The 68,397-nt window shown below is 41.0% G+C and overlaps 6 protein-coding genes across 8 annotated transcripts in view; 4 read left to right on the top strand and 2 right to left on the bottom strand.

The window, feature by feature from the left end:
- The first annotated feature begins 7,814 nt into the window (after positions 1-7,814).
- Positions 7,815-18,023, top strand: LOC133127993 (heme-binding protein 1-like). The gene is made up of 4 exons (XM_061241168.1): positions 7,815-7,907; positions 8,000-8,141; positions 16,801-16,984; positions 17,852-18,023. Exons 1-4 carry the CDS (start codon positions 7,815-7,817, stop codon positions 18,021-18,023), a joined length of 591 nt encoding a protein of 196 aa, XP_061097152.1.
- Positions 18,024-22,562: 4,539 nt separating this feature from the next.
- On the top strand, positions 22,563-30,524 carry fkbp3 (FKBP prolyl isomerase 3). Its single transcript, XM_061244199.1, has 7 exons — positions 22,563-22,721; positions 23,088-23,189; positions 23,686-23,787; positions 24,006-24,141; positions 29,181-29,248; positions 29,685-29,782; positions 30,271-30,524. Exons 1-7 carry the CDS (start codon positions 22,617-22,619, stop codon positions 30,323-30,325), a joined length of 666 nt encoding a protein of 221 aa, XP_061100183.1. The 5' UTR covers positions 22,563-22,616; the 3' UTR covers positions 30,326-30,524.
- Positions 30,525-32,168: 1,644 nt separating this feature from the next.
- On the bottom strand, positions 32,169-35,010 carry LOC133128657 (ubiquitin-like FUBI-ribosomal protein eS30 fusion protein). 2 transcript variants are annotated; one of them, XM_061242363.1, is made up of 5 exons: positions 34,934-35,010; positions 34,066-34,147; positions 33,452-33,596; positions 33,006-33,061; positions 32,169-32,555 (listed from the first exon to the last, which is right to left on the bottom strand). In XM_061242363.1, the coding sequence occupies exons 2-5, from the start codon at positions 34,138-34,140 to the stop codon at positions 32,430-32,432; spliced, it is 402 nt and encodes a 133-aa protein (XP_061098347.1). In that variant the 5' UTR covers positions 34,141-34,147; positions 34,934-35,010; the 3' UTR covers positions 32,169-32,429. The 2 variants fall into 2 exon arrangements, with proteins under 2 accessions (XP_061098347.1, XP_061098348.1); XM_061242364.1 differs by lacking the exon at positions 34,934-35,010 and adding an exon at positions 34,849-34,879.
- Positions 35,011-37,597: 2,587 nt separating this feature from the next.
- LOC133129438 (pre-mRNA-processing factor 39-like) lies at positions 37,598-50,598 on the bottom strand. The gene is made up of 14 exons (XM_061243536.1): positions 50,467-50,598; positions 45,602-46,911; positions 45,329-45,454; positions 44,029-44,147; positions 43,140-43,307; positions 42,509-42,674; positions 42,292-42,399; positions 41,070-41,234; positions 40,584-40,710; positions 39,862-40,130; positions 39,442-39,626; positions 39,239-39,313; positions 38,332-38,452; positions 37,598-38,118 (listed from the first exon to the last, which is right to left on the bottom strand). The coding sequence occupies exons 1-14, from the start codon at positions 50,477-50,479 to the stop codon at positions 38,059-38,061; spliced, it is 3,012 nt and encodes a 1,003-aa protein (XP_061099520.1). The 5' UTR covers positions 50,480-50,598; the 3' UTR covers positions 37,598-38,058.
- Positions 50,599-52,439: 1,841 nt separating this feature from the next.
- LOC133128837 (protein kinase C delta type-like) lies at positions 52,440-59,542 on the top strand. The gene is made up of 8 exons (XM_061242643.1): positions 52,440-53,138; positions 53,945-54,118; positions 54,491-54,582; positions 55,086-55,148; positions 55,430-55,565; positions 58,101-58,289; positions 58,899-59,030; positions 59,399-59,542. Exons 1-8 carry the CDS (start codon positions 52,440-52,442, stop codon positions 59,540-59,542), a joined length of 1,629 nt encoding a protein of 542 aa, XP_061098627.1.
- Positions 59,543-66,079: 6,537 nt separating this feature from the next.
- arf6a (ADP-ribosylation factor 6a) overlaps positions 66,080-68,397 on the top strand; it is a 3,183-nt gene continuing 865 nt past the window's right edge. Inside the window, exons 1-3 of one of the 2 annotated variants that reach the window (XM_061242268.1) lie at positions 66,080-66,207; positions 66,393-66,555; positions 66,731-68,397. The exon at positions 66,731-68,397 is cut by the window's right edge and continues 865 nt beyond it. In XM_061242268.1, coding sequence (XP_061098252.1) covers positions 67,574-68,101 — 528 coding nt within the window. In that variant the 5' untranslated portion in view covers positions 66,080-66,207; positions 66,393-66,555; positions 66,731-67,573 and the 3' untranslated portion in view covers positions 68,102-68,397. Of the gene's footprint in view, positions 66,556-66,730 lie in introns of both variants that reach the window. The other variant, XM_061242267.1, reaches the window with a different exon arrangement.

Genomic DNA, 68,397 nt, shown 5'->3' with positions numbered 1-68,397 from the left:
AACCATTGGCTGCTGCAATACAACAAAACGACAATATTACTGGTATCACAACCGTCAGCACAACCCACAAGATCAGCCTCTATGCATTATTATTCCTACATAATCCAACCAAATCAAGTGCAGTAATTAAACCCTGCTTTGATTACAGCATTTAATCGTTTACATATATATATTTTATTTCTTCACTCGTTAAACCATTCCATATGGTTTGAAGTTCATTCCAAAGAGAATATTTCGATGTTACAACAGATTCATTTATCTTGGTTTCCAGCAAATCCCAGATTTGCTCAATCGGATTAAGGTCTTGAGCAGGCCAAGTCATAACTTTTGTCACCAGATGATTCTTTTTATCAAGGGAGCAACCGGCATCATGTAAGGCTACAATGCGGCTACGAACAATCTCAGAGAGCTCCTTCCGTTGTGCCATCTTGACACTATGACACAGCTCAAAGTTTGTGTTAAATACTGGAAAACTGACCATCAGAAGTAATTTTGCGGAATAATGTTGCTTCAGACCAGTTTAAACAGATTGTTTAGCATCAACAATCATGGAATGAGCCTTTAAATATGCATTCATTCTATGAAAAAGTGAAAAAAAATTAGTATGGCTAATAAACACTTTTACCCCAAATGTAATTGTGTGAATGCTTTTTTGTTCTCATGGCCTACAATAGTATTGTTCAATACATTTTCACCAAATAATTTTAAAGATGTAATATATTAGGACCCCTTTTAGACAAACGTGGTGCTGTACATCTGATTATTCCATGAACTGGAATAAATCAACAACCCTTCCAAGTCAATAGGGTTGGCTGGAATGCTGCATCTCAGAACTCCTCTCTACAGGAAACATTACATACCTTGGCATACATATTTCCCACAAATTGTCAGAGTTATTCTATCTCAATTTCACACCACCACTAATAATCGATTACTTAAATCGTTGGATGACACTACCCATCTCTATCATGAACGTATTACAACAATCAAGATGACAATATTATATGGTTTATTCACAATGATTCCAATCCACCCACTACCCACTAGTTCAACACAATAGACAAGCTAACAATTTTACTGGGGGGAGAAAAAAAAAAAAAGAAAAAAAAAGAATAAAACTGACATCTATACAAAAAGAAAGCTCATGGGGGACTAGATGCCACCAACTTCAACCATTAATACCTAGTAAACCAGCATCTGATTAGTGCAATTATCTGATTAAATGGATCCCTCCAAACACCTACCATAACACATGGCTGGACAATGAACAAGCTGAATGCAAAATGTAATTATCACAGACCTACTGTTCCTTAGCAATACTATAAACCATCAACTGTTTCAAACACAGTGAACACTAAAACTCTGACAGCTTGGTGAAAAGTCAATAAAAATCACAAATTGCACTATGACACCTTGGCACACATTCCCATATGGCACAACCTGGACATTCAAATAAACAAATCACCAATAGCAGGCAATAAGTGGAAATAAAAAGACATCACCTCTTTGGAAATAACGCATTACTCAGCTTCCAAGAACTGCCCCAGAAGTACAGCATTGGGAAAGAACAATATCGGCAACTGAAAAATGCAATCAAGGAAAAAAATCTATATAATCAATAATCCCCTTCAACCACCACCACTGATGACAATATTAATACAATTGCAAGATCAAAAAAACTGAGACAGGTGTGTGGGTGTTTGGACCGAAAATGCACGACTCAAGACAAGAGATGTAATAGTCCCGTCAGGGCTTTATTCAGGAAATGTCCAGTGAGCGTAGTTGAAAAACGAGCTCATACACATGAAATCCAGCCAAAACCAAAGTACAGTACAGAGCGAGAAGGCAGTCTCGAAATCGGTAAACCATGCAAAAAGTCCAGTCACCAGGACAGCGGTCAGCGGGGCAGTAGTGCAGACGGACAGTAGGCAGGCTCAGAGTTGAAGGCGCTGCAAGACTCAAGTCCGCTCCGTGGGGTAAAAGCACAAAGACAGCAGGCAAGAGTTTGTGGTACAGGCAGGTCAACATGGTCAACAAAACAGAAGTCAATAACGATGGTCAATAAACAGGCTTGGCTCAAAACATTACATTACATTACATTATTGGCATTTGGCAGACGCTCTTATCCAGAGCGACATACAACAAAGTGCATACCCATAACCAGGGATAAGTTCGCTGAAGGACCCTAGAGGGAAGTACAATTTCAACTGCTACCTGTACAACAAAGATAAGGACGAGGGCCTTCTTTTTTTTTTGAGAACAAATAAACAAACAAACAGAGCAAAAGTGACCAAAGTGAACTATCCAAACACTGCTTACCTAGCCAACTAAAAATACCGATACACAAAGCACATCACAGAAACAACAATTAAGGTTCACAGGGAGGTAGGGAGGGACGGGGAGAGGTGCTGCTTGAAGAGGTGCGTCTTCAGCTTGCGCTTGAAGGTGGGGAGAGATTCTACAGTTCTGACCTCAACGGGGAGTTCGTTCCACCACCGTGGAGCCAGAACAGACAGTAGACAATGGCTTGGAAAACCGCTCAAGAGTGCACTGAAAAACAGGAAGCAACAATTTTGCAAAAGCATGACATGAACACAGAACTTTATGCAGGTGTAGCCAGGCACAGACAATTAGCTTGAGAGCAGCATGTGAATGGAAATAGGTGTGGAGGATTGACAAGTTAACAAGATAATTAGTAATCGTTAGTAATAAACCTATCCTGCCCTAGCATTAGTAAATTAGTAAATGACATGCACACGAAACATAAGGTAAACATGAACACATGGTTAGAATGTTAGTATTACCCAATCCTGATCTAGCATTAGTAGATTAGTAAGTAGACACGGGAAAATGAAACAATTAGGGAAGCGTGACAGCAAGGGAGAGAGAAAAAAGCATGAATGCAAGGTTTGCAGAAAGACACGAAAAAGTGTATGCTAATCAATGAACAGAACAACATAACATGAAACAAAAATAAATCGTGCCATAAGTTTATAAACTGTGACATGAATAAACTATATAACATGACATGACTAGAAAATACATCATAACAAGAACTAAACATGAAACGTAACAATAAATAAAACATAAAAATGTGGCGAGACTAGACTATCATAATAACAATAAAATAACTAAGACAATGACTTAACATGAAACGTGATGTGACAAGCATGAAACGTGACCGAAACCTCTCTCCAAATTATATTACATTACATTATTGGCATTTGGCAGACGCTCTTATCCAGAGCGACGTACAGTTGATTAGACTAAGCAGGAGACAATCCTCCCTTGGAGCAATGCAGGTTAAGGGCCCAACGGCTGTGCAGATCTTATTGTGGCTACACCGGGATTAAAACCACCGACCGCGGGTCCCAGTCATTTACCTTAACCACTACGCTAGAGGCCGCCCAGTTGTCTATGGAAGATAAACTCCTTTCTTCCATAGACAACAATATCTCTCTTCCTATCAATAACTGGGAAAAAGACCTCAATAGCAATGCCATTGCTGACTTTTGGGCCAGTAACTACAAGGACACCTTCAACATGTCTAATAATACGAATATAGGCTACAACTAATTCAGTATAAAATCAACCACAGAGTATACACTCACCAAGCACTTTATTAGGTATTTATTATATTTATTTTTTACTGCTGTAGCCTATCAACACAAGATGCATAAAATGTGATTCACAGACTGTGCACTCACTGTGCACTCCATACAGCTGATAACTACTTTCACGCCCTCTGGAAATGCCCAGAAGTGAATCAGTACTGCCAAGAATTCATCACCAATTTATCACAACTTCTGGGATGCAGCCACCCACTATCCCCATTGCTGTGCTTACTTGGAGACTCATCAGAAATCCAACTCAGATCCAGCCATTCAGAGACCAACTTTTTATCTCACAGTGGTTAAACCTGTTATCAGAATATGCTGTATATCAATTAAACAAACCTCTGCTCTGATAATAAAACAAACTGAAAAATGTACTAAAAAATCCTCACCACTCCTAAAATCTCTACACTACAATCCCTTCCTATCCTATTGCCACAGCCAGTGGCGTGGGGGTCAGTCGTGTTGTTTGGTCCATTGTGTCGTTTGGTCAGTTGTGTTTGATCAGTGTGTGCTGTTTGGCTAGTCTTGCTTACTGGTCGGTTGTGTTATTCAGTCAGTCATGCTGTTTGGTCAGTTGTATTGTTTGGTCAGTATGTGCTGATACATTTCTCAGGCTGACTGTGCTCTCCACCCACAGGTCACTACCTAGGGATGACCATTCCCATAGTAACTGTGGCCATTGCAACACCTAGCCCAGCCACCCCTTCTACTGGATGCTGACATTGGCTTGCAGGAGTGGCCCAACACTATAGTCTGTAGCAGAGGGGTTCAACGGCAGCGCTTGCACAGAGAAGGGGAAGGGATAAAGAGTGTTGTGGTTTGGAAGGGTAATTTTCTTAATTGATTCTTAATTGACAATGTGTGTTAACATAAAGACAATCACGTGATTACAAATAACCTTTCAGTGATAATCCTCATGACTATTAGACCACTTTCTGAATTAACTGCTTACTATGAGTCTTTCTCTGTCTCTCTCCAGCATACAGACAGCCTTTGACCTTAATGTCTCTGCTTCTCAGCTAGCACATTCTGGTCTTACAGCAAGGTCAACAAGGGGTATTCAGAAGACAAAATACTGATAAATGCCAGCTTCATGTCTTTTTGTTTTGGTAAAGCCCCCCCTTTGGGAAAAGTGTGTATAAGAATCTTACTGTGTCTGATGCAAATCAGAAAGCCGGTAAGCTTTCTCACTTTCTGTCATTTCTTTGCAAATAAATACGAAAGTTAAAGAGAATAATAGCTATTGTTGTGTTTTTTACTGGATCTGTTTCATCAGACGATGTTCACCTGTGAAATGTTAAAAAGGGCATTTTTCCCTAACAGGTTCAAGGGTTTTTTTTTGCTGCAATTCCTCTCTTGACCATTAGAAGTCCAAAGTTACTTAATTATACCTTTAAATGTTATTTACTTTCATTTACTTAAATACTCTCTGTTCCAATACTTTTTCTCACCTAAAAACCGGGTGGCCTGATACCATGATAAGGTGCTATGTTCTACATAGTTAACACATCTAGGTGTAAATACCAGGAAATATAAACTGAAATTCTGAAGTCTTGTCTAATGTTCATCGTTTTGTCTCAACCCCAACTGTATTCAGTGTATAGCAAAAACAAAGGAATTGCCCTTTGCTGGTCCAATACTTTTGGAGGGGACTGTATACTCCAGGTTATTTCTTCTTCTCTTCTTGTCTCTTCTCTTCTCTTTTACCTGTCTGTTTATGTCTGTACTTAGTTTTATCACAGTCTGTATTTAAATTATATGAAATTGACATTTTTACAAACTTTTTTAGGAGTGACATCTCTCTTTTCACATATGCTCTGCACAGCCAGTCCATAACCTTATACGGACTTAGATGTGAGCTGTACTTACCCTGCTTGTGGGTAACAAAGAAAACTCACCTTTCTCATGTTTCACAAGCAATGCTCAATGCTGGAAATGCAGGACTGTGATGCCCTTAGATTTATTTGAAATGAAAGACAAAACAGGCTAGCAGCCATAGATTAGTCAACCTGGGGCAAGAACAGCCAGTTTTATCAAAAAAGATCTACTTCTTCTGTGGAGTTTGTATAACTAGCATCGCACAACAAGGGCTAATGGTAATGACCACTAAAGAAGTATGCATCAGTGCATTCTTTGATCCTCTGTCATCCCAAGTACATGAGATCACACATAAGGAATCTAAATGCGCACACTTGAGTTTTGGAAGTTATAGATAAGGGAGTTTAGAAGTTTGGAAGTTAATCTTAGGTAGCATGCACATGCAAATGTGGTCCACAAAAGACAGTTCTGAGAAAGACAGTTTATGGGCACAACCTCTGGCCTGCACAACAACATACATTGCTCATATGCCAAATGCTTGCTTTTGTTTCTTTTTTTTGTGTAACGTATTCAGCTGTGGCAGCTGTGAACATGCAAGACATTGTCACTGCCTTGCTGAAAACAGATATGAGAAGGGGTGTGTTACTGCTAACCTCAGTGGGTTTCACATTATCTAAAGTTAACGGGCGATAGCTCGAAGAGTATGAACAGATGTCTCCCAAAGCTTGTTGTAATGGCCAGTTCATTGCCAATGGTCATAGCCAAGTCAATCAGGTTTCCATCTGGTGGCTAAATTACTGTTTCTCAGAAATGAACTGATTCTTAGAAGTGTTTCATAACCACAAGATAACCTAGTGTGTTAATTAAATGTGGCAATGATAAACATCAGATTTGCAGGATTTGGCACTGCCTGCCTGTATCAAGCAAGAGGATGCGTATGTAATTCTAAACACAGAGATACAATTTCACATTATCAGCAGACTTAGGAAATAGAGAAATGATACACTCAGCACTGATAATGTAATAAACAGGGCTCGCACAGTGCAAGTTTACATTAACCCCTAGGTCTCACTAGTCTCATTCCTTTTTTCATGGTGCAATTTTCAATCACTATAGTAAGAAGATATACTGCTTGAAAGCGTTAAAACTCAAAGTACCATCATCTGTTTATACCATGATCTGGGTAAATTGTTGATTCTGAATGGATGCTAGGTAGTGATTAAATTTGTATAATCCTTCAGTGTTTGGCAGGTAGTCCAAGTCAAGTTGAATCACCATTCTAAATTAATATGCTGCATGCGGTTTGCTACAAGGAGAGACCCAAAGCCAGCAGTGTGATATGAGTTAAAAGGTTTTTTAATTGACCATGACCTTGTCATACCAATAAAGCTATTTGCATTTTAAAATTGTGAAATGGCATCTGATATAACTGATTGGTTTTGTTACAGTAACGTTGATATATTATTAACTGTAAGCTCTGGACTGTTTTGGTAGTTTGCTATTGTTACAAGATAGCTAGTTAGCTACAGCAAATCCTCAAATTGTGTCCGGGATTCTATTTGAAGCCGGGCCTCGGATAATAGCCGGGGGCGTGGCCGATTCGGACAAATAAAGGCCGGCCCCCAAATACAAGCCGGGGTAATATTGCCTACAAGTAGGGCTATCAGTCCATGAGCACTGGAAGACATTGTTTTGATATAACTCAATTAAATAAAAGAGCTCTTCTTAATATTTTATATTGTTGGTTGGTTTACTACTGTTGCCAATGAAAAGTTGTCCTACACCATGGGTCTCCAACACGTTGCTCTCAAGCTACCAGTCACTTGCCCCCCGCTTCTAAGTAGCTTGCCAAAGGCTGAAGCAATATACATTTAAACTCCCAAATTCTGGAAGAGGCCCTTACCTGCATTGTACATAGATAATCGTGATGCCTGCAAGAATGAGAGCTTACCATATTAAAACAACTGCAACACATTTTCAATGGAAATGTCCAAGTAATGATTCCTATCAGATGCTTTTTAATGAGAACAAGCCTGTGTTGCTGTCAAGGGGGTTGCTGTCAGCAGCTCTCTCTATTGAAACATGAATCATTGCCAAACATATTTCCTTGAGCACAGCATCAGACAAATCTGCCCAGAGCTTCTCATTGTCTTGAATTAATTAGTATGGATTAATAATATATACTGGTCTTAAGTATTTGGTTGGAGCATAAACCAGTATAAACCACAGTATTACAAATTACAGTGTTAATTATCCTCACTCCAGGATAACAGGAAAGTGTATCCTCCTTAAATAAGTACATAATAACACAAGAATACATACCGACAAGAAGCGACCATTTAGCCCATTCATTTCTTTTTTTCTCCCTTCCACTCAGACATGGCAGAACCCATCCAGCAGCTGACCACTCATACAGAGAGGGGACAGGGCCAGGAGAACATACCCTATACCCTCATCACCCACAAGGAGAAGGTGAATAACTCCCACTCCCTTTCTCAAGTCTCCCATCCACTCACACACATGCACACCCTTAGAGATGGTATGTTTAACACGTTTCTCTGCAGTGTGGGGACATGCTTTATGAGAAACGTTTCTACGAGAAGGCTAATTGGGCATGTGTCGCAGTCCATGAGGATACGTATGAGCAGAGTGTCTGCCTGGGGTTCATGAAACTCATGAGATACATCTGTCAGCAGAACTCCTCAGGTGAGCAATGTCGCCACTGCCAGCCTGCCTCCACCAGGGGGTGCTGTTTCTTAAAGGTTTTCATGTTCCTGTGAGTAAAGGTGCCTATGACTATCCACTATTTATGGAGGATATGGTTTGTGGCACAATGTTGTGTACTTACACAGGGAGTGTAACTCCCCACATCACCAGTTTTACTGAGAAGGGGACAGCATGCAGTTATGCAAAGACTGTTACCCCAGATCCAGAATGGGGTTATATAGACCATAAACACCCAAGAGCCACACTGATATACTACAGCAATTTAAAGGTATAACCTTGCGCCCCCTATACTGCATATGAATCATATCTAATTTGTCTGACAGAACTCAGCCTCTACACTAATTTAACTGCCCATGCATCTGAAATATATCAGAAAGTTTGATAAGTATACTCAGCCTTATAATCATGTCGGTCAAATTTCATGGCAAGGTGATGACATAGGGGTGGCAGTGTATAGTATTGGTAAGGGAACTTTGTGTGTTACCTGAAGTTTGCAGGTTTGATTCCTAGGTAGAACACTACCACGGTGCCCTTGAGCAAGGTACTCAGTATGCACCTAGCTGTATAAATGGATACTATGTAAATAATTTAAAAGCCTGACCAATTTCTTGTACTATGAGCTTGCATATCAGGTGGTATGTCCTCACCAGAATACTTTAATGTCTGTACACTCTGAGAACAAAGTTCCAAAAGTCCCTATATAGGTACAAACACTTGTCACTGGGGTGGTACCCCAAGCCAGAAATACAATATTCATTTGTCCCGGAGTTGTACCATGTTGAGCAGAGGTGTCCAATTTTATCCTAAAAGGGCCGGCGTGGGTGCAGGTTTTTGTTTTAACCCAGCAGTAACACACCTGATTATACTAATGAACTAATCGTGGTCTTTAATCAAGACCTTGATGAGTAGAATCAGCTGTCTTAGTCCTGCAAACACACTGGCCCTTTCTGGATAAGATTGGACACCCCTGCAGTAGAGGGTACTTATGAGTACCCAAATAGAACATTATTGTATTTACAGGGTGCATATTTCAAATTTGTTCTCTTAAGAATAAAAAATTCCTTCACTGTACAGTCATTTCTGAGAGCGTACGTACAACTAAGCACAGGAGTATGCTTTTTTCGGAATTCAGTCCAAAACCAGTCTCCTAACACAGGACCAGGAATCACACTATGTGCACAGCCTCTTTCCTGCATATCTATTAGGTATGGTTTTATGGTTAATATCAGTGCTATTAATAACTTCTCCCAGTTTTAGCTTATTAAAGCTGATATGGAGAAAATGCATTTAAATAATAGTAAACTATTTGAGACACAAAGACATTAACAAATTTGTCTTTCTTTTGATAATAACTATTAAAAATATGTTTCATAAGTAGCTCAACCCTGGGGCAGCCTGTAGCCTAGTGTCTAAGGTATGACTAGGACCCGGAAGATTGGTGATTCAAGCCTTGTTGTAGCTACGATATGATCTGCACAGGCAATTGAGCAAGGCCCTGAGCCCTGCACTAAATAACAAATTATGAAAATATTATTAACCGGTGTTGCCCTTTTCTGAGCTTAACAGCAGTGAAACCTGTGGTGGGAATTTTAATTTATTCCTGTAAGAAAACACTCAGAGACAGAGACAGTAAATAAAATCCAATCTTTACTATGCGCATAGGGTCCAAGTTACATGCAAAAACAAGGACAAAGGTTCCAGGACCTTTGTCTGGATATATGTAGGCACAGAGCGCAACAAATGTACGCCCCTTCATTAGTATTCATTCATATTTCTGATAATCAATATTCAAAGACAATCCACCGCTCTTCTCCTTACTGTAGATTGTTTATTCATATCTCCCCCTTCAAGGTACGTCATGCAGATGCATGTTCTCAAAACATTCCAGCATGACGTATACGCAGGGGCCTGTGCATTTAACTTGCGTGTCTGAGAATAATCTCTTATCTTGTTTTAACTCCCTGTTTCTAGGAAGATAATCCCCATGGTAGCTTCCGTCATGAGGTATTATGTTTTTGGTTCTGCAGGCTCTTAGGCACCAAGACAAGATAATCCAGAACACACAGTTAATGGCCGTGGCCTTGGAGGCCCATGGTACAGACAGGGAGAGACATCTCCACTCACACAGTTACAGAATATAATATTGAGTAGCACAAGGCAAGTTATGATACTTTAATAAGTGTGCATACTCTGGATCATTCCAGCATAAGCAACCAATAATAGTATAAGAAATTAGTAAAGGATAAGCAATTAATAATATGATAAGTAATTAATAATGAAATAATCACATGAATATATAATTTCAACAACATTTCCCTTCTCTTTTTAATTGATTATCCGCTAACATGCCACTTCTCTCGATTTTCGACATGTGCTTGATTCACAGGTACTTTATTGTTGAAACAGGTCGTTTAATGGTCCTATCGCATCTTGGTATGATCTCTCCGACATGTCAGATGGAGCGATTACTTCATTGAAGTCCTGTAACATAAACAACTGAAATTGCGGGTTAGCACTTAACATTCTTGATATCAATCCTTTAATTATGGGAACCCCACAGCAGCTACAGAAGAACAGTACTGCGAATCCTGTTACTATGAGGGTCAGTACAGATGTTATTGCTGCTTTCCATTCCCCAGAAATGAGCCACTGCCACCAGGAGTCGTCAAGTACGTAGTCGTTTTGTTGTGCATCCGACAGGTCTTTCAAGTGCTGCAAAGCCTGATCTATTTCTCCGCCTTTCTCATCATTTGCTGGTATGTAAGTGCAACACGAGGCTCCCACGATATGACACACTCCCTCCTGCGCCGCCGTCAACAGGTCTAGCACCACCCAATTTTGCAGTGTCATTAGCCGTAAAGCAGTCAACTGTTGCTGTATGCTTCTAGTTATGTTGCTGGTCTCATTTATAAGTGCACTTAAACGGTAATTCACAGTCTCCAAACAAAGCATTATCTTCCCCACCCCTGTCCAAGGAAATAGAGCGAGGGCTACCTTCTGTCCGGTTGTCCACAATTTTGTGTCATCTGGGACATTGGTGCCCCAGATAGAATAATGAAGCGCACTGGAGTCTCGCCTCCCCCGCGTGGTCTCATGCGCGCTCACAATGTACGTGTGATCTATCAGTTGTATATAAGCACATACCCCTCCCCAGTTTGGCGGTAATGCCACATATATCCGATGCCACACAACCAGTACCAACTGTCCACAGCTCTCGTCCCATTCCAATGCGGTGCCGATGGGTTACATAGCGTGCCATTTAGACTGTTCTCTCTAGCATTTGGACTGTTCTCTCTACCGGTGGAAAAGGACTGTCCGTCTATGAGCGGATATCCACAGAAAATCAGTAGTTTCCCCTGACACCCCTCGGGTTACTCCCACAAATCCAGTGCCATTTCCCTTGACACAACGCCAAAACTTTTGCCCCGATTTATACTGGACTACCATGAGTGGAATATTAGAGCTCATATTCCCCAATTTTAGATATCCATCTTTATCGGTACAATATTTTAACCCAAATCCATTATCAGGTCGAGTGGGGGTGTACTGGGATCCATTGATGTTAATGTACTACGAGCAGTGGATGCCGCAATAGCCACTTTACTGTATCATTCACACTTCGCGTAGGCCCTGCGGCCTGTATCACCTCTAGCCTGGGTGAAGATATAGAGGCCGGCAATTGTGCACACATAACATTCAGTGCGGTTTGCAGAATGCGCTAATCTATTTGCATATCTTCACCATGAATTAGTAGCATATATGTGTGCAGGATTTCCTGATTCAGATAGGTAATCATCCGCCCCTAGATATCTTTTAGCTTTAGGCGAGGTTGGCGTATGACCTTCACTGACCGTGCATGTCCCTATGAACAACAGAAACAGGGCAGAGAGAGGCATATCTGGGAACCGGTCTGGAGTCTCTACTGACTGTGGAGAGTAAACAAGTTCTTCACCAGGTTTGAGACGGACAAGCTCTATATGCTGCGCCCCCCTTTGTAGCTGGACTCTCTCCAAGTCTATCCTGACCTTTTAATAATATTGAGATGCACCTACACACCAGCAACTGGAGGCGATACTACCTTACAGTGTGATTGATGTATCCACGTCTCTCTCTCCTGGATTCTCACTGCAGTAGGTGTGGTCAGGAGCACTTGATATGGACCCTTCCACGTCGGTTCACTCCACTTTGTCTTTTTACCGACACTTCGCACCAGGATCCAATCTCCAGGCTTAATCTCTCCTGGTGGCAGCTCCGCTGGCAATCTGGGAGGAAGCACATGTCGAATCTCACTCTTATTAGTAACCTAGGCGGGTCAAGACTTAATTCCTAAATTTTGGCCCATTATCACTATATAATGCCTTTGGAATCCCCCAGCTATGAATGATTTCGCTACTCAGACATTTTGCTACTGTGATTGCATCTATAGATGTGGCTGGGAAAGCTTCTACCCATTTAGAGAAAGGTCATATCATTACCAATACATATCTCTTCCCTTCACACGGTGTTAGATGTATAAAGTCCATCATCCATGTATGGAATGGCTCAGGGGGTGTAAGAATTGCCCACTTTTGTGCAACCACCCCACCCTGTGTATTATAACTTTGTGATGTTGGGCATTTCTTAGAAAAGTTTTTTTTTTTTAGGTAAGTGGTGAGTCCAATGGTATAGTAACTTTGATCTATTACCCCCCTCATCCCTTCTCTTGATACATGGCACTGCCCATGTACCAAATGAGCAGCAATATGGAACCACAACAAAAAACGGCTAAGGAAAATAAAGCAACCCTTAAAAAAAACCAGGGCGAATAACCCAACCAAAATGAGTGCTAAAAGGCGAGCGCTGCAAGGCGATCCCAAAATAACAACCTAGTATAAAAGACTAGGTAAGCAAAATAAAAAACCTTGAGTCGCAGCTCAGGAAAACGCAGAAACTACATACCAGGGACAACGTCCCTCACCCACAGGCTCACACGAGCCGAAAACAAAAGAGAAAACCAAAAGAACCAATAGGCGTTCGCAGTGTACACCACACTAGCGAGCAGAACACCTTCCTCACCTTATTTTCTTTTAAATGAATTCGAAAACCCAAACCAGCACAATACCTGACTCCTATAATCACTGAGTCTACCGTGTGCTTTACCATCGTGGTGACAGAGCGAACAGTGACACCAAACCCACAATGGCGTCTGAGGCTGCCATAGGGACGGCATATATCAAATCTAACAGTGGCTGCACAATCTGTACATAGTCAGGAATGCAGCTCCGGAAAAAATTTACAGTACCCAAAAGTGACATCATGTCCTTTTTAGTTCTAGGTTTCGGCATCTGGGCTATTGCCAGTTGTCGCTCAGGCAATATAGTCTTTCCAGTTTTTGAAATGTTATGGCCCAAATATTGAACTGTTTCCTGCCACAGTTGCAATTTGCTTTTGTTCACCTTGTGACCCTGTGAGGCTAAAAATTTCAAACAAGTCACAGTATCTACTTCACATTGTTCCACCGCACGCGAGAAAATGAATGTCATCGACATATGTTATAATTTGGCTCCCTTGAGGGGGAGTACATTTCGCTATGTTTACCTCCATTGCTTGCGTAAATATTGCTGGTGATTCCACATATCCCTGCGGACAGCGAGTATATCTATATCTCTTTCGCTGAAATGTAAATGCAAACCAAAATTGTGAATCTGGGTGAATGGGCACAGAAAAGAAAGCATTCGCTAAATCAATCACAGAAAAATGAGCTGACTGCGGTCACATATAATTTAAAATAGTATTGGGGTCCGGTGAGACAGGAGCCTTTGGAATTACCGCTGCATTTACTGCTTGTAAATCCTGCACTAATCTCCATTCTCCGTTCGCTTTACGGACTGGAAAAAGAGGCGTGTTACATGGAGAATTTGGGAAAGACACAATTACACTTTTATCAAATAATCGTCCGGCGACAACTGTAATGATGCCACTGCTAACTCATCGGTGTAATAAAACCATAGAGCTGTAGCAGAAGTCGGGGTACCCCATTTAAATTTGGATTCGTATCTCGGAGCCGCTCAGCTTCTTCATGCCAATGAAGTGCTGCTTCATAACCAAACAAAAAACAACTTTTTGTCATCACCTGCCCGCCTCATTATATCACGCATAAGTTTATTCGTATGGGCAGGCTTCAGCAGTCCACTAAAACCAAATTCCTTTACCCAAAATGATTCCCATTTCCCCGAACCATTATGCCGACACTCCACACTCTCCCCAGTCATAGTCAAAGTCACGTCATCTGTCCCACAACAGTCTTTACAACAGTTACAACACCCCCCTTTACTGTTAGTGTGTTAGTGTTACTGTTAGTATTTTTTTGTTTTTTTGTTTTACTCTCTCTGTCTCACATAAACACAAGCCGAATTCAGGGATACCGTCACTCACCCGTCTGCCTCCTAGCCCAAAGAGCCTTGACTCGCTCCGGCTTTTGGAGAAACTCCCGACTGGCCTCCTACTAGCCCAAAGAGCCTTGACTCGCTCCGGCTGAGGTCTTTAGCTATATCGTCTCGCAGACGACCCGTGCACGGTTTGCAGTCAGCGCTGATTCTCCAGGGAGTACAGGTGAGATATTGGTATCCCGGACGAGCCCCCAATGTGGTGGGAATTTTAATTTATTCCTGTAAGAAAACACTCAGAGACAGAGACAGTAAATAAAATCCAATCTTTACTATGCGCATAGGGTCCAAGTTACATGCAAAAACAAGGACAAAGGTTCCAGGACCTTTGTCTGGATATATGTAGGCACAGAGCGCAACAAATGTACGCCCCTTCATTAGTATTCATTCATATTTCTGATAATCAATATTCAAAGACAATCCACCGCTCTTCTCCTTACTGTAGATTGTTTATTCATATCTCCCCCTTCAAGGTACGTCATGCAGATGCATGTTCTCAAAACATTCCAGCATGACGTATACGCAGGGGCCTGTGCATTTAACTTGCGTGTCTGAGAATAATCTCTTATCTTGTTTTAACTCCCTGTTTCTAGGAAGATAATCCCCATGGTAGCTTCCGTCATGAGGTATTATGTTTTTGGTTCTGCAGGCTCTTAGGCACCAAGACAAGATAATCCAGAACACACAGTTAATGGCCGTGGCCTTGGAGGCCCATGGTACAGACAGGGAGAGACATCATCTCCACTCACACAGTTACAGAATATAATATTGAGTAGCACAAGGCAAGTTATGATACTTTAATAAGTGTGCATACTCTGGATCATTCCAGCATAAGCAACCAATAATAGTATAAGAATTTAGTAAAGGATAAGCAATTAATAATATGATAAGTAATTAATAATGAAATAATCACATGAATATATAATTTCAACAACAAAACCCCCCTAAATTATTATAGTTTTCTGTTAATTGTTTATTGATTGTGGTTTTTCAGCATGAAATTCGATTAATTTTCCTGGCGTGAGCAAACTATAACAAAAACTGAACAAGGTGCCGCATGCATATAATTGGTGTAGATTTCATCCTACATTTTATCGGAAGACCAGTTACTAAATCGTGCATACACATGATTAATACAATTGGCATACGGCTGAAAATAATTGAGTAAATCGCACATACAGAATTTATGAATCACAAATATCCGTAAAAGTGTGCAGACGAGAACGCGCTTTACGGTTCCACCCAGCGAATGTCGGTAAAACTATGTCAAGTAATGTAATTGTAGTTGTAGTAAAACATAACATAATATAATGGCAGAATTAAAAAAAAAAAATCTGTCACAGCAAAACAAATATATACACACACCGAGCACTTTATTAGGAACATTTTGTACTTTATTACACCTACTTATTCATGCTATTATCTAATCAGCCAATTGTGTGGCAGCAGTGCAATGCATACAATCCTGTAATGTTTTAACGGGTCAGGAGCTTCAGTTAATCATCAGAATGGGGAAAGAATATGATCTAAGTGACTTTGACTGTGGAATGATTGTTGATGGCAGACAGGGTGGTTTAAGTATCTGATCTCCAGTGAGCAGCAGTTCTACAGACAGAATGAAAGACATCAAGGAAGAATGGCCAGACTGGTCAAAGCTGACAGGAAAGTGACAGTAATGCAAATAACCACACATTACAACAGTGCATCTCAGAACACAATGCATCAAACCTCTAAGTGGATAGGCTACAGCAACAGACTTAATTTAAAAAAAACTTTAAAAAAAACTGTAATAAATACCTAATAAAGTGCTCACTGAGTATATATGATGAATTTTAACAGAAGCAGAAGACATAAAGTAGGAAAGTAGGAATCAGTTATTCACAGATTTATTGATGAATGACAGGTTGTTTCTACATGAGAAATAGATTTAGCATTTAAAATTCAATGAAGAAGCATTATGACAAGGGGACTGGTGAGGTCAGCGATGCTGTTGGTCAGTCTTGCTGTTTGTTCAGTTGTGCCGTTTGGTCAGTTGTGTTTGGTCAGTGTGTGTTGTTTTGGTGATTTGTGTTGTTTGGTCATGTGTGCTGTTAGGCCAGTCGTGTTTTCTGGTCACTTGTGTTATTCGGTCAGTCATGCTGTTTGGCCAGTTGTGTTGTTTGGTCAGTATGTGCTGACGCATTTCTCAGGTTAACCGTGATCTTCACCCACAGGTCACTACCTGGGGATTACCATTCCCATAGTAACTGTGGTACGCATGGATGAGTCATGCTCAGTTCTCTGTAGGGATGTGACTGTGGCCAACTACCTGCCATCGCAACACCAAGCCCAGCCACCCCTTCCGCTCGACCCTGACATTGCCTTGCAGGAGTGGCCCAACACTATAGTCTACAGCAGGTGTGTGGGCGGGGTCACAGAGTGATTGACACAAATACAGGGCGGCCTGTAGCGTTGTGGTTAAGGTGACTGGGACAGGCAAGGTTGGTGGTACGAATCCCAGTGTAGCCACAATAAGATCCGCACAGCCGTTGTGCCCGTGAGCAAGGCCCTTAACCCTGTATTGCTCCAGGGGAGGATTGTCTCCTGCTTAGTCTAATCAACTGTACGTCGCTCTGGATACGAGCATCTGCCAAATGCCAATAATGTAATGTAATGCAAATGGCAGTTTTCCCATTCAGAACAGTTGCAAGCCGACAGCATTTGGTGTCTAGTTCTCTCCTTGTTTCTCATTAATTACCCTATGAAGGCCCAAAACTGTACCCACAGCAGGTAAGACCTAAGTGTACAGTAACCGCAATTTACATTTACACTTGGACACGCAGCAATAACTTACATACTGCCTACAACCGGGTACTGATGCCATGTCATCAGGTTCACAACTGATAAAACCCAGTGAACAAAAGCCAGAATCTAGATGTTTACAGGGAAATCTTGGTTGAGAGATGTTTTGAAATAAATTTTAGCTCAGGTTTTACCCTGATGTTGCCTGGCTGTATCCTAATCCGCGAGAATACATTAACTTTTTAGCAAATGTAGGCAGGTTTTCATCTGAATGTCTGGTTCACCAACATCAACCACAACATTTTCCACAAAGAATATTCACTGGGCAGCATTTTTTATACAGTAATATACTGATATATCCATACCAGTAGCTAATATGACATTTTGCTCCCAAATATCACCAATGACCTTTTAAAAACATCTACACTTTTAACCATATACCTTTTCAGCAGTTGATGTTTTCCCTTCCTCTTCCCCTCTGAGCTTGTTTACTGGGGTTACCAACGAGCGGTCCATCATGAATGAGCTGAACATGCTGGCTGAGGTTCTGGGGTTATCCGAGGTCATCCTGCACAACCACTTCATTGTGGCAGGCTACACCAACCCCACTGCGGTCAGCCAAAACAATGAAATATGGTTCTTGGAGCGCCAGTGAATTTCACCCTCTCCACACTCCGCCTCTCCTGCCCCAACCTGACTGGGACTCACTGTTGCCACCTTCAAATGGTCCATTTATATGGGATCGGGAAATGGAGATGCTATGCTGTTCTAGTTTGAATTTTTGTTTTCCCTTATTTACTGTTTTTGTTACAGTTTTGTTCTTGTAAAAATGTTTCACTGTTTTCCGAAACAAGAATCTCATCCTGCTTGTTCAACAGTGGCCCGGACCAAACAGGCCTGTTTTGAGGAAGGTTCACTGCAGCCTTGACATCAGATATCAGATATACACTCAGTGATCGCTTTATTAGGTAGACCTATACACCAGCTGGTTAATGCAAATATTTAGTCAGCCAATCATGTGGCTGCAACTAAATGCATAAGAGCATGCAGACGTGGTCAAGAGGTTCAGCTGTTTTTCAGACCAAATGTCAGAATAGGGAAGAAATGTGATCTAAGTGACTTTGACCATGGAATGATTGACAGGAATACAAATAACCACACATTACAACAGTGGTATGCAGAAGAGTATCTCTGCACACAATGCATCAAACCTCTAAGTGGATAGCCTACAGCAACAGAAGACTTAATAAATAAAAAAATAAGTCCAATAAATACCTAATAAATTGCTCACTGAGTATATACGATGTGTTTTCAAGGAACAATTAGTTGTGCAGCAGAAGACATAAAGTAGGAAAGCAGTTATTCACAGATTTATTGATGAATGACAGGTTGTTTCGACATGAGATAGATTTAGCATTTAAAATTCTATGAAGAAGCATTATGACAAGGGGAGGTGAGGTCAGCGATGCTGTTGGTCAGCCTTGCTGTTTGGTCAGTTGTGCTGTGGTGACAGTAACGCAAATAACCACGCATTACAACAGCGGTATGCAGAAGAGCATCTCTGAACACACAACCTTTTTTTTTTTTGTGGATAGACTACAGCCGCAGGAGACTTTATAATTCTAAAAAATAAGTAAAATAAATACCTAATAAATTGCTCATTGAGTGTACAGTGCATCCGGAAAGTATTCACAGCGCTTCACTTTTTCCACATTTTGTTATCTTACAGCCTTATTCCAAAATTGAATAAATTAATTTTTTTCCTCCAAATTCTACACACAATACCCCATAATGACAATGTGAAAAAAGTTATTTTGAGATTTTTGCTAATTTATTAAAAATAAACTAAGAAATCACATGTACATAAGTATTCACAGGCTTTGCCATGAAGCTCAAACTTGAGCTCAGGTGCATCCTGTTTCCACTAATCAACCGACAGCTTAATTAGAGTCCACCTGTGGTAAATTCAGTTGATTGGACATGATTTGGAAAGGCACACACCTGTCTATATAAGACACAGTTGACAGTGCATGTCGGAGCACAAACCAAGCATGAAGTCAAAGGAATTGTCTGTAGACCGCCAAGATAGGACTGTCTTGAGGCACAAATCTGGGGAAGGGTACAGAAACATTTCTGCTGCTTTGAAGGTCCCAATGAGCACAGTGGCCTCCATCATCCCTAAATGGAAGAAATTCGGAACCACCAGGACTCTTCCTAGAGCTGGCCGCCCGTCTAAACTGAGAAATCGGGGGAGAAGGGACTTAGTCAGGGAGGTGACCAAGAACCCGATGGTCACTCTGTCAGAGCTCCAGCGTTCCTCTGTGGAGAGAGGAGAACTTTCCAGAAGGACAACCATCTCTGCAGCAATCAACCAATCAGGCCTGTATGGAAGCCACTCCTTAGTAAAAGGCACATGGCAGCCCGCCTGGAGTTTGCCAAAAGGCACCTGAAGGACTCAAAATGAGAAACAAAATTCTCTGGTCTGATGAGACAAAGATTGAACTCTTTGGGGTTGTTTGTGGGGATGTTTTTCAGCGGCAGGAACTGGGAGACTAGTCAGGATTGAGGGAAAGATGAAAGATTTCATCCTGGACATCTCTGGAGAGGTCTGAAAATGGCTGCTCCCCATCCAACCTGATGGAGCTTGAGAGGTGCTGCAAAGAGGAATGGGCGAAACTGTGCCAAGCTTGTGGCATCATATTCAAAAAGACTTGAGGCTGTAATTGCTGCCAAAGGTGCATCAACAAAGTATTGAGCAAAGGCTGTGAATACTTATGTACATGTGATTTCTTAGTTTTTTATTTTTAATAAATTTGCAAAAATGTCAAACTTCTTTCATGTTGTCATTATGGGGTGTTGTGTGTAAAAATTGAGGGAAAAAATGAATTTATTCCATTTGGGAATAAGGCTGTAACATAACAAAATGTGGGAAAAGTGAAGCGCTGTGAATACTTTCTGGATGCACTGTATGTTTAACTTTATACTATGTGAAGCAGCTATGATTGATTTGTAATCAGCATTAATTTAACTTACAATTCTCATTGAGAGCAAAATATCATTTGTAGATGAAGACCTATGAGAGCTGCCAAGTTTCATTGCCATTCATTACTTAATTGATATCGTAATAATTTTTCTAACAATATGTTGTGCTTCTACTTCTAATGTTGACTGTTGGAAAGTAGTGCATATGTATGTGATAATGTATGATTTCAAAGTATGGATATTCATATTTGCAATGTTGCATTTGTTACGTGCATGCAAAGTAAAAATTGCTGTCATTAATTATCATTTATTTGTTTTGGCAAATATATTGTGTACTATAAAATGAGATGAGATTGTGCACACTGTAGATTATGCTAATGAGACAGAGATTGTGCTCACCAATGAATATAAATTGTGTGCACAAAATCATGCTCACAAAATTTCAATCTGCATGATTTAACCCCTTTGCGCAGATGCCTAATCTGGCCAATCCTTGTCTTTTTATGTAGTGTTGTATTTAAGGGTTTATAACTGAGCATCAGAGAAATGGTTTAAATGAAGTAAGGCCATTTTAGCATTTATAAAACTAACTTGGTTTATTTTCATAATTTAGAAAAAATAAGCAATACAAAAAATTGAAATCGAGGTGGAAATGCACGCAGACACACCGTCTCAGTGGGCTTGCTTTCTGGTGGGTCTGTGGATGGCTGAGTCTTTCTGTAATGGAGGACAGAACACGAGACACGACACGAGAACAAATACAGGAAACTGGGGAAAACTACACTGGAGAACACCAAGGAGTATAACGCATGTGAAAACACAAAGAGTTGATGGTTTCACAGCTACTGTAAAGCCAAGACAAAGACTCAGTATCACTAAACATGTACAGATTGATGAGAACCAATAATCTAATAATAACAATGAACTCTGACAAAACAGGGAAACACAAAGGTGAAATGCTGATGGCCTCTGCAGGTCAATGCCAAAAGGGCCCGGGTGAACTCTAACAATAATTTTTTAAGTAGGCTAATATTAGCCAATTAAATTACAAAACGTACAGAAGCTAGATAGGCCAGATGTAGTTGTGGGGAAAAACTATAGCCTATCAAACTAGAGATCTAATGGCCCATGTCTAGAGTGGGCCTATTTGTCCTGACTGTCAGCAATTCAGAAAATATTCTAAAGCTGGGATCTAAGAAAAAGAAGTAAAGAAGCTTGCTGTCTATGTTAGTTATAGTTTTTCTCAATCGCTTTGGCCCAATTGTGTGAATGACAGTTAAAGTTATTAAAACAACATGTGAAAACCTCCGCAACACAACATCACTTGTTACAGAAGAAGCACATTCATGCAAATGATTAAGTACAATTGTTAAGAAATTGGCCCAAATATCAATCAAGTTGGATCAGAATAGATTGTGTTGTTTTCTGTTGAATAGCTTTATTCCCAAACACATCTGTGCAACTACTCTTTGTGTATGTCATCATGTGCAAAATGTGCACCCAACTATCATAATGTCAGATAGATATTCCCTAAATGTTAGGGACATGGTATTGATGTAATGTCAGCAAAATTGATAAATTGCTTGTCAAGTGAATCTTGGATTTTACTTATGAAGGGAAATTTGAGATCAATTATGGCACATTTCAGATCAACCAGTCACACCTGCTGTCAAATTACTGTAGGGCAGAGGTGCAACACAATTACCAAACTACACTTAATGAACTACAGTACTATACTTTCTGACCATGGAGGAACCTGCTCAGGCATGGGATAATCCATGTCTCTCACTGTTGATGAACACAGCTTTTTAATAAAGCCTGAGATTCATGAACAGCTACAGTACATCAGGAGAGAAACCACTTCTTTTTCAGCATAAAATCAGTTTTAACTGAAGATTCCTCTGAATGTGTTTTTTGTTTACAGTATTGCACTGTATCACAGTATGAATAAAATTGATTGTTGTCCAGTCTCTTACAAATTGTCATATATATATATATATATATATATATATATATATATATATATATATATATTCGGAATTGGAAGCAAATCCAATATATATATTTTACAATTTTTATTAGTACTATTAGTACATAAGCATTCCTATTAGGCTACTGTTGTCGTTTTATTGTCACACTTTCAATGGACTCCCGCCAACCGTGTGGTCCCGCCCACCGTGGTCCCGCCACAGAAGCTTGCTCCTTTCTCATAACAATCTTAGTCCATCCCACAACGAGTTGAAAGGTCGATTGAGTTGACTTTAAGATGGCAGCGGAACCGACTAGGGAATGGAACGATGAGCAGATCAAAAGTGATGATCTCCCCAAAAAAGACATTATTAAATTCTTACAGGACAATGCCGCAAATTCGGTATGTCTCCAAATGTGATTCATGCCGTTGTGTGTATGTTACAGGAATGTTCATTTAAACGGATTTACGCACATTCCGAGCAAGCATGCGTGCTGCGGATTCTAGCTAGCTAGCTTGCTAGCTCAGCCCTTTCTTGCATACCCCATCGGTGTGGCATTCAAACTTATAAATAAAAGAAATGACGTCTTCGGGGATTTCAACTTTGAATTTATTTGCTCGGTCGATGCATATTTCGCCTGTACCGATAAAATGCACATTTTGTTGAAGACCCGGATATTTTTAGCTTGCTAGCTAGAGATGGCTTGGCTGCATGAACTGTTTGTTGAAAATGAATGTACTTGATCTTTTTTTTCGCGTCGACTCCAGTTTCTTTCAGAACACAAACTAATGGGCAATATTAAGAATGTTGCCAAAACCGCGAAAAAGGAGCAGTTGATCACAGCATACAATCAGCTTTTCGAGTGCAAGGTATGTAGATTTTCCAGTGTGCTGGGGTTCGTTTGAGCAGGCGTAGTGCATCTAAAATTCCTAGGCGCACCCATAGTTCAGGCGTAGAAATAACAGTATTTCTAATGCATTGCAGTTGGAGCCAGTCCAGATTTTAGCGCATTGAATGCAGGGCGTTTGTTTGGCCTAACCTGTATATTAAAACCATAAAATCATGTTCAGTAATAACAAGACATCAAACCCTCTTAAAATACCTGTTACACTTATGGCGATGCACACGCTAAGGCCAACATTACGCCAAAACACATCCATGTGATACGCAGACTAGTGCTGTTGGAAACTGAAATGTAAATGGAATTCCAAAGAACTTTATATTTTATCAACGACATTCTACAGTTGTATGCCTGCTACAGCACCCCAGGACTATTTAAAAGATCATTTTGAATTAGTTGAGTGTGCCATATACACTTTCTTCAAATGCATCCTTTCCTTGTGCCCCCTTTGGTGGTGTGGTTAGAGGTTCAAAGGCACTGATCCTGTTGAGGATCTCACAGAACGGGTCAAAGATGTGAAGGTTGAAGAAAAACCTAAAGAAGCCAAAGTGGTTCCAGTTGATGAGGTAAAGTTTTTATTATTGTATTGGAATATAAATTCCTCTCACCGAAAATAAAATGTTCAGACAAAACCGATGTAGGAACTAATGGCATTGAGGAAGGAACAGTAGTGTTAGCATGGTGCTGTGCATTGGTCTTCCGATGCTTTTGGATGCTTTTGCAATTTGATCTGTAGTTTTTTTTGCCTCTTACTCTACTGGAAACAACTTGTTTTTGTTGACAGGGTCCTCCAAAATACACCAAATCGGTGCTAAAGAAGGGAGACAAGGCCAACTTCCCAAAGAAGGGTGACACGGTGAGCTGTTGGTACACAGGGACACTGGAAGATGGCACAGTCTTCGACACCAACATCCCCCTAAGTACGTAACCCCACCAGAGTACAGAACATTTACATGATAAATGCCCATTTTCCTCAACTTTTTCAAATTGAGTAACATAGGAAGTGTGCTTGCCTACACTCACCCAAATTGGCTGTCATTGCAATATTGGGATTAGACAACAAACAACTGGGCATTCCAATTTTCAACCATTACATTTAGTAAGTACCTATTCTTGAAATCATACATATTTGTATGTAAATATCAATCCATTTTTATTTGTATAGCGCTTTTAACAAAGGGCATTTGTCGCAAAGCCGCTTTATAGAGGAACTGGTCCCCAAGAGTATGCCAAGGGCAACCGTGGCAAGGAAAAACTCCCTGGCTAACAGGAAGATAAGCCATATAGAAAAATATACAAGCCATATATAATTATAAAAAGTTACATTATAACCTGAATTGATGTTTTGTTTTGTGATTACCTGGACATATTCTTTAATACCAGTTTTCATAAATCCACATACTCCTCCTGCCGGTGCATGTACTGTACATGTGATCCCTTGAAGAGAATTTTGGCCTCAAATGTTTGGCCCACTTCTAAAATTGGTAGCCCACTGCTGCTTTAATACATGGATTTTTATGGGTTTTCCAGTACAGTTAAAGGGGCAGTTCACGCAAAAATGAAATTAATGTATGTTTGTATGTATGTACTATAGTACTATATCCGCCCAGATAGTTTCGCTGAGATGCGTCAAATTTTCTAGATTTCCTGACATTTTTATTCAGTTCACCGTAATATTATGGACTGCTAATTATCTGGGAGTCAATACACTGACCATTTACAGTCAAAAAGGTCAGCAGCAATGTATGTTTCAAAATATAATGCCACAGTTATTCACTTTGCCCCAGAGTACAGAGTAGAGTGCTTCAGCGGAAACTTCTGTTTGCAAGGACACAGTTGGTGAGTTCTGGCAATAGAATAAATAGTTCTGGATTACAATGTACATTTTTGAGCTCTGTTCTAATCATGAATAACTGTGGCATCCATATTTGGAGGGCTTTTTTTACTCAAAATGAAATTATTAAATGTAGGCCTTCGATTTTATTTTGAAATGTTTGATGGAAACTCAAAATTAAATAACGCATTTCTCAATTATAGCGTGCATTTCTTCATTGTGCATGTCATCAGGCCTTATTTCCCAATGACACTTCAGATTTTGTCCCATTATTTTGAAATCGCTTTTTAAAAATAATGTGACTTTTCACAGACTGGCTGAAACAAATGCAAAATATAAAACAATCGTTTATATATACATACATTTGTAAATACATACGTGCCCAAGTACATGTAATGTTATTCCAAATTCAGTCCAAATAATTACATTTTACGACAAAGCGTAAAACCGTTTTCATTCAGGATTCACTTAGCAAACATGCTATGTCTCTACCGCTAGGATGCTGTCATTAATTAAACTGTATATCTGTAAAATCAAGCAATTTCAGCATTTTCGCTAGGCTACTGACACAATATTCAAATGTTTATGGATGCTTGTATAACATTTCTCATCTGACAATAACCTATTAACCTGTTTAATCCCAAATTTTTCCTTGCAAAGTAAGTGCATGCATTTTACTCCATAGACCTCCCTTACACATAAACTGTATGGATTTTTTCATTTTATGATGGTTAAGTTAATGAAAAATTAGGTTTTATCCTCGGTCACAATTGTGACCGGTGGGAAACAGCATAGTCAAAATTTACAGAATTTCTTCAATTTCACCCGTTTACACATTTAAACTATCAGGATAACAAAAACATCTGCAATATATAACACCTAGGCATGGTGAGAAGTGTGTCCAGAACGTTATTACTATTTTTCAAGTAACACAACTCAACTTAGTACAAAAGGTACTCGGGCACTACATACTGTAGTGTACTAACAAATGACAAAAAAGCATAAATGTCAGTGCTGGCAGTGCATACTGTGCTTTAAAACATTGTGCAAAAGGTAGCAAGCCAATTCATATGTTGTACTAACAGTGACGATAGTTATTTCACAGTCTCATAAAACAGCTCATAAAACAACAGTAGAGCTATGAATGTTTGAACTGGCTGTAATTTGTCCCAAAAAATAAATGCATAAAAGGTCTACAATAAAAAGTGACCACTAACATTGTTGCCAGAAGATGAGTATATTATTCGGCAAAATCATAAATCAGTGCAGGCCCTAAAACAGTGCAAAAGGCACTAGGGTAGTGCCTTTTGCAGTCAGTGACAAAAATCAAGTTGCCATATTTCACTCTCATAAAGTTTCAATTAAAATGCATGTAAAATAAATAAATAGAGTGATTTAAAAGAAGAGGTAAGCTCAGCTCATAGGCTTATTGGTTAGATTTCACTTTCCATGAAAAGGTTTAAAGCACTCGATATGGAGCGGTACACCACATTACAAAGTTTAAATCAAAATAAATGTAAAAAAAAAAGTGATTTACTGTAACATCAGAGGTCCGCTCAGCTCATAGGCTTATTGGTTAGATTTCACTGTCCATGAAAAAGTTTGAAGCACTCTGTGGAGAGGTACATCACACTTCTCGCATGCATATACAGTGCGTCTGTTGCAGTTCCCCGTGTTCACTGGCCAGTGATGCCTCCCATCACTTCTTGTAGAATCCAGAGGTATCACAATTGAAGATCTTCTGCCTTGGCCAAGAGGCGGACTTCCATATGTCTTCAGGAGACCCAGGGACACAGATCGCTGAAAGGTCAGGAGGTCATATTCACCACCAACGACATCTCTGAAGAACAGCCAGCTATTCACCACTGCACTGTGAAGGGACCAAGACCAGATTGGCCACCACCACTTCTTTGACCTTATTGAAGCCCTGTATCTTGACACCTGAAGATCATGCATATCCATGCCGCCCATGTTTTGGTTGTATGTTAGGAAACACTGGGGCTGTGATACTTTGACATAGGCTTTCTTCTCTTTGTTCCACCTGCTTGCATGACCCTCGGAATACTTCTCAATAGTATTGGTTGCCATGGTTACAACACTGTTATCCTTCCATCGCACCAGTAGCTTCTCAGCCTCTGTGAGGATCTCAGAGCTTCCATGAGGCATTTTTTTGAACTTCTGCACATCTGTGAAAGGGACATCATGCAGACGGCACTGTCTGAGAGCGCCAAGAGATCCATACCCTCGTTTTGTCATTTAATCTATGAGGCTGAGCGAGGTGAAAAGGTTGTCATGTACAAAGGTACATCCTGGAGGAACTCCTGCTTGTTCAGCTGGACCAAGGACTACACTTGGGCCCTGTCCTAAGCCGGTCTCAGGCAGATGTGTGTGCACTCCACAGTAGGGCTCCATATGATACAAGTACCCTGTAGGTGATGTAAGGCTCCACAATTTATACCCAAACCGGATTGGGCGTTTTCTTCAACACTGACAGGGGTGGGGCAGTTGGGGGGTTGGAGGGTGTCTGGGGGCTGGTCTGGGGATTTCAGGTGAATATCTTCCTCACCCTCCTGGTAGTTCACTTCTGCATCACCATTCAGCAGTCGAAATGGCAAATGGCCTGTTTCACCTTGGTGCTCTATCTGAGCAATCACAGTCACTTTCAACTGCATCTTTTTCCACTGAGGGAATGATTGTGATACTGCATACAGCACTAGGGGGTTCATTGAAGTCCAGGCGATCCAAAACCTCTGACAGTTTTAAACTGCAGAAAAAAAAAAGATAAATAGGATAAACAACCAAAACCCTTGATTTTTGACTATGTGTTATACTAGCAGTCATAATTGTGACCATTGTTACATCTACATGTCTTGTGATCAAAATAGGCATGCAGGCATATAATTTTCATTGCATATCAATAGAATACCCTTTAAGGAATATATGTACAAAATACTATAGTTGTATCTGTTAATTAAGGTATTATACTTGTAGAGGTTTGGGGCAGACATCTCCTTCCAGAGGTGCAAGCAGGACGTAGACTGGCCTGGTCATGTGACGATTCAAACTAGTCACATGACATTGATACAATTTAAAGGAGACAACCTATTCTTTCTTTTAAAAGTTAATTTTTTTTGCCCAAAGCCAACTACCACACTTTTAGAACAAATGCTGTCACAATTGTGGTGGGATTAAACGGGTTAAAGCACTTTGTTAGCCTACTTGTTCACAGTCTGGTCGCAAGTATCTTAAGATTCGGCCCAGCGAGTTTTGAGTGGGAATAATAAACAAGGGACACCGCAACTTCCAATGGCGAGCTAGATTTTTAGAGGCGATGAAAGGACCAGTCTCCTGGTGAATAGACTAGCCTATAACATTTGCTTGCATTTTGCTTTCTGACATTTTAACTAGCCAGCTTTGTAAAATATTTGTTAACCACCCCATTTTCTGTGGCCTGATGCAAATCTCTGTTTTAAACAGAATTTGAAGCTCTGTGCCAAGATTTTGTTAGCCACGTTAACTACCCAAGCTATATGGTAGCCTACCCTCTGCCTGCATATATTCACAATTAAAAACAAGTTGCTAAAAATGACTTGTAACACTTGTCAAGGTTAGGCTGCCTCACGCTGCGCTGAAACTCATGAACAATGGGGACAAGGAAAACAAACGATCCATGGTTTTCGATGTTGACATACTCGCCTATCCTTTCTAAAATCTTTGTACTGGCTTCAAGGGGCCAACTTTCGAGCTACTAGTTTTGCCAATTGATATGAAGTCGCCCCGTAGTAATACCTATATTTTTGCTGAAGAAGCCCATTTCCCATTGGACTCGATTCATTTTGACAGCAAATTACAATTATTTCCACTCATACTGATGCACCCTGGTTTGGCAACTGCCCAAGCGTTTGCATTTAATAATTTTGAATTTTAGTATTCTGAAATAAAATGGTAGATTTTTTTTTTTAATTGAGTACATAAAAGTCCTCCATATCCATAGAGGTCCATTTATGGTGAACAGCATCTAAAAAAAGTTGCAATCTTGAAAATGTATCATCTCAGCAGAACTATCTGGATAGTTGGGTAAGTGGAAAATCAAGCTGTGTCAGAACTGAACTCTCTCTTCTGCAGCTGCCAGGAAGAAGAAGCAGACCAAACCACTGACCTTCAAAGTTGGGCTGGGGAGAGTTATCAGAGGGGTAAGGTGGAACCTGTGGGGCTGTTCTGTTCTTGGGAGGGGGGGGGGGGGATGAGAAGACGGTGCAGTTGTAATGGACTGCCAAGTCCCGAGTCACGGTCTTCTGGAATAGGCTTTAGTTGTGTCTGTAGACTATGCAGATCCAATCATCTTGAAATCATATGAATAGCTTTTCCTGCTGACTGAACTGATCCCATCAGATTTATACAGGCCTCTAAATGAGTCATTTCAGATTGAGAGAAAAGGGTTAAAAACAGTTAAAAAGATCAGTTAAAAAGCTTAAAAGTTAAAAATTGACATCATGTGTACCTGCTGAATAAATATTGTGACAATATGTCAATATTGTTTGACAAAGAAAACTTTGGCTTACATGAACATAAGGCACCATGTCTTCGAATTTGGATTTTGTAGTTTATGTGCTTGTTTCGTGTCTTTAGTGGGATGAAGGCCTCCTGACAATGAGCAAGGGAGAGACTGCAAGGCTGGAGATTGACCCAGAGTGGGCATATGGTAGGAAGGGCCAGCCAGACTCCAAGTATCCTTTACTGGTCAAATATGCTGAAGATTTTCCCTGAACATTTTCTGAATTATTTTTATGCCTCTAATATCCACTTCAGATAAAATCTTTTTCTAGAAAAACCTGGTAAATGGCAAAGCTCATTCAATTGCACAAACAGTACCGCACAGGTTAATACACTGGGAACGAAGCTCTTAAAAACTTACAAAACGTGTTTTGTTGTCATTTTTACACACAGGGATAATAAGCTACCTAAAAAAAGGTTGTCATCCCTTTTTGCTTAAACTGGGAATATTGGTCTGAGAAATTCTGGAGGGGAGTGTACCAGTATCTCGCTTTCATGGTTCTAAAATATATTAGGATACAATATTTTATATGCCGAGACCAGCAAAATAAACAATGTTTCTATTAATCAAGTTTAACTTGCCTTACTGGCCATTTTAAATGTAATAGGATGCCTTAAACCAAGTTCCACCATATAATTTCCTTAACCTGCCGCTCACCAGAATTCCACCGAACGCAAAGCTCATTTTTGAGGTTGAACTGGTGAACATTGAGTGATACGCATGCAGCCCTGGAACAGAAGCAAGCCATCTCCATGAAACTGTTTCTTTAATACAGAAACTCTACATGCTTAGCACTTTGACCTCAACGTTTGAATTTCAGAATTGAGATGAAAGGAAGTTACTTTTCTCTGCTTATATTTTCCAAATAAATTGCATGTTTGTTGTAAAGCTTAATAAATATGTTTTGGAGACCATTTGTATTCTGAGTTTTGTTGTTGGCACATACTAGATTTGTCAGACATGAACTTGGTCATGGGGACCAATGTCAGCCTGTCCTGTAAATAAGGCAACTGCAATGTTTGTTTTTTTTTTGTTTGTAGGGTCGGTTCATTGCCATTTGTTTCTCAACTTTATTCCATAGGCAGATACTGGACTTCAGCAAGTAGGTCTTTAGGTGCTTACACATACCAAATCTGGCGATTGTACATGGTGATGCATTGTTCCCCCAAGTTGTCCGTTTAATGGGCGGTACTGTTAGTGGGTTCTGTCTGATGGCTCCATGGGATCCATACGAAGAGGGACATAATCTACCAGAGAACACTTTCAGCACCTGATTGGATAGCACTGCGTTTGTTAGTTTTGGCCAAACGGAACAATATGGTGGACTGTAGCAAAACTTTTTCTTATTCCTCTTAATCCAGGGGTGTCAAACTCCAGTCCTGGAGGGCCAGTGTCTGCTGGTTTTTGGAGTGTTTCAGCACGAGAGATACATTTCAAAGTCTTTCATTGGCTGAAGAGTCCACACACCTTTTTCTCAAGGCCCTAATTGGCTGCTGATTGAAAGGAAACCACAAATATCTGCAGACACTATGGCCCTCCAGGACTGGACACTCCTGTTAAACCACTCCACTAAAATGTGTTTTTGAAACAGCACTCACCGCACTGCGAACTTCACGCACCCGCAAGGCTTTTCATAGAAACTGCATTGCATGCTGGGTGAGGTGTGTGAGCACCTTGAGAGCAAAGCTATATGACCCAAGGTTAGGGCTGCATAAGGGCTGATCCGTTTCATGATTTTTGTGCCAACTTCTGGTTTTAATTGTTTAATTGACTATCTTATCTGAAGTGTATGAGTCCCGGCTACAGTGTATCCTAATGATTTTCCAGTGCTCAGGTGCAGGTGTGAACCAGGGTAATTTATAGAGTTGTCAGCCAATTAAAAACTAGGCAATCGGTTGGAAGAAAAAACAGTACGCAAACCAGCCCTCGAGGAACAGAGTTGTGCACCCCTGCTCCAGGTTAATGCAGCACTGTTGTCTGCTGGTTTTTATATTTTCAGCACTTGGGTTGCTTAATTCATTCATTCAGTTGGTTAATAAGACAGGTTGAAATGAACTACACAGGAGAGTTCAACACCCTTGGGGACAAGGTGACTTTTCATCCACTAAATTACTAAAAACACCAAAAGCCAATACACCTTGGCCCTCCAAGATTTCAGTTTTGGATCTTGTTCTGGCTGCTTTCCTTTAGTATAGGGATGGTCAACTCCAGTCCTGGAAGGCTGGTGTGTATTCAGGATTTTGCTGCCACCAGTTACCCTGGCTTAATCAGCTAATTGACCACATGCACTATGACCAACTCATTTGTAAATTAGACCACTATAAAATTCTACAAGAATATTTCATCAGCTGCTGTTCAGATCATGGTGTGTGGCAAAAAATGACTGATCATGCAAATGATTGGGCTAATTAAGAGCAGAAGTTACTCTGAAAGCCAGAAATTGATATGCCCTGCCTTGCTGGGCATCCCCTGACTACTGACACTTAGGACTGGAGTTCTTGTAATACTGGCCTTTTCAAACAACCTATTTTGAGAAATAATCTGAAACATTCACTTGCTTGTGAACATATGTATGCACTTTATTTTGATTCTTACACAGAGTAGAGACCTGGTTTGGTTTACATTCACATCTGAACACAAACTCACAAGCTGAAAAAAAAAACTGAAACTGATCCAAGTAGGCAATCGCCAGATTTAGACTTGATGCAGAATCTGAATTTGGTGCTAGAGTGTGCACTTCTGCAGCTTATCTGAAGTATCCAGGAATCTAGAATGTGAATTTCTCCAGGTCCATGCTCGGCTGGGGGTTTGGTGGGGTTTTAAGAATTGGCGTTGGGGCCCTTCTTCTTGCCGAATGTGGGCACCACATTAACAAAGCGACGGTTGTACTGAATGCGTCGCTTAGCACGGCCAGTCTTCTTCTTCTTCTTCTCCTGTTTGTCCACCTGAAGAAAAATGAATAATATAACCAATGCATCATGGGCAACTGCAGCAAAAAATAACCAGCCCCCCAGAGCCTGGGTGAATGAAACAACCCATACATAGCAGCTATGAAGGGTCCAGAGTAGGGCAACATTGGCTCGTAGAGCAGATCTGGCAGTCAGAGGGTTGCCGGTTCGATCCCACCCTGGGTGTGCTGAAGTGTCCCTGAGCAAGTCACTTAACCCCTAAAGGCTCCTGACAAGCTGGTTGGTGCCTTGCATCACCGCTAGTGTGCGTGTATGAATGGGTGAATGAGAAGCATCAATTGTACGGAACTTTGGATGAAGGCATTTACCATATTTTCTTTACCATTACAAAACTTAAACCAAACTGCCCACAGAACATATCACTGACAAGAACAAGCACTTTACATGTTCAAGAGCCATTTGCAAGTCAATCATTTTGACACTGACCTTGGGTGTCTGTCCCCGCACTTTCCCAGCACGAGCCAAGGAGCCGTGGACCTTACCTGTGTGGAAACAAAGCTTTCAGTTAAGACCAGCTTCCATCTGACCAACATCTCAATTTACCATGCAGCAGCAGAGGTCTGTGTACATTTACTTTCACACTGTATTTGCATTCCATCTAGCTTCACATGAACTGAGATGTACAGTTGGGACATGAACTGAGCTGTACAGTTGGGACATGAACGGAGATGTACAGTTGGGATCTCAGCAATGGCAGCAACTCTGCTGCTGTACCAGGCTGACTCGCAAGGCTCCTGTACGATCAACAAATGGGCGGCCTTCAAAACAGATCAGTCTGCTCTGAAGCCAGGGGTGTAAGGGAGTGGGTAAGAAGTGTTTATTTGCGAGTTTAGCCATTGCTTGGTGAGAGTAGGATTCAACTAGTGACGTACCTCCCAAAAGCCTGCCAGTCACTTCCAGGGTGCAGTTCTCTGACACCCCGCAGTGCTCCAGGAAAGCGCCATCTTCCAGGGGGGTGCCGGAAAGCAGCAGCACTTGATCTTCTACTGCAAGTCCTTCAAGGGCCTGAATCTGGGCCTGAATTATAGAAGCACATCCAACCTCCATCTTAGTGGTATGACAAGCATGGAAAAATCCCTGCCCCCCTTCCCAATGACATGCAGCACACACTGCTAAATCTATGTATTGACAGCTGGCGTTTAAAGTATGAACAACTCCAAACAAGAATTGTAAATATTACCTTTTTCCCAGGGAATTTACACAAGATCTTTTTAAGGCAGATTGCCTTGTTCTTAGCACTGGAATGACATTTGGTTCATGGTTTTTATCAAACATTAGCCGTTTCTGACATTTCAAATGGTTGATCTTGAGTGTATGGTTGGGACAGAAAATTAGCACTCCCAATACTGCTGGAAAAGCACAACCCATGCTGAAAAAGTATGGATGAGTATAGAAAACAGAAATTGGATAAAAGTAGCACCTATGAACGTGTCATTACTTATATCTCATTACATATATAGCTATAATCACTAATCAGTAGCCTCACCTTAATGTCCCCGACGGTCTCCTGGCCCGTCAGGTGAAGGGTGTGAGTGTTCTGCGCGCGTACGAAGAGCTGCATCTTGTCTCTGAGAAATACAGGAGACTGGCATCAGCAACACTCTCATCAGCATCTACACGCCTGTCAACGTGCTGCACATTCAAGAAACGGTATGTTTATAAATGGAGTAACGTTAATCAAAATGCGATTCATATGTTCTCCCAAAACATGCTAGCAAAATAACTAACTTTGCTACATTTTTTAATAAGCAAACTCAGTTGGCTGGCAGTTATCGGTTTGGTTTCTAATCACACAATTCATCGTGACAATCAAAATATGATCAGAAGTTAGGACGTGAATTGAGTACCGTCTCGGCAATTTCGACTTGAATTGTCACCAATAATCTTTGTTGCTTGGTCTTTGTTAGTTTGGGAAAACTACAGCCGTCGCCCAGCGACATGGCTCGGCTGCTAATATGTAATGTTACTTGGCTAGCTAGCGAACCAGCATACGGAAACAACGGTACGCAGAACACTACTACTACTGTTACCGGACCGACCACTCGCGACAGGTTTCAATATTAATGAAACCAGTAACGTACTTAGTTCGGTGTATTGATTGCTTACGAGACGTGAAGAACCAACTAGCTCGGTCTACTATGCTACTTGTAAGTTAGCCTGCTGGCTAAGTCGTAAATGGGGCCTACCCGGTTTCAAGATAAATCCATTAAATTATGACTAATATGGTTAAATACGTTCAAGAGAATGTCATACATGACCACGCACATACTTCTAGTTATACAAGGATATTCGCTTCTTAACTTCAGTCGTTCAAATATGAAAAGTTATACCACATGTATTCAGGAGTAACACACCTCGGTCTATATCACTCCACGCTCGGCAACGAAAAGGCCTTTTGGCGTTCAGTGTGTGCGTATGTGCGTGCTAGAGAATGCTGGGAAATATTCTACGTAATCTTCTTCTTCTTTTGAGTTTTTAATGCCTGTTGTAAAATAAATTATATGGCATTACCGCCACCTACTGGATGTATTGTTTCTCTTTATAGTTGAAAAAATAAATACATTTATATTTCAGTAATTTAGCAGACGTTTTTTTTTTCCAAAGCCATTTACAAGGGCATAAGTTCTTCAACAAGTGAAAAGCATCATAAATAGCAAAACACGCATGTAGAGCAGTTATAACAAAAAAACAATAGTCACCATAAGCGCAAGTTTTATTTTTTAAATATAGGGTGTACAAGAGGGAAACTGGGGCAGGATTCTGCTGTTCTGACAGTGGTAGGCAGGACATTCCACCAGACCAGAGAAAAGGCATGAATGTGCACCTGTGTTGCAGGGAGCAATTAAAGTCGGGATGTACACTCACTGAGCACTTCATTAGGTATTTATTAGACTTTTATTTTTTTGACTAAGCTAAAAGCCTTCTTCTCTCCAAATGTAAAATTTCCCTGTCATATCCATCTTGTCATATCCCTGGTCCCTCACTCTTTTATTCAACATAATCAGAGGAGGTGCTTTGCAGATCTTTTTTTTTCTTCTTTTTGTTTTAAACAAATGAAAACTTACAGTACAAGATAGGGAACAATTCACAATAAACAACAACAGAGGACAATAAAGAAAATAAAAAAAGAGGGAATCATACTAATAACAGGCGTAATGTTTATATACATATTTAAGTATACATATATAGTCCCTTCAAAAAGTGTTGGAACAGCAAGGCCAATTCCTTTGTTTTTGCAATACACTGAATACATTTGGGGTTGAGATAAAAAGACAAGACAAGACTTCAGAATTTCAGCTTTTATTTCCTGGTATTTACACCCAGATGTGTTAAGCTATTTAGAACATAGCACCTTTAGTATCAGAACACCCCATTTTTAGGTGAGCAAAAGTATTGGAACAGAGAGTATTTAAGTAAATGAAAGTAAATAACATTTAATATTTGATAGCCTACCCCTTGCTTGCAATAACTGCATCAGGCCTGCGACCCATCACCAAACTGTTGCATTCTTCTTTCGTGATGCTTTCCCAGGCTTTTACTGCAGCCTCTTTCAGTTGTTCTTTCTGGGAGTTTTCCCCTTCCCATCTCCAATTGCATGCTCAATTGCGTTGGTCTGGCGATTGACTTGGCTAGTCTAAAACCTTCCACTTTTTCTCCCTGATGAAGTCCTTTGTTGTGTTGTTTGGCAGTATGTTTTGGGTCATTGTCTTGCTGCATGAAGAAGTTCCTCACAATTCATTTGGACGTATTTCTCCATAAGTTGGCAGACAGAATGTTTTTGTAGACTTATGAATTCATCCTGCTGCTACCATCATGATTTACATCATCAATAAAGTCTAGTGAGCTCACTCCAGAAGCAGCCATGCAAGCCCAAGCCATGACAATTCCTCCACCGTGCTTCACAGATGAGCTTGTATGTTTTGGATCATGAGGAGGTCCCTTCTTTCTCCACACTTTAGCCTTTCCATCACGTTGGTAGAGGTTAATCCTCATCTCATCAGTCCATGAAACTTTGTTCCACAACTTTTTGGCTCATCTCTTTACAAATTGTAAACTCGCATTCCGATTCTTACTACTGATGAATGACCTTGTGGTATAGCCTCTATATTTTTCAGTGGGCAGCACTGCCGCCTCACAGCAAGGAGGTCCTGGGTTCGAATCCTGGTCGGCCGGGGCCTGTGTGGAGTTTGCATGTTTGCCTGAACCAATGTTGCCCAACTGGCCGGTCTATGGAAATTTACAACTTTAGTTAAGAAATTAATACCTCAAAAACACATTTTACAATAAATTCTAGACCCCCAATGAGGTATCACAGATGTGGATTGAGACAAACAAGCTTTGAACTAAACTTAAAGCTCCGACTAGTAACTCAAAAGTACTTAGGATCACTTTAATGCAGTAATCTGTTTATCCTTTACAGACATATTTAAAAGCATTTTGTATTGTGTCGTACATTATGCCACATGGTATATTTACATTTTACAATTTCAAAACTGTATCATTCAAGAAATAACAATTGTATGCAGATTAATCAATAGCATGTGGCACTAGATTTTATGCGTGACAATTTTGCCAATTGTCATGTCGATCAGGTTCTCTTTGTTCTTTATGGATGTGTGGCTAGTTATTTTTCTACTAGCAAAGAGACACATTCCCATCTGTGGTCTTCTAGAATGTTCAAGAAGCAGTTCTTGAACACTTAAAGGTAAAGGGTGGATCTCTCTCAAGTAATTTTCTTGAAAAGCCAGGATTCTCTTGCATGTTCAAAATGTTTTTGATCAAATCATTTAAATGGCTGTAAGAGAACACATTGCAATTTATAACTCATGTACACTGCATTACTGATAGATATTGACCATAGTTTAAAAATAACAGGTTCAGTTCACACTTCGGAGAAAGATTCTAAAATTCTGACTCAAGTGGTCCTGAAATAAGTTTAGTAAAAATGAACACAGAGGAAATGACTGAATGTAGTCATTATACATAAAGTCACAAATAATCACAAAGAAATAGCGAAGTATATTCATAATCCATTTATTATGAAATTAAAGTGAAAACAAAAGTATATTCTTCTCATCCATTCATTCAGAGGGGAAAAAATCCAAATAAATTCTGGGATCTTAAAAGGCTCACATTAACAAAAGCAAGGAGAAACCAAAAACCAGCTTAAAAATAAGAGGTTGTTTTAGATTCACAAATAAACCTAAAGACAAATTCCCAGATCATTACAACCAAATGAAACGACAATTTTTCTCTTCAAGGTCAACAGATGGGATATATATATATATATATATATATATATATATATATATATATATATATATGTTTATAGCACACATGCCCATATATGACCAGCCAGCTTCCTTGCAGGGATTGAGACTGGTAGATCTAATGAAAGGAGAAAAGAAAACTCTCGGGAGGGGCCAGGGGCTTCCTTGAAGGTTTAAAAGCAGCCGGGTCATCTGGAGAGAGACCAGCATCACGTAGGGGGAGGAGGGTAGTACTGTCCATAGCCCCATGGGTTCTGGTAGTTGTATTGCTGAGAAGGGGGAAACAGAACAATATTAAGGATAAACAACAAAAGCTAAAGAGCTTCAGTAAATATCAAGGCGTATAAAAATCGATCAGTCATTTGCAACACAATTCAAAACAAGAATGATAAAAGATTCATGAGGACAAAATCTGTGTGCCAGAAAAACTAATCGGTTACATAAAAAGTTGCACTCTGTTTTTGTTGGCATGTCCTGCTCACCTGGTACCAGTTGTAGTTGTAGTTGTATGCGGAGTGGTTGGGCAGCATATCTGGCATCATCTGACCTGTGCCCATGGAGGGGTCCTCCGTGCGTGCTTTCTTTGGTTCTGGCTCTTGTGAACTGCATAGGCAGGAACAGGCAAGCTATTAAGAACACTTTCAGAATGTAGCCTGTAGTTATATGCTTCTATGGCCAAAGTGCAGGCCTGAATTAAATTATTTTTTACCCTGCGCATGCTTCATGATGATTTCTACACTAATGCATACATTCAAGTTTAAATTTGCAACAGAAAAATTCATGAAAAGAAAAAAAAAAAAAGAAAAAATTTCTTCCCTACCCTGTCTTTGCTTTGCCCTTCTTAGGCTGATTTTACTTAAGCCGAATCCATTTTACACTACCAACATTGAGAGGATTCCTATGTTAAACATGACAAACATCCATTTTAACTCCGATTCCAGAGGCATACAATGAAATTAGGCCGTGTTATACAAAGCCTGAGCCCTCACTTCATCGAAACATCAAAATAAAGATTAAGGATGCTGAATTCAGTCAAAGCACAGAACAAATCAGACAAATGAAAGCCCCTGAGAGCAACATTCATAAATAGTTCAATTATGCAACTAATTACAATGTGTTAATTACAATGGCTAAAGACGAGAAATTTGAGACAGATGTAATATGACAACTGGTTTTCGATAATGATACCTGTCACACTCCAGAAGCTAATAGCATCACAGTAAGAATTTAACCCACTCTTTCCAGAGTACTGTTCAAACCTCACTCTGCAATGTACAGATCACTTCAAACTGTCCCCCTTTTTATTGCATGTAAATTGCTTTGTGTAACATGGCCCCAAGAGACTGTATTGAGATTGTGAGATACACAATGGTGGAATATTACCCGTACCCATTTTCCGCCTTTCGCTTTGTAGACGCATGTGCCTCCGAAATCTTCTCATGTTCTTCATAAGCAGACACAAGCCTGAGAGAGCGGACAGTGGAACGACATTAGTTCCTCAGAATACCAGTAGGATACCTCCTTCAAGCCTGCATTTGTGTGTGTGTGCGTGCGTGCGTGCATGTGTAAAAGAGGTGGTTTTGGGGACCTACGTGTTGATATCACAGCCAAAGTCTTCGAGAAACTCGACTTTGCGCTGGGAGAAGGCGAGGCGAGACTCAAGTGGCAGGGGGCTGTTCAGGGCCCGGTCAAAGCAGGAGAGGATCTGCTTCTCATTCTGTTTCACATCACCGCTGTACTCAAGCTCCAACAAGTTCAGGTACAGCTTGGGGCTCATCTGGGGCGGTTAGGAAAAAATGTAAACATATGAACATCCTATGCCTGTCACACAATTAAATCCACCACCTCCTCACATTTCCAAAGCAAAGGCGGATGGACTAAATGGACGAAATCAAGGCAATAATTCTTTCAATGGTGGTAAAAGAATATGACCAAGCATTGATGATTGACCTTGTCTGTCGACCAGCATAGGTTGACCATGTCATTAGAGCTTGCAGAGGGTGGAGTTGTACCTTGTCCCTCTCGATGGCCTCCAGCAGTACTTTCCTAGCCTTCTCCAAGCACCGCTGCACCTTGAGTAGCTGGCGAGCCAGCTTGATGGAGTAGAAAGACGTCTCGCCCACGTTCTTCCCGTTCCTGATGGCGTCCTGCAGCAGGGACTCCGCCTCCTCCATGTTGCCGTGGCGACGTTCCAGGCTAACCCGGCGCAGACGCACCATAGCCAGGCCCGGAACCGCCTCCTCCAAGGCCTTCAGGATCCCCCGGGCCTCTTCTATGTTCCCTGAAAAGCAGTCACAGCTATTGGGAATCGTGACAACTGCGCATTCCAGTCGTGAATGTGAACTGGTCTCCACTAAATCACAGCAAGTTTTTGCGACCAATGTTCTTGAAGGACAGCCTAAAACAGCATGTTATTCAAACAACGGATCTTTCCATTTATGCAGAAAGTACTTTGAGGTTGCAGAATAGCTTGTCCTGTTATAAAATACTGAATTCAGTGTAATGACATTCCCAGGCGATGTGCACTTTTAATAGGATAGGAACGTCTGCTAAATAGCCGCATTGTATTGCAACCGCGTTACAATTTAGGAGAAAATACCAATGGTGGTGACTGGTTCAAACAGTACTCATGTCACATTCTGCATGGGTCACCACGACACAAAAGGGCAGCCACCATGGTGTTGGATTACTAATTTTGCTCAATCTAGGTTTCAGCAGGTCTGAATAAACTCACCCTGTTGCTCCTCAAACCCAGCCCACAGCAGGTGAAGGGTCGGCTTCTTAGGGAGGTGAATCGTACAGGCCTTCTTGTAAACATGTCTCACACCCTCGATGCTGTAGTTTTCCAAGTACTTTGCATACTTCAGAGAGAGAAAGAAGAGAAGGAGAGAGAGAGAGGTGGGAGAAAGAAAAAGACATGACTAAAATTCCCTTCCCTGGCACTGGCCAGTAAATCCATTGACAAGAACATTAAAATGTCTTTGAAACCCATCAGCACCTTCATCGAACCATAAAGATTAGATTCTGTAAGGTAGGACGAAGAGATGCAACGCAGTTGGCAAATTCTGCAGTCAAATCTGCTGGCAAGCAGGCCATCCCCTAATACAACAGACAGTCACATATCAACATGACAGGTAAACAGTGTAGAACTTCAGTGAGGAGTTGATATTGTTGAAGGGAGCTATAGAGGCGGGGCAGAGAAAGGAAGACGCCCAGTTACCTTGATCCAGAAGTCCTCGTAGAGGGCACAGGCGACCAGGCATCGCTCAAACAGCACCACCACCCTCTCCGGGGTCCCGTTCTCAATCTCAAAGTCCAGGTACTCCTTCCAGTTGCTCAGCTGGGTCTTCTCTAGGGCCTTCACGTGGAAGTAAGGCCGTTTTATCTGCCGATGTGAAAGATGGAAAACTGGTTAAAGAATTAATTTGCCAAAAAGAGGGAGAATCCAAGGAAATTTTTGGCTTCCTCTCCACTTTTATCACAAAATGATGCATTTTGGTGGCCTAAGAAATGGCAGTAATTTGGTGACCTAGGGAACATTTCATTTTGGTGCTCTAGGGCTGTGTTCCCTGACTTTTCAGACAGGCACCCAATTTACACAACAACCCCAAAATTACATGCATTTTATTTCACCTTATACGTGTTTTTAAAAGTACGAAAAATGTGCACACTATGAATTGGTGGTACATCTTGTGATTATTAAAATATTTGGCAGCTCTACATTATTTTACCAGCAGGTGACACTAGTGTGCACTGTGTTGAATAAGGCCTGAAGTAAGTAATGAAGCCATTTGTGATAAAAGCCTCACAAAGTCTCATTTTCCCACCACTACTCCAAACATGCATCATAATCCACACAGAAATTGTAGAAACATCAACATGTTCTGCAATAGCCTCCAGACTTCTTTTTGAATCCAATCAAAAACCTGGGGTCTGAACAGAAGAGGGTCCAGAAGAGAAAATCCAAGAATTTTAACAATTCTGAAAGGTTCTACATGGAAGAATTGTCCAAATCCCTCCAAATGTATTCTCCAACCTAATCACAAATTATAGGAAAAGACCCATGGCTGTCATCTTTGCACAAAGTATTAAACTAAGGGCCCAATAACTGTGAAACCTATTTTTTGGGGGAACTACTGGAGCACACTGCAGATTACATTCACCCCAAAGGTAACCAGTGATTATAATCTTGAGAACGGATTCGCGAAAACATTTATTTTGGGTCATTCCATGAAAGAGGTGTGGGGGGTGACCAAACTTTGTGGAAAAATAAACAATCTAATACAAGTGTAATTTCAATTCCAGTGGTTTCTTATGGGGCCAAATCAGCATGCAAATTTCAGTAAAATCCATGCGGTCCAAAAGAGTGTTGAGTTTACATGAAATTACCAGCCTGCACCAGAGGGGCAGAACACTCCAGAGAAGATTCAGGCTGCACTCACCCCTTCCTCAAAGGTCCAGCGCTTGCTGACTTCGTGCTCGTTGTGATTGAATACTTCCTGGCGTCCCTCTATCACCCTGTGTCGCATGTTCTCAATCTCAGTCACACGCTGAAGTGGAAACAAACAAACTGGCTCGTCACACTGACACCAAACAAAGTACAAGGCTCTAAAACAAAAGCAAGGTTATTTATTTTTAAGAACTACATTGCCCAAATACCTTTGCTGGGTCTGCAAGATCCTCTGTGCCAGAGGGCATGTCATCACTGGGTGTGGCCTCCTCTCCACTGAGCCCACCCACTTTAGCCAACTCTGCTCGCAGCTGGATGAACTCCTCTTCTGAAAGGAAGTGCTTAGGGAGGTTGTTCTGAACGTGCTCCTTCAACCTAAGACAAAAATAAATAAATAATATCACTCGCACTCCTTTACTGACCAAGGGGAAAGAGCAATCGTTCCAATACTGTGGATTCAGGTGAATTTCAACCACAAGATGCAAGTGAGACTTTATACAATACACTTCCAGAGGCATTAATAGGAGTTTAATTAATTGATTATAATTACCTTGGCAACCAATGCATATGGAAGTGAACTCATTATCTGTATTTCCTATCATATAGAACCTATTAACATCTTTACCAAGTGTGGATAATTTAAGGCAACTATAAATCACCTGATCACAACACCAAGTGCTTGACAGTGTAGATTCCTCTACAGGGGAAGAAAATTGTTTCTGGGAAATTCAGAAGGTTAGATTTTGCAATTTGCCTCATTTATTATTATTATTATTATTATATTTCCGTGATGGTGCTTAAGATTTCCCCAGGCCTCCTGCTGCCAGCCAGGGGCCTCACCTCTGGAAGTGGTGGCTGTAGAGCTGGGTGGGGATGCCCAGGATGCGGTCGTAGACAGCGGTGACGTGCGCCAGGTTCCCCAGCTCCGCCTCCCAGTTGATGTAGGACTCCCAGAGACGGTCGGAGCGGAAATCTGTGCCGGCCGCCAGCACCGCGTGCTCATACGCCCTGCCGGACCCAAAAACATTGCGGGGTGAGCTTGACGCAGTTGTTAAAACTCCAACGCAACAAGCTTACTCCATGCACCCCGAATACCCCACACATCCCTGACCTCATCCACCAAGCTGATGTATGTCCTATCCATAGCCAATATGGGGACCTCAGACGTCAATACTTTTCCATTTATTCAGACCTCTCCCGAGGCCAAACAGACAAAGATATCCCACTGACCACCTTGAAAGAAACAAGAGGGGTGAGGAAGCTTTGCCGAAACTAGGTCCTTCAAGCGACAGACTAAAATATAAATGAATGAATAAAAGAACAAATATTTTCTTTTTCGTGCATTTTGTGAGTTTACAGGTTTGGATCATGACACCTGGCAGGGCAAACGGCCAGACTATTAGTCCAGTTCAGGTACTTTCTGCCTCCGAAACCAGATCCAAGACCTGCTGTTTGGGATTAATCAGGGTCAAGTCATCGAAATTGTGAATCCAGATAGAGCACATACATTTTGGGACATGTTTTGTGAAGCAGTGACCAACTGGGATTTTAATCCACACAGCTTGCCTACCCACAATTCCAAATGGCAACCATTTAAGAGGGTAAAATCATTCTGGTCCAGGATCAGTCACTGAAGGCAAAGAGTACCTAGTCTAACCCCTTGTGCGGCCATAGATGGCATATGAGAAAATAGTTATTTTAAAGAATGGAGCAAGTGAGTTTGACTCACGCTCGAACGCGACTCTCTGTACTGTTGTCACTGGGGTCTGCAGTCTCCCGCAGGAAGCCGACGAAATGGAGCCACAAGTCCACACTGAGGGGAATGGCCTGAAGCCCACATCGGTACACCTGGGGGAGAGGGGGGGTAAGACACAAAGGGAGGCTCTAACTCACAACTCAGCCCAATAGAGAAGCAAACTCAGTAAAGACTAACAAGCAGTTTGTCTTTATGGAGTTATTTTAGGACTTGACAACAGAGGTATTTGAACAGTTACGACTTAAGACTTAAGTTCTTTACTCTCCACCAAGATTAATTCAGAAACATAAAATAAAATGTAATTGCCGAAGTGAGTAACAGCTCCGTACATTGTAATTTAGTATGGCCAGAATGCACAATATTGCAGGCACTTCTTGGTTTAATTTGACAATGCAACAGGCCACTTTGGACCAATTTTGCTACTAGAAAGCAAGTAACTATTTTTATTGAAGCGGACCTTGTGTTTGGCTGCCTTAACCTTTGTGGCTAAAGTTACACTAGAATGAAAAATTTTGCTTACGGAGGGAATACAGGAGCAGACAATGTAAGCTTCTTGAACCCTGCTAGTCAATAGCCTACCTATATAAATGCCTTCCATTTACCATTTACCAATCTACTTCCCTTAATTACAAGATTCTTGTGTTTAAGAATGAACTTTAGTGTGAGTTTAATAAACCATTCTAACTTCAGGCAAAATAATTGTAAATATCTTGCATCAAGTTAGGTTTTAGCGAGTTCTGGAATTTGTAGCCTAATTCCCGCAGCGGAAATAAACTGTAGGAAAATTCGTGAGATTGTAGATATATTTGTTAAGAGTAGTATGATAGCCTTAGCAAGTCTATTACTAACAAATTTATACCGGTAGCAATTTTTACAAACCCTGGTCCCTGGCATTGTTGGCGGAAGTGGTAGTTTTTGCCATTTGTCTGAGTGTTTTATGTTCCAACTTCCGTCCATTATATTCGTTCATATCAGTTTTTTCCTCAGGTGACAAATGTGCTGCTCGAGTAGCCTACAGCCCAAGCTGCACTGCTATAAGCTCATTTTTGCATAGACCTTTTACAGGAACATGCGCAGCCCCCTTAACAAAGCCCGTCTTCACAAGTTGGTAACCACCTTTGTAGTACCGGTTAAGCCTGATATCAGTTGCTTGGTTTTGTAAAGCACAGTTATGCAAAGAAGCCCTGGGTATGTTAAACTTAGTATAGCCCCCGTGTCTCCAGTACACCTGCTGGTAAATAATCCTCATCCCACCCTTATGTTCCCGGTTTACCTCATCAGCCATCTGTGTGCTGTCCAGCCTCTTCTCCATGTCTGCATACTTCTTCCAGTATCCGTAGCAGTAAGGGTATCGAGCGAAGAAGGAGCTGAAGGCCTTTCGGGCAGCCCCTATGTGACTCTGAGAGGGGAAAACGATGTTAATTGCAAATAAGTGGCTTAGATGGCCGGCTAAGCAAGAGCTGGTCAGACAAGTGACAGTTTGAACAAAACAATACATTATCCTCACAGAAAGACAGTTGAATCTGTCCAGTTTAAGCCTCCTCACCTCTTGCTCCACATACTGCAGCAGATATGTCCACGCGGTGAAGTCCTCTGGGTTTTCCTCCACCGCCTTGTAGTACTTCTCAAACTCTGCAGGAAAAGGGGCTTCCAAAACAGGGGCGGGATCCTCCTCCTCCACACCGTCCTTTGATGTTTCCTCCAGCTCCATGTTGGTTGGGCTTCCAGGCTCTGGAGAATCTACTCGCTGGGCTGAAACCTGCTCGGACTGTTCCAAGCACTCCTCTAGGTCCTTTTCAGTGGGTTCAGATTGCTCCAACTGATCCTGCTGCAATAGCTCCGATTGGTGCCCCTGATCCTGACTTAAAGGTTCAGGAAAGACAACCTGGTCTTCCATTTGTTCTTTTGCCAAAGGTTCCACCTGCACCTCTTGGCTCTGCTCTAATAACTCCGACTGGTACACCAGATCCTGACTTAAAGGTTCTGGAAGGCCCAAATCTTCTTTTGCTAAGGGTTCCACCACCTCCTCCTGGCTCTGCTGTAATAGCTCCGACTTGCACACCTGATCCTGATGTAATGAAAAGCCCACCAGGTCTTCCACTTGCTGTTTTGCCAAGAGTTCCACCTGCTCCTCCTGGTCCTGCTGCAATAGCTCAGAATGGTACACCTGATCCGGGCCTAAAGGTTCTGGAAGGCGAACATGGTCTTCCATCTGTTCTTTTACAAAGGGTTTCACCAACTCCTCTTGGTCCTGCTGTAACAGCTCAGAATGTACCATATCACTGTTTTCTTCTATTGGGTCTGGAAATTCCACATGGTCTTCTTGTACTGGTTCTGAATGATACATTTCTTCCTGTTGTAAGGGGTCTCCAAACACCTGATCCTCCTGGTCGTGCTGTAATGGCTCAGAGTGGCACATCTCGGTGTCCGGTTCCATTGGGCCTGGAAATTGCACATGGTCCGTTTGTATTGGTTCTGCATGGTACACCTGATCCTGTTCTAAGGGTTCTGTGAATTGCAACAGATCCTGTTTGAAGGACTCCGACTGTTCTAGAAGGTCATGCTCTAAAGGCTGCAGATGCTCCACAGGATCTTGAACCAGGGACTCCAACTGCACCTGGTCATGTTGTTCCAACTGCCGGTCCTGGACCTGCCCTTGGCCCAGCAATGCCTCAACGGTTTCAGGCAGCGGACTGGAAGCTGTATCAGAGTCCTGGATCAGAACTGGGTCCTGGGTAGAGATGAGGGAATCTGTCAGGAAGCTGTGTCCAATAGCTTCCATGCTTAAAGAGCCGAAGCCTCCTGTAGGATCCACATCCAGCATGCCTGTCATGGCCACTCCAGAAAAGAGCTGCTCTGGGAATGACAAATGACAAAGCGTTTCTTTAATACCACCCCCACACACAGCCTCACCTGCACTATTATTTTATGCACCATTATGGGCCAGTTTCACAGACACAGGTTAAGCTTAGTCCTGGACTAAAATGAGTTTTGTATGGTGAATCTCCATTCAAAATAGAATTTATTTTTGGACTACACTTAATCTGTGTCCAACACTGGCCCAATGTATCTTAGGATGTACCAAAGAAACCCTGATGCAGTTCAGATTTTTAATCAAATGAATTAAAATCAATGATACTTTTCCAATTCGTTTTTGCTAAAGCCTCATTTGCAGGGATGAGATGAGGGAAAACATCCATGAATATTACCTGTGTTTTTATTTGGTTTAATAGTTTTGAACGAATAAAATCGACAATATTTAGTGGCAACAACGGGACAGGTTCCGCTGATCCATGTCCTACGAGATATCCAAGTGCAGAATATTTATGTTCTGTGGACTTCCTCTGCATTAAATTACATTAATGCCATTTGGAAGACGCTCTTATCCAGAGCGACGTACAACAAAGTACAAAGTGCATCCCCATACCAGGGATAAGTGCGCTGAAAGACCCTAGAGGAAAGTACAATTTCAACTGCTACTTGTACAACAAAGATAAGGACCAGTGCCTATTTGATCATCTGATTTATTTTTATTTTTTTATAGTAATACCGCAACACACAAAAACAAACTGCTTGCCTAGCCAAACAAAACTAGCAAAGGTATCATCCTAATAAGCAAAAAGTAGGGAGGGACAGGGAGGGGTGCCGCTTGAAGAGGTGCATCTTCAGTCTGTGCTTGAAGATGGCAAGAGATTCTGCTGTAATGACCTCCTGGGGATTCCTCAATGTCCAATTTAAACCGTGACTTCACTATTACGTGTTCAGTGAGGGAAAACCTGGAAACAGCTACCCAGGTAGCTCTATGTTTTACAACTATGTTTTAAGTTAAATGTTTCCATTTGAAGATTCAAACATCCCAAAGAATTCATAATCTTAGAGTAGTCCACTGTGAAGTGTATTGGCAATTTTGCATATTAAAGTGAGAGTCAATATACTATTTAGCACTTTCCGAAAGCATGATTTATTTCCAACATGTCGAATGTGTCCTCTTTGGGACCACATATCTGGTATCACTCTTTCAGCATAGCTTGTGCACAAACTGTTGGTACATAGCATACAATTGTTTTAACTTATGTGATGAATTAGATCCAGCAATAAAGTGTTTATTGTACAGTATAGTGTATATTGTATATAAGTGTAGCAGCAGATAGAGCCTACAGGATGTACATATATAGGCTTATACATAATTATTAACATTTGTCCAAAAGTAATTGACCAACGTCAAGGATAACTACTGTGCATTGACAGTCACTCAATGATAGTGTCACCCACAAATCACTTTGATTATCACAGCAGGAATATATTTTTATAATGCTGCATATGTAATATATACATATGAAACTGTGACAACATGGACCCTAATACACGTGCGAATCAGTCTAAACACAACAACAATGGCGCCCTTCAGAGCTGTGTTTGTGTTGCAGACAATTCAGTTTATTAACGCTCCTGCAGCAAAAGGTAGATTTGCTGTACCATTAACTTAGATCAGAGGAGACGCATGCGTTAATTACATAACGCCACTTCCTAGTCCGTCCACACAAAGCTATCACTTTTCGCCCGTGCTTTCGCCATGTTTTTGTTTGGTAGATGCTGTAGAAGACAGCATGCACAGGCGCGTGGTGTTGAGTTGCAAAGCTACACCACCACCTACTGGCCTGTCATGCATACTACAGAGTTTCAAATGTTTTTGCGTAACCGTGTAAAGGGGGATAGTTATAACTTTGTTGTATGAAAGCAGATTCATTTGGAAGCACAAGGGAAAAACTTTTCCGTTTTTGAGAAACCGTTGTCATGTAAACAGGGCCTAAGTTACCTTTCCTAACGAGATTGTATGTTCTCGTGTCACATTAAGGAGAAATATCCCACATCAGCCAGCCAGCTTGCGAATTTGTACAGAATGTGGTAGCAATAGGGTGTCCGTATAGCTAATGTTCGAGCAAGGTTAAACACCATACATTTAGGTAACTTAGCTAGCTAGCTAACTGAGCTAATATAGGTAGAGTGGATGTCATTAGGCCTAATAGTTACATGCTAGCTAGCTAGCTAGGCTGTACATTACTCATAAAAATGAATGAAACACATTGGTATTAGCAAGACTAGTTTGGCTAGTTGAGATAAGACAATGTATCATAGTGCTAGCTACCGGGTTAACGCCATGTGGATACATTTTTTTTTTTTTTTTTAAACGTTGGTGCTGGCCACATCAAGCTATAACGTTAGCTAGTTATCTAATCTAGCTAGACATGAGTAAGGCACAAAGGTCCTGCTATAAAAATAACCGTAGTCACCGCAGATCACACCCAAAATAAGTTGCATTATGCTAGAGCTACAGTCCGTGAGACTGTCTAAAGTTGACAGGACTACTAGCCTACTGGTGTCTTCTACCTTCTGCCTGCTCCGTTTAATAACAGAATGTTAAATTAGCCTCAGTCGTGGCAGCATGCGTCTCCCCCATGGTCTATGGGTCTACATTTAAAATTTTATTTAAAACTACTTCAAATGTAATAAAAAGTAGTCATCACGTGAGAAAAAGCAATTTCTGAATTTTCCAAAGAATGAGTGGTCTTGTGTCTGGATCTGTTGGATTTAAATGGAGTTATTTTTGCGCAAAAAAGTGCAAATGTTTTACGCTAATTTTTTATGGGTATCCAAAATACAGAAATGGCGCAACGTATCAATACCAAATAGTTGGCGGGCCCGTTACCATTGTAGTAGACCTGCCAAATGGCATTGAGATTAGATTTGAAACGGGTGAGATAATTGTGTTACTGAGGTTAAAAAAGTGCCAACCAACGCAAACAAAGTGAGCGCGGTAGACATTGGCCAGCATAACATATTGCAAAACTGTAGTAGTTGTGCTTCAGTGCTGTTCGGAACATCGTGAATAGGTGTTCAGAACATCATGAGCCAACACGGTCTTCCGAACACAGGGAAGTTGTGTAGTTATTTGTAATTTTCACAATACTTATTGGTCCAATTCAGATGAATCCGAGCGTTTTAGTGTCTGGGATAGCCAATAAGCAACTTCAATCAGGAACCACATTCCCCAGGAGAAAAACTACCATCGAACGGACGTTAAGTTCTGGTAGAAGCGTCCGCTTCCCCGTGCGAGTTATAGATCGGTTACAAATAGCTAGTTAGGTAACCCAGATAACAAGCTCGCTACGCGGCACAAGAGCTTGGCCACGAAAACGGTTTTGGAATTATAGCTAAAATGTCTGGTTCTGCAAAACACTACAACCACTATTTTTATCCAAGCTAACGTTACGCCAGATAATCAGCTAATGTTTCTACAAACGTAGCTAGCTAGCTATCTGAAAACATGCTTTAGGCCTAACATCGATATCTAACTAGCAACGTTTTAATCACAGCGAAATATTTTTTATCTGTACCCGAGAAAGCACCTACCAGATTCTTCCATGAAAACGTGTTATGACTGGAGAAATTCAAGCAAGTTATATTATGAATTGGCCAATCTGCGTATTACGATATGATCATTCTCCACCGACAACCTCGCCTTCGCATTGTAGAAGGACGAACGTATAATACGCATGCGTCGTACACGAAAATTATCAAGCGCGGTCTGTCTTCGAGGGGCGTGGTGTACCTATGACGATATGGTGTCGGGGTAGGCCTACCACCCAAAAACATAGAATGATGTTGATGTTTTATAAGCCCACAGGTGTAAAATATTTCAGTCAATTGTGGAATTCAAAGAAATACACACTAAAGTTTTTTTTTTAGAGGACGGTTCACTTGTTGAATTGTTTGATATCGTTTCAGTTCAGTTTAGTGTTCTCCCCCGACCGTTTTTGTGCACAATGAAGGTTTTTGACATATTGTTTTACACATATTGTTTCACAAATGTTTGCCAACCTGCTGGCTTTATATTGACATAGGGACAATCACATGGCATCTTGTTACAATGGACTATCATTGAAAAGCTTCAGCAAATTGTGATTCTAATATGTATTTTTGCCTATTACATTCATTTTCAGAGTGCTCACTTTGAGGGACATTTAAAATCAAGTTAATTTGCCACAGATCCTCTGCCTTTGGCCTTTGGGTGTCACTGGTTTGTATTTGAGTGCATTATTGTGTGTGTGCATGTGTGTTTTGGGAACATTTCTTGGTCAGAATCCACAGTGTTTATGATCTGGATGTGCATTTCATGTATTGCCTATACAGAGCTGGATTTGATCTCTGAAACAATAATGTTTTATTATTGCAACAACCTCCAAAATTTGCTACCTTGGTTCATATATTTTAAGGGTTACACATCTGGCAGGACAGTGTGTCCACTCAAACTGTAGCATTGTAATGTCACAGGAGCTAGGGACAGTTTATTCTGTGACATCATACCAGAATACTTTATAATGTATGGTGCACAGGGCACTTCCAATAACTGCTTTATACAGTTCTTCAAATTGTTTACACCATGATATCCTGACAACAAAACCAAATGAATTTTTTCACGCAATCTGAGGTCAGTGATTTTAAGTTTATTTACTGATTGATTAAAATCTTCATCATGCTATCAACAACCAATATTTCAGATCATAATAATAAAATGGTCAAAAATATGATTGAAATAATGTTTGTGTAAGGCTCAAATATTAACTACCCATTCCATTCCATTCCATAACCCATTCTCATGCATTTGTTACAAAGTAACAGGCACATTGTTGTAGTTGTCCATGTTAGACCTGCGCTTTGCTGTTTTATTTGCTTTGTCTAATCTATGACTGTGAAATAGAATCAGCTGCAAAATGTTTGTCTGAGGTTCAGATATTGAAGCTTTTTGCCATTCTTGGTCTGTCTCTCCTTCCCCCTAGCCTCCAGGGTCTCTGCTAAAAAGGGTATATATCACCACATATAGTGATGATTTTGGAACTCCAAATTCAAACCAGCAGCAGGCTGGACCAAGAAAAAAGAAGCCACTGCTTCACCCTTTTCCAGAGAAGAGGGATATATCACTCCACCCTTTAAAAGAAAAGATGTTGAAATCACCCCGCCCTGTTCGGGACACAGGTGCAGCACCACCCTGCACTGTTCAAAAGAAGGGTATACCGTGTCGCCCTATACAGGTAAAGAAGGTGGCATCACCCCACCCTGTTAGAAAGGTGGCACCAACCTGCCATGGTCAGAATGTGGCATCATCCAATCCTGGTCAAAAATTTGTACCACCTCAGGCTGTTGAAGAGGAGATAATGGCACCATCCCACCCTTTCCGAAAAGTGGCACCAGCCAGCCCTCTTCAAAAGTTGGCACCACCCAATAATATTCCAAAGGTGCCACCAACTCAACCGGCGCAAGAGAACTGGGAGCCTCCACCATGCCCTGTTCAAAAAGTCACACCACATTACCCTAGCATGGATAATATGGCGGTTCAACTCCAACTTTACCTGGAAAATGAGGCAGCCCAGATCCAATATAACCTGCAAGAAAAGGCAGCCCGGATCCATCTTAACCTGGAAGAAAAGGCAGCCCAGATCCAGTTTACTCTTGACAAGAAGGAGGCAGAGATCCAATGTAATCTGGAAAAGATGGCAGCACAGATCCAAATTAATCTGGAAAGGAATGAGGCAGAGATCCAATGTAATCTGGAGAATATAGCAGCCCAGATACAATTTGGTCTTGAAGAAAAGGCAGCCCAGATTCAGTGTAACATGGAAAGAAAGGAGGCCCAGACCCAGCTTAATCTGGAGGCTATGCTAGCCCAGATCCAGTTTACTATGGAAGAAAAGACAGCCCAGATCCATCTTGACCTGGAAAGAAAAGAGGCCCAGATCCAATTTAATCTGGAGGAGATGGCAGCCCAGAACCAATTTAACTTGCATCAGATAGCAACTGAGATACAATTCAATCTTGAGGAGCTGGGAGTTCTGATCCAACCGAACCCAGAGGAAATGGCCATACAGAGAGTAGAGGAAACTGCTTCAAGGATCCAATGTGGCTTGGTGTTGAATGGCACTCTGCTGCATCAAGAACTGAATGGAAATGTTGAAAAAGTCTCCACTGGCCTCTCCCTTGAGAGCTTTTTGTTCCATAAAGTGCTGGGCAAGGGAGCCTTTGGAAAGGTAGGGTGGGGTCACATTCTGGGACACTTGCATGTCAGTTTGATGAACATACTCCCAGATTGCTCTCTTGTGGATGTTAATGTTGTTTGTGTGGTAAATACATAAATTAGTAATCCTTCATGATCTATTATATTATGATTACAAGTATATTAATATATGAAGAAGAATTACAGTATATAATGAACCACATAATTAGAACTAGATAATTAGAATTAGAATCCCTCCTTTCCTGCTACTTTTAAGGAAAATACATTCTTGTGATCACATACAGTGAGCTGTGTTCCTTTTTGGCTGTGTTTCACAATATTAGGCTATAAAATGTGCTGTAATGTCTAGAAACCAAATTTAAAAAATTAAAAAAGCAGAATAGTTGCACTTTAGCCACATGTGAATTGTTTGATTACACATTTAAAATTGTGGTGTACAGAACCAAATAAATATATATGTTTTTGTCCAAAACCTTGTGGAGCTCACTGTACATACATACTAAATATCTAAATATACTGTAAGTACAGATAATAGATTTATTGATAAACATAGGAACAACATGTAACGGCTATTCAATAAATAATGACACAGGAAAAGAAAATACACACACACACTATGAAAAACATGGGATATAAATCAATTCTACCTATTCTCCATACTATTCTCCATGTATGTGTCTTCTCTTATCTCCTGCACTCCTTTACCTTCTGCTCTTCTCTTCTACTTGCCTTCTTCCTAACACCTATTCTGCCCTCAGTTCCCCCTTTTCCCTTCTCCTTGGCTCATATCCCCCCTCTTCTCTTTCTCCTATCTCTCAGGTCATGCTGGCAGAGCTGAAAGAGAGTGGGGAGTACCTTGCCGTCAAAGCCCTGAAGAAGGAGCACATCCTGGCAAATAACCATGTTGAGTGCACCAAGGTGGAGAAAAGGGTGTTGGCCCTAGCTGCTGAGAACCCCTTCCTCGCCCACCTCCACTCCACATTCCAAACAAAGGTGAATACCAACATTCTCACTATGTCTGTATTTCACCTTTAATGTCCATTCCTTTGACATACCTACAATCCACATTCCAGGCCAAGGTAATGCACCTTGCCCTCATGCAGCAGTACTCTACTTTCCACACCAATATAATGGCCATCTGCTTCACATACCTATACTCCACCTTCCAGACCAAGGTAATGTTTCACCTCTCACATACCTATACTCCACCTGCCAGACCAAGGTAATGTTTCACCTCATCACATACCTATACTCCACCTTCCAGAACAAGGTCATGTTTCACCCCATCACATACAGTACCTGTACTTCATCATTCAGGTGTGTGTCCAGGTGATGAGTGACTGTGAGTGATTTTTGTGTCCTTAGGATTGCCTTTTTTTTGTTATGGACTATATAAATGGGAGAGACCTTTTTTTCCACATAGAGGTGATTGGGAACTTTGATCTACACAGCACACAGTAAGTAAACAGGTCCCTCACTACAACCACTACAGCCTCTGCAGTTTTTCCAGCTGTCTGTTATGGTGAAGATCTGGTCTATGTGACCTATATACTCCAGGAGTTGACACAAGTGCAGGGAAGATATTATTGATATTAGGATATAGTCATTATAGCCTTGACAGTGGCAGTGATATTGTCAAAGCGATACCCATATCGCAAAAAGAAATATGAAACAAGAGTTTTTGTACTTTCTGTTGTCAGAATGTCAATAATATGTTAGTTCAGTGATTTTGGCAGTGTTAACAGTCTCTTGGGGCAATGGGTGGGTTTCAGTCAGCAAGGTACTCTCAATAACAACATTCAAGTCTCAAGTTATCAAAAATAAAAATAAAATGTTTTCACAAAAAGGGGGAGCAGGTAATATCAGTACTTCTTAAATTAAACAAATATTGTACCTTTTTTCTTTCTGTACCTTTTTTCTTTTTCCTTCTTCCTTCCCGTTTCTCCTCTTATTTTCTCAGATTCTATGCTGCGGAAATTATTTGTGGGCTCCAATTTCTTCACAGGAATGGAGTCATATACAGGTAAAATCATCCTGATTCTCCATCTATATGAAGTCAATTGTGAATGGGACTGACCATATGGTGACTGACACTTGAGCTATATAGAAGGTTCCATGCATGGGCAGGGGCTCAGTCTCTCACCATGGCACCTCCTAGTTACACAAAATAATATGAAAAGGCCTGCTCTCTTTAAGAAAAAGTATGCATGCGTCATTCACATCCTTGATGGTTCTGTTGATGACTCAGTTCTGAAAATCTTAGGGAGTCATAAATCCACTAGTTTTGCTCTTTTCTCACCTCAGGGATTTGAAGTTGAACAATGTGGTGCTGGATGTAAATGGACACATTAAAATTGTGGACTTTGGATTGTGCAAGGACAACTTGATTGATGGGAAAGCAATGAGCTTCTGTGGCACTGAGCACTATATTGCACCAGAGGTATGGGGCTCCCAGTGATGATGTCGGAGACTTAGGCAGCAAGACACTTAAAATATTCATATGTATGCAATATTATAAGTATTGTTAATGTAATATTAGGTTGGACCAGGGGACACCTGTAGGATTATTGCTGACATGAACATGTGGTAATGTGTATTAGCTAGCTGGCTATATATACAAGTATGAGTTGACATACAGTGGGCTCCAGATTTATTGGCACCCTTGATAAATATGCACAAAAAGAATAGTTATTGTCATAAGCTTTATTTTCCAACATATGTAAAGTGTGCTTTAGTAATGTTTCAGTGGAATCAACCAAAGTCTTATATTTTTCAAATAAAAAATGTTTTTCCCCAAAAACAGGTTCCATAATTATTGGCACCATTGGTTTGATACTTCGTGCAAACACCCCTGGCAAAATGACAGCCATGAGTCTTTTCTGATAATTTGTGATAAGGTTAGAGAACACATTTGGAGGGATTTTTGCAGAACATTTCAGCATCATTGATATCCTTGGGATACCCCCCTCTTCAGTTCAGACCACATGTTTTTCATGGGATTTAAGTCTGGAGACTGAGATGGCAAGCTCAAGATGTTTGGTTCTGTGTATTGGGCTGAGTAAGGGCTGTCTTCATGTCACCCTTTCAAAGGATTTGCTGGTATGGAGGTGCCATTTTATGTTTTTTTTTGACCTGGTGATCCCAAGACACAACCGATCTCTGCAATTCTTAAACTGTAATCCTTAGGTTACTTATGGCCTCCCTCTCCATCCTCCTTGCCATCCATGAGGATAATATGTACTTGCGCTCTCTTCTTGGCAGGTTTGCAGCCATTCCATATGTTTTATGCCTTTTTATTATTGGCCTTAAAGTGGTAAGTGGCATTTTTAACTGTTCATGTATTATTTTGTACCCGTTACCCAACTGAATTGACAGTTCTTTGGCTTTTCCCATACTCATGATTGACAAAGGCATTTTGCATGGTTGTTACCTCATTTGTGGAATGACACAATATAGTTCCTATAGGGTGAAGTAAAAGTGTGTTGCCAATTTCACTTGGTTTCATTTTATTTACCATAATTGTTAAGGGTGCCAATAATTTTGGCACATGTGGATTTCAGAAAAAAGTCATTACAAAATAAAAACCACTGAAACATGAATTATAGATGAAATGTATTGAAATAAAATCATATAGTTTGCCTGTATGTTTGAACATAAAATATAGATCATTATCAATGTTATTTATTATATGCAGCCTTTTTTCTCCAATTTTATTAAGGGTGTGAATAATTCTGGAACCCACTAAATGTGGCTATAATAGGACAATGTATCACTATCTTCACCTAGCCATGACAATCCACAATCGGAAAGAGCTGTTTTGCCACACACACTGCAACATCCATCTCCATCCTTTTTAGCTTTGACGTATTGACTAAGTGTGTAGAGCAGTCCAATTCAACTTGTTCCTGTTCCTCTCTTTCTCCTCCCCTTGAGGAGTAAGTGTATTCCAGAAGTGTATTCCAGGGCGAAACATTCAATGGCTTGGACTGAGTTATGATGCGTTGTGTGTTCAGAGATGCTGTTCTGCATACCACTGTTGTAATGTGTGGTTATTTGCATTACCTTCCTGTTGGCTTTGACCTGTCTGGCCATTCTCCTCTGACATCTGTCATTAACAAGGCGTTTCTGTCTGATTTTTTTTTGTTTTTGCACCATTCTTTGCAAATGCTAGCGACTAGTGTGTGTGAAAATACCAGCAATTTCTGAGATACTCAAACCACCATGTCTGCCGCCAACAATCATGGCACAGTCAAAGTCACTTAGATCACGTTTTCCCCATTCTGATGGTTGATATGAACATTAAACCATCAGAATCTCCTGATCAGTATCTACTGATTAGATTATTACACCTACTTATTCATGCAATTAAGTAAAAATGTTTCTAATAAATTTATTGGTGGGTGTATATATGTACACATGTGTGCATATAAAGGCAAATAGGGGCCCACAGAAATTTTCTTTCAGAGGGCCTGGAACTCCTAGCTATGCCCCTGACTCCACTCCTTTGCTCCACATGCTTCCGCTGGAGTGGAGGAGTGGAGTAAAGGAGGGTGGAGTGAAAGATAATGGGATGCACCCCAGGTAGCTCCTCCCTCTGGAATGAAAAACAGCATACACATGGGTACTCCAGGATCAAGTTTGGGGACCACTGCATGTCTGCATTCTGGAACCCACTAAATGTGGCTATAATAGGACAATGTATCACTATCTTCACCTAGCCATGACAATCCACAATCGGAAAGAGCTGTTTTGCCACACACACTGCAACATCCATCTCCATCCTTTTTAGCTTTGACGTATTGACTAAGTGTGTAGAGCAGTCCAATTCAACTTGTTCCTGTTCCTCTCTTTCTCCTCCCCTTGAGGAGTAAGTGTATTCCAGGGCTAAACATTCAATGGCTTGGACTGCAGCCTCAGTCTGTGTGTCTATGTGATGATGTCAGTGAGTGAGCTTGTCTCCCTGTCATGCTCTCAGATCTTCCAGGGAAAGGTGTACTCTTTTCCTGTGGACTGGTGGTCACTTGGGGTCCTTGTCTTTGAAATGTTGACTGGTGATTCCCCCTTTCAAGGGGATGATGAAGATGAGCTCTCCACATCTGTCTGCACAGCTCCACTTGAGTTTCCCAACTGGCTAAACCAGGAGTCAAAGGACCTCCTTGAGAAGGTCTGTAAAGCTATCATCTTGTCTTCAAAGACAATGTAGGACATATCTGCTGGACAGCTTTGTTACAGATAATATTTACAGCCTGTAAAACACAAATCTGACATTGCGGTTCACCTCGAGACACTAATTACTATGTAACCAGCAACATTGGATCAGTAAAAATCTATACTGTAATCCCAGGATCCCGAAGTGTCAAACCTGAACACCTTGTACTGTAACAGTTTGTGTTCTAGTGTATTGTCAGTTGCATCTCACATTGACTGACGCTAATTCAGTAACATTTCTGACAATTAGAGAAATGTAGCCTAGCCTGTATGGCGCCTTATATTATGAGATATCGTTTTTCAAATGTTCAGTGTTCACATCGAAAAACAATGGTTCAGAATCCCTCCAAATATCTTCATTAACCATGTCAAATACTTTATGCTGTTATGCTAACCAGAGGTGGAACATATTTTTTATTAAATGAATGTTTGAATGATTTTTGGTTGGTTCCAATTAAACATTTATAAATATTGTTATTTTTGAGTATCTTTTGTGCAATGCCAATACGGGGTGCCAATAAGCCCACTGTATCTTTATCTTTTCCCATCTCTTCTCCCTCAACAGCTTCTGGAGAGAGACCCTGCTCATAGGCTGGGTGTAGCTGGAGACATCCGGGCGCACCCTTTCTTTAATGTGATTGACTGGCCCACTCTTGAAAAGAGGGAGATGGTGCCCCCCTTCAAACAAAAAGCAATGGTCTGTGAAATGCTGCTGGACATCATTACTCACACTCTATGCCTCAAAAGCACCACAAAAATTGAACAGCAGGAAATTCAGTAACCATGCCTAGATTGTTTATTTGGGATTCCCAATCATATACTCAGGCTCTACAGTAAAAATGTCAGGCATGAATGGTAATTTATCAATTTATTACTATCTAACTGAATGAGCTGGAGTGGAAAGTGGTGCTCCTTTATAAGACCCTTTATAAGATTCTTCAGCCTAGTAAAATCTTAATGGAGCCAAACTGGTGAGCTTATTTTCTGAAACCAAATTTCCCATCATACATCACTTCAAATGTCTTTTTGACTCTCATTGTGGTGTGTCTGATCTGCCTGTAACAGGGTGATCCCCAAGATGACCTCTTGGACATGGAGCTCCTCAGCAAGGTGTCCTGTCTGTCAGACAGGGACACTGGCTCTGTTGAACCTGGTGACCAGTTGGCCTTTGCCGGTTTTTCCTTCATTAACCCCAAGTGGAGGGGTTAAATTAAATTACCAAAAGGTCATATATAAAAGTATTTAAACTGATGAGTTCAAATACTGTTTGTTAAATTAACTTCAATAAATATACAGTGTTGTGTTATTTTGGGGGGAAGTGGTTACCATTAGCATGATTAAAAACACTAAAACTGTGAGATTTTGTTTTTCAAACATACATTCAGTGACCAATTTATATAGACCTGTACACCTGCTCGTTAATGAAAATATCTAATCTGCCGATAATGTGGCAGTGACTGAATGCATAGAAGCATGCAAACATGGTCAACAGGTTTGGTTGTTATTCAGACCAAACATCAGAATGGGGAAGAAAGGTGATCTAAATCTGACTTTGACCATGGAATGACTGTTGGTGCCAGATGGGGCGGTTTGAGTATTTCAGAATCTGCTGATCTCCTGGGGCCTCCAGCATATAATTTGTGTGGATTTCACCCAACATTTTATCTTTTTAACAGTTAATTAACCTTACAGATGATTTAAAAAATGGACTTACGAACGAAAAAAGTGTGTAAAATCACACATGTGCATGCTTCATTTATAAATAATGAATATCCCTAAAAATGTTTACACGTGAGCAAGACTAGTGAACGGCCTCAATTTTCTTTATATGGTGCTTTAATGGACCATATTATACTATTTTAGTTGCTTGGAAACAACATAAAATGATGCTAAATAATTTAAATTGCAGTAGCCTTAAGCAGAAGGAAACATGACAGGAAAGCAAGTGATTGCAAGATGGAGGTGCATCTATCGTTTGGTCGCATCAGCAGTACTGTGTCCACCAAGACTAAATGTGTTGCTTGGTCCGATATAAAGATGTTCTACAAGAAATGTATCGCTGCTCACAGGGTGAGTGAGGGCCACAGGAAGGGGATGTGGGGAGTCATATCCCACTCCCTTGGACCAAAATCTTGCCGTCATCATCAGTGATTCATCGCTTTCCGAAGGTGACAGGCGTCATGCCTAAAAGTACGTTTCCACAAGACTTCAAGGTGTAACAAATGTCACATGGTCAAATGTGTGCAATCAAGATGGTAAAAACTTAACATGCCGATATTATGTATGTATTTGCAGATTAAATCCCTGGGGTGTCTGGGACACTGTCTGCTGGGGCTGAAACGATTTGGGCCCAGGGAGGTGCTGTGCTGGCTGACACTGGAGAGATGGAGCAGACTGATGAGCAGCAGCCTGTAGCCCTGCCACACCAGCCAGCCAGCGAGCGGGCAGAGCCATGGCAGGGTCCTCACTGATGCAGTCATGCAATTGGTTGGAGAGATCCGTATTGTTAGCCCTTGTTGATTGTATATCCCAAATAGCCAAAAAGTTCAATAAACCAACCAACTTAACCGGCTTCCTTGCTTTTTGTTTTTATTTAAGTCTAATTTGATTAATGCTATCCAAATAATTTACCCTACCTGTTGAGGTACAGCAGTTGTATTAATTGTCTTTGCATTCAAACAGAGGCTGCATTTCTTGGTTGGTCTGCATCGTAGTAGTGATCCTCAATGGGCTCTCTGGTGGCAGCACAATCCCAATGTGCTGCAGCAGGTCAACATAAGCGGGCACACTTTTTTCTGGCTTATACAGCAGTCTGCCACCAGTAAGAAGAAGAAGAAGAAGAAGAAGAAGAAGAAGAAGTGGAAGAAGTGGAAGAAGAAGAAGAATAAGCTTTATTTATATTGCACTTTTCATATATAAAATGTAGCTCAACGAAGAATTATAAAAACAAGACATTAAAGATAAAAAGAATAGAGAAATAAGATTATAAACACTGTGATTGTAGGAATATATACACACAACAAACCAATAACAAGACAAGACAAAAAGGATGTGGACATTTGTCCAACCTCTCGTGCCCTTTCCCCTGTGCCACCCTCAAGTAGGAAAACACTGATTATGGGAATGTCATTCCCGACAACCAAGAAATAAATAGCATGATATGACAAATATTTTGGGCCTATCCCCTGTGCATCCGTCAAGTGGGATGACACTGATTGTGGAACATGACAACCAACCAACAAATAACAAAACACTGTATACAAAATAAAAACAGGGAGAAAAGAATAAAAACAGTGCTAAAAACAGTGCTGCTAGACATTGCTCAAAGTGAAAAGCAAGAAATGAAAATAAGCTGCTAGATATAGCAAAAAGAAATAATAAATAAAAGCTACCATTATGTCAATTGCATGCTTCACAACTGACCTTGTACAGCCGTGCAGGGTGTCATAGCATGTCTCTTGCGCTATCTGGGGATTGTTTAGTGGTGTGAGAGACCATGTTTTTATGGGATAACCCCAGTCTCCTGGGAGAGGGATACATGCATGTTAGATCATGTAGTGAAAAATAAAAACATACAAAATATTACCAAATATATCCAGAAATCACCAAGGAGCCAGCTGTTCCTCGCAGCCTTGGCTTAAAGACGATTTCTCACGCTGCTGTTTTGTAGAATGAAAAAATCATGGGGGATCCTGGCCATTGGGCAACCACATTCAGTAGTGCCATACGGGCATCGCAAATTATTCAGACATTTATTGAGTGAATGTTTTTCCGATTCACATATGTGGACCTATTTACTGATGGTGCCCGTATGGCAACATGAGTGCAGTCTATTGCAATGACGTTTGGGAATCCACAAGGAGTGGCAAAATCCATTTTATGCTTTCCTGTGGTGCAGCGGTGTGGGGAACCTAAATGCATCATGGAGCCAGATGAATAATACCCATCAGGACCGCAGGCAAGATGCAGCTTAACAGGGGAGAATGGGAAGAAAAGTGAACTGATTACCGGGGGCCCAGCATGGGGGACCCTGAAAAGGCCTGGAATTTGAATGTGTGTTTTTGCCTGTTTGCCAAGTTTTACCAATAAAAAGGAAAAAAAACGGGGAAAGTCACAAATGGTTTACTCCACCCCTGCACTGGATTTTTTGCGTGCTTAAATGATGCCGTTGCAATGCAATGAAATGAAAATGAAAAGCAATCAAGGTTAGAAAAAGGAAGGAACATGAAGGAAGGCAATTGTTATATAGTTTGTGCTTCAAAGTGGAGCAAAAGCAAGTAATTTGCAGCAAACTGCGACCACCAACCACCTATCTAGATATGTTGTTCAAAACATTAGCTCGTCATTTTATTTGTGCTTCCACATTGTAGGTTTGACACATTGTACCTTCAGCTCTTCCACTCTTGTAATGCATGGTTACTTGTGTTACTGTTACCTTCCTGTCAGCTTTGAACAGTCTGGCCCTTCTCCTCTGACCTCTGTTAGGTCTACCTAATAAGGTGATCATTGAGTGTATAGACACTCACTGAGCACTTATTAGGTATTTATTAGACTTCTTTTTTAGACTTATACTGCTTTAGCCTATCCACTTAGAGTTATGATGCTTTGTGTGTTCAGAGATGCTGTTCTGCATACCACTGTTGTAATGTGTGGTTATTTGCATTACCTTCCTGTTGGCTTTGACCTGTCTGGCCATTCTCCTCTGACATCTGTCATTAACAAGGCGTTTCTGTCTGATTTTTTTTTGTTTTTGCACCATTCTTTGCAAATGCTAGCGACTAGTGTGTGTGAAAATACCAGCAATTTCTGAGATACTCAAACCACCATGTCTGCCGCCAACAATCATGGCACAGTCAAAGTCACTTAGATCACGTTTTCCCCATTCTGATGGTTGATATGAACATTAAACCATCAGAATCTCCTGATCAGTATCTACTGATTAGATTATTACACCTACTTATTCATGCAATTAAGTAAAAATGTTTCTAATAAATTTATTGGTGGGTGTATATATGTACACATGTGTGCATATAAAGGCAAATAGGGGCCCACAGAAATTTTCTTTCAGAGGGCCTGGAACTCCTAGCTATGCCCCTGACTCCACTCCTTTGCTCCACATGCTTCCGCTGGAGTGGAGGAGTGGAGTAAAGGAGGGTGGAGTGAAAGATAATGGGATGCACCCCAGGTAGCTCCTCCCTCTGGAATGAAAAACAGCATACACATGGGTACTCCAGGATCAAGTTTGGGGACCACTGCATGTCTGCATTCTGGAAGCTCAGATACTTGTATTTGAAAATATAGTAGTAGTTCAATACACAGAAGACACCAGAAAACCTACTGGGAATGGATGTTGTTCACAAGACAACACCATGTTCTGACACTGTGGACCAACCTATTTGAGTCCTCCCTGTGACATATGGGACCCACAACACAGCAGAATAAAGCAGTGAAATGTAAACATACACGTGAGGAAAATTTACTTATTAATGTTCCAAAATGTTTCCAAGAAGGTCTCAATAATCTTTTTTTAAGGAATGATTTGATATGTCATGCTATTATGAAAATGTCAAACTGGATGCTGAGCACTTCAGATTAAGACTCAACCACTCAGATAATACATTACCAATGTCAAGAGCTACTTTTTTCTCCACTTTTTTCCTTTCCTTGCCCCTGAGCCAAAAATCGGTTGAGGACCGATCTTTAAGGACATTCCAAATCTGCTTAAATGTTCCTTCTAGGAGCTAGAAACTCCCAAACTTTCCGTTGAGCAAGAAAACATCAGCGCTGTCAGGTCCATGCCTTTTTCCTATAGTTTTTTCCTCTTTTTGCATCCTTATTGGACATATTATTTTTGGAAAGTCTAACATATAAATGATCGACCTGTCGATCCACCTCTCCCCATCTGCCAGGTTTGTAACTGATGTGGCTTCAAACTAATGTTTGAAGGAGCAAGAGCATTCCATTTACCTAATTCACATTTTCTCAAGTTCCTTGTTTTTACTACTTTTTCTGCCATCTTTACCTAGCCCAGGGGTCGGCAACCCTGGTCCTGGAGAGCCGCAGGGTGTGCTGGCTTTCGTTGTTACTCAGCACTTTGATTGATCAATTAATGCAATCGATTACACAGTTAACTCGCCTCACCTGGTTTCTTGGGTCTGAATCGGTTGCTGGTATGAACGCGGAAATAAAAACCAGCACACCCTGCGGCTCTCCAGGACCAGGGATGCTGACCCCTGACCTAGCCTCTCCTGATGGGTGGAGCTAGCGGCAAGAAAAGAAAAGGAAAAAGAGGAGAAAAATAAGGGATTGGAATGAGCCCCAGATAGATTTTTATAATGTAGTGCAGAGGTGACCAATCTTATCCTAAAAGGGCCGGCATGGGTGCAGGTTTTTGTTTTAACCCGGCAGTAACACACCTGATTATACTAATGAACTAATCGTGGTCTTTAATCAAGACCTTGATGAGTAGAATCAACTGTCTTAGTCCTGCAAACACACTGGCCCTTTCTGGATAAGATTGGACACCCCTGATGTAGTATGCCTGGGATACTCAATCTTTCCCAGATTACCGGCGTGGGTGCAGGCTTTTGTTCCAACCAAGCAGTTGCACACCTGATTCTACTTATCAAGGTCCTTAACAAAGACTCTATGCTTGATTAGTAGAATCAGGTGTGTAACTCTTGGTTGCAACAAATGCCTGCACGCACACCTATTTCTAGGAAATATTGCGTATCCCCAGAGTGTGCTAATATTCATTCCTACCGCAATTGCAATCCCAACATTTTAACGAGATCTACATTTTTCTCAAATATGCTTCTCATGTTCAGAGGGATTATTTCAACTCTTAAATGACATTGTGTCGCCGAAGAACAAATGTCCCCTTATTCACACTGTGCTATATTGCTAATTATTACATAAAGGGAGGTAAAAGAAAATAATGAAAGGACTGATGACATACATGTGTTCATAAATAGCACAATGTGAACGTAGGGCTTTTATTATACATAGCATGCTGCAGCTATTTCTGTTTTAAAGTGGCTGAAAAGGGTTTTAATCCCTCTAAACAACACCGAATTAAGAACTACATTCTGGGATTGCAAATGTTTGGAGCGAAAACTAGCAGTTAGACGAGCGCTGTATTACCAACAATACAATGTCCCGTGTGACATTAATGTTACTTTCTGGATACCAAATCCAGTAGTTATACATTTCTACCACATGGAGGCTCTGTATCCCTCAACGTGAGTTTTGGCGAGAAAACAATAGTGGATTATTATGATATAACTCGATTATTATGATTATTTCACTACTATTATTAAATGGGGGACATACAATACAAATGGAGGTCGTACCAATGATAAGATATTTGTAATGTTAATGTTACATGACTCCATGATATTTTCTGTCTGTAGTTGAATTCATATTGCATTGTGTAGCCTCGTTGTCATGTGCAAATGTGCCAAGATTAGCTCAATAATACGACTCAGTTGTGAGTACCTAGGTCTACTAGGTACCGTTTTACTACTGTTGGTCTAAAACGCATCTACACTAATATCCTAAATGTGCAGTCAGATATTGCACATTCCGAACACGATACGAATGTATATCCTCACTGTAGCCTACAATATTCTGAATGCATACTTTATTTGCATTATTTTTCTATTTTTTTCTCTCTCTCTCAACACTGCTCTCGCTCTATGCCGCATCTTTTAAAGTTCTTCTCGACTTCCACTCGGTCCCTGACGTCTTTATCGAACCTCCCACTCACGTAAAATGACGTTTACTACTAGCTGTCCGCTGTTTTGTACCTCTCCTTACTTCACAGAGAAACCGACATCAATGGTGTGATTTCGCATTCTTCTACCAAGACTTGGGTAATTTCTTTGTTAAATACTGTCCCGTCTTCAGCCATTTTAGTTACGAATAAATGTATTACTGAGATACGATAGATACATGAGCCCAAATGGCGTCCATTTAAACACAGTCAAAAGCTCAGCGCATTTTTTAAGATAGCGCGTTTTGCAACTGTGCCTGAGCACATGCTATGCGATTGGTGCAGTGCACGAGCAATCTAGAGGAAGTGGTGGGTGATCTGGGTCCGCACCTTTTCCGGTCGTTCGGAACCGCTGTAGCGACGGAAAAGAGAGAGAGGGTGAGAGGAAGCGAAAGGAGGTGAGAGCCGCGAGGAGCAGTCTGGTGAGCGGTGACTGCTGCAAAAGCAGGTAACGACATATATATACGACCAGGAGCTTTACGAAATATGGAATTGCACCTTCTTGGCTTTTGAAAGGCGAAATTGTGCGCAATTGAATTGGTCTGGGGATAAGGGTGGAGACGCGTAAAGTTGTCTGCTTTCCGACACCCCTCCCTTTTCTGACCTGTTCTTGTGTTTCACAGGGAGAAGAGGAGGAAGCTCTCAAATGAATCAATGACCTTTGGAGTTACTGCGGCCATTCCGTTTCCGATACAAATGTGACCGATTTGTTTGTGGTAGTATCAAGGAGCCCTGAAACATCACGTTGCTTACCCAGCATTTAGCTACTGATTTTCTAACAAGGGCGAGAGCTTTCGACAGAAGAGGAAGTCGGAACTATCTCAGGCTTTTGCTGGGGCCTGTCTGTCTTTAAACCCTTGTCGGTTTCGCACCGATCGTATTTTATGTTTTACATTTTTTCCAAGTCCAATGAAGCAGCTCAAAGAACACCGATTGTAATTGACCCACCGCGACTTCCTGAAACTCAAAAATAGCCAAGTCGTTAATTAACTAGCTCGGTAGCTAGCTAGCTAGGTAATGTGGATACAGACGAACTCTGCATGAGGGTTTGAGAGAAGTTCCCTCCCACAGCACCTCTAGCTAATAGTTACTGGATTACTTTTTCGACTAAACCAATCTCGTTATTGCAAAGGAATACTTATCATTTGTATCTTCTGTGTGGACTGCGTCAATTGATTTGAGGCTTCGAAACTCTTGGTTGAAGAAGTTTAGTCATATAAATTTGACGTATTTCCAATGGCTTAGGTTGTTTTTTCACCTTTACTCTTTTTGTTCAGTGGATGTTACACTCGGTTTGTTTTTCTATAGTTCGAACGTTATTTTCTTTACACTTTGTTCACTATCTGTTGAGTACAGAAAAGGACACGAACATTGCAAAGCGGCGCTGAACGGATTCATTTTTGTTGTCACGCAACGAACAAAAACATTTTTTCTCTAAAAGTGGATATTTATGAACAGTTTACACAATGGGGAAAGTGCTGTCAAAAATCTTTGGCAACAAGGAGATGAGAATATTGATGCTTGGACTTGATGCAGCGGGGAAGACCACTATTCTTTACAAACTGAAACTGGGACAGTCCGTCACCACCATCCCCACCGTCGGGTTCAACGTGGAGACTGTGACCTACAAAAACGTGAAATTCAACGTATGGGATGTCGGTGGGCAAGATAAGATCCGACCCTTGTGGCGACACTATTACACGGGTACGCAGGGGTTAATTTTCGTGGTGGATTGTGCAGATAGAGATCGGATAGACGAGGCGAGACAAGAGCTGCACCGCATCATTAATGACCGGGAGATGCGGGAAGCCATTATCCTGATTTTTGCCAATAAGCAAGACCTGCCCGATGCCATGAAGCCGCATGAAATCCAGGAGAAATTGGGTTTGACCCGGATCAGAGATAGGAATTGGTACGTGCAGCCATCCTGCGCGACCACAGGTGATGGACTGTACGAAGGCCTTACTTGGCTAACTTCAAATTACAAATCATAATGCTCGAGAATGACTGTTTAGATAAAGCAAAAAACAATAGAGGCAATTAACAAATAACATGGCTTCTCAGAAGAATATATAATTAAGAGAAGTTTGTTTATTTCCCGGTTTTTTATGAATATTATTACCCCCTATAACGATTTCTTTTCTTAAAACAGAAAGACTGAATTGTTGGCTGGTTTTTTTAGTTTGCTTTTTTTCTGTAGTTGCTCTGTTGCTATTCTGTCGTAATTTCCCTGACATGATATTCCATAAATTGTCTTGCCTTTTAAAATACAGAGATTAGTGCAGATTTT

The sequence above is a fragment of the Conger conger genome, chromosome 5, assembly GCF_963514075.1.
Source record: "Conger conger chromosome 5, fConCon1.1, whole genome shotgun sequence".
In the NCBI taxonomy this organism is placed as follows: domain Eukaryota; kingdom Metazoa; phylum Chordata; class Actinopteri; order Anguilliformes; family Congridae; genus Conger; species Conger conger.
The sequence above is the reverse complement of the archived record's forward strand: the minus strand, read 5'-3'. Positions and strand labels throughout refer to the sequence as shown.

Bases quoted from the DNA above. Each gene is read 5' to 3' on its own strand.
- LOC133127993 (XM_061241168.1), top strand. From the start codon at position 7,815: ATGGCAGAACCCATCCAGCAGCTGACCACTCATACAGAGAGGGGACAG. The intron at 7,908-7,999 runs GTGAATAACTCC...GTTTCTCTGCAG, and splicing joins TCATCACCCACAAGGAGAAG to TGTGGGGACATGCTTTATGA. The intron at 8,142-16,800 runs GTGAGCAATGTC...CTTCACCCACAG, and splicing joins CTGTCAGCAGAACTCCTCAG to GTCACTACCTGGGGATTACC.
- fkbp3 (XM_061244199.1), top strand. From the start codon at position 22,617: ATGGCAGCGGAACCGACTAGGGAATGGAACGATGAGCAGATCAAAAGT. The intron at 22,722-23,087 runs GTATGTCTCCAA...CGTCGACTCCAG, and splicing joins AGGACAATGCCGCAAATTCG to TTTCTTTCAGAACACAAACT. The intron at 29,783-30,270 runs GTATCCTTTACT...GCCGCTCACCAG, and splicing joins AAGGGCCAGCCAGACTCCAA to AATTCCACCGAACGCAAAGC.
- LOC133128657 (XM_061242363.1), bottom strand. From the start codon at position 34,140: ATGCAGCTCTTCGTACGCGCGCAGAACACTCACACCCTTCACCTGACG. The intron at 33,597-34,065 runs GTGAGGCTACTG...TCTATAATTCAG, and splicing joins AGACCGTCGGGGACATTAAG to GCCCAGATTCAGGCCCTTGA. The intron at 33,062-33,451 runs GTACGTCACTAG...GTTTCCACACAG, and splicing joins GACTGGCAGGCTTTTGGGAG to GTAAGGTCCACGGCTCCTTG.
- LOC133129438 (XM_061243536.1), bottom strand. The intron at 39,627-39,861 runs GTACAACTCCAC...TAACCGCCCCAG, and splicing joins AGGCCATCGAGAGGGACAAG to ATGAGCCCCAAGCTGTACCT. The intron at 38,119-38,331 runs GTGAGCAGGACA...CCCCCTTCTCAG, and splicing joins ACAACTACAACTGGTACCAG to CAATACAACTACCAGAACCC.
- LOC133128837 (XM_061242643.1), top strand. From the start codon at position 52,440: ATGGCGGTTCAACTCCAACTTTACCTGGAAAATGAGGCAGCCCAGATC. The intron at 54,119-54,490 runs GTGAATACCAAC...TTGTGTCCTTAG, and splicing joins ACTCCACATTCCAAACAAAG to GATTGCCTTTTTTTTGTTAT. The intron at 59,031-59,398 runs GTCTGTGAAATG...TGCCTGTAACAG, and splicing joins CCTTCAAACAAAAAGCAATG to GGTGATCCCCAAGATGACCT.